Source organism: Apis laboriosa, unplaced genomic scaffold (genome assembly GCF_014066325.1).
Source record: "Apis laboriosa isolate Shangri-la unplaced genomic scaffold, ASM1406632v1 scaffold64_cov150, whole genome shotgun sequence".
Classification (NCBI taxonomy): domain Eukaryota; kingdom Metazoa; phylum Arthropoda; class Insecta; order Hymenoptera; family Apidae; genus Apis; species Apis laboriosa.
The window spans coordinates 627,619-699,707 of record NW_025224011.1 but is presented as its reverse complement, the minus strand read 5'-3'; the positions used below and the strand labels follow the sequence as shown (position 1 = coordinate 699,707).

General features: G+C 24.9%; 6 protein-coding genes and 1 long non-coding RNA gene across 23 annotated transcripts; 4 read left to right on the top strand and 3 right to left on the bottom strand.

Moving 5' to 3' along the window:
• Positions 1–13,014: 13,014 nt before the first annotated feature.
• Positions 13,015–15,843, top strand: LOC122718493 (splicing factor YJU2). Of its 2 annotated transcripts, none has more exons than XM_043943573.1 (3): positions 13,015–13,141; positions 13,268–13,978; positions 15,628–15,843. In XM_043943573.1, the coding sequence occupies exons 1-3, from the start codon at positions 13,118–13,120 to the stop codon at positions 15,769–15,771; spliced, it is 879 nt and encodes a 292-aa protein (XP_043799508.1). In that variant the 5' UTR covers positions 13,015–13,117; the 3' UTR covers positions 15,772–15,843. The 2 variants fall into 2 exon arrangements, with proteins under 2 accessions (XP_043799508.1, XP_043799507.1); XM_043943572.1 differs by lacking the exon at positions 15,628–15,843 and adding an exon at positions 14,082–15,271.
• LOC122718492 (myosin heavy chain, non-muscle-like) lies at positions 14,664–20,989 on the bottom strand. Its single transcript, XM_043943571.1, has 12 exons — positions 20,919–20,989; positions 19,790–19,911; positions 19,349–19,564; positions 18,669–19,169; positions 18,106–18,452; positions 17,882–18,001; positions 17,625–17,737; positions 17,351–17,490; positions 17,082–17,200; positions 16,524–16,872; positions 15,930–16,132; positions 14,664–14,783 (listed from the first exon to the last, which is right to left on the bottom strand). Exons 1-12 carry the CDS (start codon positions 20,950–20,952, stop codon positions 14,759–14,761), a joined length of 2,289 nt encoding a protein of 762 aa, XP_043799506.1. The 5' UTR covers positions 20,953–20,989; the 3' UTR covers positions 14,664–14,758.
• A 1,567-nt stretch (positions 20,990–22,556) lies between these two features.
• Positions 22,557–27,068, bottom strand: LOC122718603. 3 transcript variants are annotated; one of them, XR_006347425.1, is made up of 5 exons: positions 26,948–27,068; positions 25,795–25,989; positions 25,144–25,441; positions 24,688–24,921; positions 22,557–22,817 (listed from the first exon to the last, which is right to left on the bottom strand). It is a non-coding gene; the product is annotated as an uncharacterized LOC122718603 (long non-coding RNA). The 3 variants fall into 3 exon arrangements; XR_006347427.1 differs by having other exon boundaries at positions 25,795–25,903; positions 26,948–27,066; XR_006347426.1 differs by lacking the exon at positions 22,557–22,817 and having other exon boundaries at positions 24,685–24,921.
• Positions 22,808–54,194, top strand: LOC122718602 (spondin-1). Of its 8 annotated transcripts, none has more exons than XM_043943789.1 (17): positions 22,808–22,941; positions 31,097–31,298; positions 42,962–43,205; positions 43,843–44,029; positions 44,711–44,875; positions 45,153–45,276; positions 45,666–45,796; positions 46,653–46,842; positions 47,374–47,542; positions 48,551–48,782; positions 51,051–51,261; positions 51,537–51,707; positions 52,012–52,134; positions 52,729–52,880; positions 53,152–53,230; positions 53,299–53,367; positions 53,904–54,194. In XM_043943789.1, exons 1-17 carry the CDS (start codon positions 22,930–22,932, stop codon positions 54,077–54,079), a joined length of 2,637 nt encoding a protein of 878 aa, XP_043799724.1. In that variant the 5' UTR covers positions 22,808–22,929; the 3' UTR covers positions 54,080–54,194. The 8 variants fall into 8 exon arrangements, with proteins under 8 accessions (XP_043799724.1, XP_043799721.1, XP_043799719.1 ...); XM_043943786.1 differs by having other exon boundaries at positions 48,551–48,884; XM_043943784.1 differs by having other exon boundaries at positions 48,551–48,905.
• Positions 54,195–56,274: 2,080 nt separating this feature from the next.
• On the bottom strand, positions 56,275–57,324 carry LOC122718558. Its single transcript, XM_043943675.1, has 2 exons — positions 56,654–57,324; positions 56,275–56,438 (listed from the first exon to the last, which is right to left on the bottom strand). Exons 1-2 carry the CDS (start codon positions 57,212–57,214, stop codon positions 56,304–56,306), a joined length of 696 nt encoding a protein of 231 aa, XP_043799610.1. The 5' UTR covers positions 57,215–57,324; the 3' UTR covers positions 56,275–56,303.
• An 841-nt stretch (positions 57,325–58,165) lies between these two features.
• On the top strand, positions 58,166–65,576 carry LOC122718494 (FHIP family protein AAEL005291-like). Of its 6 annotated transcripts, XM_043943575.1 has the most exons (14): positions 58,166–58,759; positions 58,914–59,125; positions 59,256–59,501; positions 59,887–60,037; positions 60,226–60,471; positions 61,089–61,148; positions 61,269–61,316; positions 62,805–62,972; positions 63,074–64,357; positions 64,449–64,647; positions 64,769–64,780; positions 64,857–65,013; positions 65,105–65,247; positions 65,355–65,576. In XM_043943575.1, the coding sequence occupies exons 1-14, from the start codon at positions 58,610–58,612 to the stop codon at positions 65,360–65,362; spliced, it is 3,084 nt and encodes a 1,027-aa protein (XP_043799510.1). In that variant the 5' UTR covers positions 58,166–58,609; the 3' UTR covers positions 65,363–65,576. The 6 variants fall into 6 exon arrangements, with proteins under 6 accessions (XP_043799510.1, XP_043799509.1, XP_043799512.1 ...); XM_043943574.1 differs by lacking the exon at positions 65,355–65,576 and having other exon boundaries at positions 65,105–65,341; XM_043943577.1 differs by lacking the exons at positions 61,089–61,148; positions 65,355–65,576 and having other exon boundaries at positions 58,167–58,759; positions 65,105–65,341.
• A 3,065-nt stretch (positions 65,577–68,641) lies between these two features.
• On the top strand, positions 68,642–71,773 carry LOC122718525 (RILP-like protein homolog). Of its 2 annotated transcripts, none has more exons than XM_043943629.1 (7): positions 68,642–68,977; positions 69,549–69,900; positions 70,019–70,139; positions 70,283–70,410; positions 70,669–71,039; positions 71,166–71,264; positions 71,347–71,773. In XM_043943629.1, the coding sequence occupies exons 2-7, from the start codon at positions 69,589–69,591 to the stop codon at positions 71,468–71,470; spliced, it is 1,155 nt and encodes a 384-aa protein (XP_043799564.1). In that variant the 5' UTR covers positions 68,642–68,977; positions 69,549–69,588; the 3' UTR covers positions 71,471–71,773. The 2 variants fall into 2 exon arrangements, with proteins under 2 accessions (XP_043799564.1, XP_043799563.1); XM_043943628.1 differs by having other exon boundaries at positions 70,019–70,160.
• Positions 71,774–72,089: the final 316 nt, after the last annotated feature.

Here is a 72,089-nt window from a genome sequence, read left to right as displayed (position 1 = left end):
GGGACGCGTATGAAGACAGAGAGAGAGAGAGAGAGAGAAGGAGAGAAAGATTACTCAAAAAACTAGCCGCCAATGCATATTCCACGAAGCTATTTTTAATACCGTGCAACTATTCATCATGGCCGAGCATCAACATATATAGCCGTGGGTCACACGTAAAGCCGCGACTTCTAAAGCTTGTTCCCCTACGAATAAACAGAGAGGAGGGGAGGGGGAGAATAGGGAAAAGAAGAAGAGTGGAGAAGGAGAAGAGCGAGAGAGTGAGAGAGAGAGGGAGAGAGGTGGGGAGGGAGAATAGAAGAAAGACGTCCTCTCCTTCTCGTTCCTCTTCCTTCTTGTCTTTTCCAATGCGCAATTCCTTCACGAGCCTCGCCAAAACATCCTGCACAAGCCTGACGCCACTCGTCCACGTACAAAAGCTACCAACGGCTCGCGATGATGCGTGTGTATACACGCAGGGGTTTTATGTAGACGCTGACCGCCACTGGCAGGCCGCAAGCTCACATGTAAATCACGTGTGCCACACACGAGGCCGTTTTCTACCGCGGCGAGGACGGTCAGGTGAGAGAAGAAGACGTTGGAATTGAATGACCGCGCGCGCGCACAGATTTGGATGCGGAGGAACGGGCTCGTGGTATGAAGGATCGTGGGATCATTTTTCTTTCCTCTTCCTTTTCTTTTCTTTTTCTCTCTCTCTCTCTCTCTCTCTTTCTTCTTCTTTTTTTTTTTAGATGGAGGTGAAAGAGGTTGGAGGAGTTTCTTTTTCTTTGGGAAGAAATTTTTGTTTGGAAAAATTGGAGCTGGANCTTTTTTTTAGATGGAGGTGAAAGAGGTTGGAGGAGTTTCTTTTTCATTGGGAAGAAGTTTTTGTTTGGAAAAATTGGAGCTGGAAGGTTAAAAAATTTATGAATTTTTATATTGTTTTTATATGTTTCTTCTTTGAAAGAAGTGGAAGAAAAATTTAAAAATTGGTGGAAGAGGAAAGGATCGTGGGATCATTTTTCTTTCCTCTTCCTTTTCTTCTCTTTTTCTTTCTCCCTCTCTCTTCTCTTTTTTTTTAGATGGAGGCGAAAGAAGTCTTCGTTGGAGGAGTTTCTTTTTCTTTGGAAAAAAGTTTTTGTTTGGAAAAATTAGAGCTGGAAAGTTAAAAAATTTGTGAATTTTTATATTTGTTTCTTCTTTGAAAGAAGTGGAAGAAAAATTTAAAAATTGGTGGAAGAGGAAAGGATCGTGGGACCATTTTTCTTTCCTCTTCCTTTTCTTCTCTTTTTCCCTGTCTCTCTCTCTCTCTTTCTTCTCCTTTTTTTTTTAGATGGAGGCAAAAGAGGTTGGAAGAGTTTCTTTTTCATTGGGAAGAAGTTTTTATTTGGAAAAATTGGAGCTGGAAGGTTAAAAAATTTATGAATTTTTATATTTGTTTCTTCTTTGAAAGAAGTGGAAGAAAAATTTAAAAATTGGTGGAAGAGGAAAGGATCGTGGGATCATTTTTCTTTCCTCTTCCTTTTCTTCTCTTTTTCCCTCTCTCTCTTTTTCTTCTTTTTTTTTTTTAGATGGAGGTGAAAGAGGTTGGAGGAGTTTCTTTTTCTTTGGGAAGAAGTTTTTGTTTGGAAAAATTGGAGCTGGAAGATTAAAAAATTTGTGAATTTTTATATTTGTTTCTTCTTTGAAAGAAGTGGAAGAAAAATTTAAAAATTGGTGGAAGAGGAAAGGATCGTGGGATCATTTTTCTTTTCTCTTCCTTTTCTTCTCTTTTTCCCTGTCTCTCTCTCTCTTTCTTCTCCTTTTTTTTTTAGATGAAGGCAAAAGAGGTTGGAAGAGTTTCTTTTTCATTGGGAAGAAGTTTTTATTTGGAAAAATTGGAGCTGGAAGGTTAAAAAATTTATGAATGTTTATATTTGTTTATTATTTTTATATTGTTTCTTTGAAAAAAGTGGAAGAAAAATTTAAAAATTGGTGGAAGAAGAAAGGATCGTGGGATCATTTTTCTTTCCTCTTCCTTTTCTTCTCTTTTTCCCTCTCTCTCTCTTTCTTCTCCTTTTTTTTTAGATGGAGGTGAAAGAGGTTGGAGGAGTTTCTTTTTCTTTGGGAAGAAATTTTTGTTTGGAAAAATTGGAGTTGGAACGTTAAAAAATTTGTGAATTTTTATATTTGTTTCTTCTTTGAAAGAAGTGGAAGAAAAATTTAAAAATTGGTGGAAGAGGAAAGAAAAAAAGTATCGGCGTAATATGGAAATTATCGGTGACTTTCAAAAAGCGCTGGAAGCACTTGGTTGAAAGAGAAGGAAGAAAGGAAGCAACAGGAATATCCCTGCCAAAGTAGGTAGCAACAAGGCAGACGTGTTGAGCGAGGTTAGAATGCATACCGATTGCAAGAATGCATCCGCTGTAAGTCGATGAGGAAGAACGTAAAGTAAATAGAATGACGTCCTATGTCACGATACGTGAAGCTTCGTATAAATGGTACATTTGAGTAGTTACAACGCCTTTCTCAAACGTGTTAGAAAAATTAATTACCCGTGTTCCACTACCTGTTCAACCTTCCTCCATCTTCCACCAGTTTTGAAAAATCTCATATACAATTTCTCTTCCGAAGATTTATTTCGAGTTTCAGAAATTCGCATAACCAACTCTAAATAAATATTTCTTTTTTTTTTTAGAAATCAGTCGACGAATAAAACACAGAAAAAGATCGAGAAAAAGATCTTTTCCGAAATGAAACGATTACAATTAGTTTAATTGAATCGTTAAGAGAATGAAAATACGAAAATGAAAGATTTTCAGCAAACGAAAAGAGGAAGAGGAGAAGAACGGAAGAAAGGAAATTTTTCAATCGGTGAGGGCATCAAGGAAGATGACGATCGGGACAATTACTTAGCCGTCGTCGTGTCGAGCGCAAATCACCGGGAATGTGCCCAGAAATTCACGCGTGTGCACGCGTGTCACGCGGTATAATCTTGGATGCGGTGTGCATAATCAAAAGCAGAATCCTGGTTGGCCGGAGAGAATGGCGCTTGTTCGATTAGCGGCCACGGTCTTTTATCAAGAGGCATCGCATACCGGGACGTGTGCCATTCACGTCTCGAATCTCTCATCGACGATCTTCCAGAGATTCTGACTACGCCGTCGTCGTCGTCGTCGTCGTCGTCGTGTCATCCGGTGCCACATGCGAAACAATCGACGTATCATGTATTATTCATCGATCGCCCTTTGATCCTCGACCCGTATTACGTTTTCCGTGTTTTCAAATTTCGTCACAGTTTCACGAATACCTTTTAAATTGCGAAAAAAATTTCTATCCTTCTTCTCGTCGTTTATAAGTAGAATTAAAATTGAGATTAAAGCAAATGTGTCGAGTGTCGTACCATTAAAAGTATTATTTTTCTCGATTTTCAATATATGACTATTATTATATTATACGAGAAAATCTCTAATTCTGCAAATCGACATATATATATATATATATATATATTCCATCTATATCTCTTTTGAATGAAGTGTGTTGTCAAGAAAATAAAATGTATCATTTATCTCTCAAAACTGGAACTACTCCTTTTAAAAGCTTTTTGAAAAAGAAATCGTACCATCCTCCAGGAGGAAGGAAGTTGAAAAGCAAATAAATTGAAGCGAATCTAGCTAAAACTACCTCAACAATTTTCAACATCTGCGGTGCAGCCACCCTTCAGACCATTGACACGTTTAACTGTTGTTCGTGTCCAGGGAAGCGTTCTAGATAGGTTTACGACACCGTTAGAAAAGATTTCCTTTATTTTTCCAATCCGTATCTTCCATATTATCCCCACGTGTACGGCAGAGTGGAATTTCCAGGGCGAGCAACGACGTACACGAAGAAAACGTACATACACGCGATACCGCTTTTTCTTCCTTCCACGTCCTTTTTTTTTTTTTTTTTTTTTTTTTTTTGCGAGGGCGAACCATTGTTGGACGCCATCGTTGCGACATTCCCTCCACGATTCCCACGTATATTCGTCGGCTGGTATGGAAAATTAATGGGAATAATTATGATGATGATGATGATAAGAAATTGATAAGGTAACGATACCATTTCAAAGAAGCTACGTGATATCGGTAATTCCATTTTCGAGATTGGAAATAATCGTTGCCATTAAGAAATTATCGAGGAATTATTAAGGGAGAGCCATGGAGAGAGTTAAAGTTAATCGCACAGGTGGATTCGATCTAAGACAGTAGAATCTGTCAGAACGGCAGCAACCAAGGTGAAAAACATTTTGATGGACCTGTTCCTTCAAGCTGTATACGCTTCCAAGTGGTGGGACATTTCTATATAGTAATTGGATCTCGCTCGATCCTAGAATAGGAACTGGACTCGGCGAGTCTAAAAATCGAATGTCCACCGAATGAATCGTTTGAAAAATCGTGGAAACTGGTCTGGTTAAACCAGTTGGCTGGCCGTTCTTCGCCAATGCTGATTGTCGAGCAAAAATAATGAATAAAATCGTGAAATTAAGGGGTGTATTATCGCGTGTGGATAAGCCAGACATCGAGACTTTCTTTTCGAAGGGTGACAAAATCGCTTGTTTCAGCCTGTTTTCTGAACCAACCAATTTTAATTTTAAAAGACTAGAATATATATTACACGAATATATATTTATTATATATATATTTATTGTATGCCGATTATTAATTGCATTAAAATTTTGAGAAATTTAATTTTTCAAAATTCGATATTATAATACTTGTTTGTCAAAAATTTCAATTTTATTCGTTTCTCTGATTTTTCTAATTTCACGTGACAAAATTACGTTAAGCGCGTGATAGCAAATTTTTATTTGATATCGAGAAGACGCGAGTCAGATTGGTCCGCTTCCTTTTTCGCAGGAGACGGCTCGTGTCGGTTCGATTCAGGATTCCGAGGCGTGCAGGGGTGAGCCAGAATTGCGCCTCCCGCATTGCTAAATTCCAACGGGCGGGAACCACGGTCGAAAACACGGTCGTATTCGGAGCACACCTCGCCGGTGATCGCGCGATTAAATTAATAGTGGGGGTACTCGGCGACCTTGCGTCTGCTCGATAAACCTTTCCGCGTTTCCATCGATTCAGACTACATCACGAATTTCTCTTAAATGTAAGATGCGAGAGAGATTTCTCGAAATTTAACACATTAAAATATTAATTTTCAATTTAATGAAATAGTGAAATCGATATTCTTAATTATGACGTTATTACACACGATTATATAGTTCACTAACCTAACCTACATCATACATGTATTATAATATCTTTTAATTTCAGGTGGTTAAATAAATAAATTACTTTCGCAAATTGAATTGCGAATTTTGAGGTACGAAGAATATTCGAATTAAAAGAGATACTCGTGATACGATTTACAAAGTTGATTTTATATTGTCACCTTAAATGGGAAAAATTAACACGAAAAACGCGTAAAATTCGCAGGTTGCTGAAAATCGATATCCTCGAATCGGTTCCCCTTTTTACGGCAATTACGTCAGTTGGGGGCCCAGGCCCAGGTGGAAGTAACTCAGTTAACCCGAAAGGCACGCGCTCCGGTTGAAGAACGTTCCTAAGTATGTTTTTTTTTTTTCTGCCAAAAAATGTACGGGGAAATCGGCGGGCCGCGTTTTTGCCCGTGGTTGGTTTCGGTGGCGGGGTCTAAAAGAACGAACGAATGGAATTCGATAATCTCTTTACTAGGGTGTCACGTAAGTGCTGCAGTTGCGCGGCAAGTTTTTTCGTTTATCACGTACGAATCAGGGAGGCCTTCCTCGAGGCTGGACCGTGGGATCAAACAGGATTTCCGACAAGCTACGGTAACCGAATACACGGCCGATCCTGCTCCAAGCAGGAGCATTGGCCATCGCCGCCATTGTGGAAAGTACTTATATTCCTTTACCGATCCGTTTAACGAAGCTTTGCTTAAGCAAAACTTTGTACCGAACATCGTGGAGGAATCAATTCGTTGGATACCGTGAACCTGTTGTTGGTTACTCGTCCCTGGACTTATTTTCATAATTGTCTGAAATATTTTTTGATTGGGAGATACATATATAGGATATAGGATATAGGATGAAAATCATATCAATATCCTGTTTCCTATTAGTTATATTTATTTCTATACAAGTTATATTAAAATGCTGCTATGAATTAAATATTCTTGGAATTGACATGTCTTCGATGTCTTGCGACATGCTACACGAACGGAATAAATGAATAATAAGGAAATTTAAATTCAGAATTTAAAAAATTCTTGAATCCTAAGTTAAATATAAGCTGGATCTTTTTACGCTAAATTGTTTAAATATTAATTTTAAGTTGAAAAAGTTGTGTGGTAAAATAATTGTATTGTTAAATATTGTCGAATATTGTAATTACTAGAAAAACATTGAAAGTTACGGTCTGAAAATCGTACATTCTAACTTCTAGTATATTCTAAGATTTCTCACGCTCCATTTTCGCGTGTCTTTCTCTCTCATAACATAAATAACGTTATCAGTCTGCGTACTAGCATCGTAGTACGCTTGTAGTAGAACAGTAAATAGCAAGAAAAGAATTGTCATTGGCCAACATTGGTATCGTAACGTAGACTGGAAAAACCTGATAACGTATATCTTGTTATATGACGGTAGAAACTGGTACTTTTGTCACGGTATTTAATGACCAATAATAAGGTCTGTAATAATACAAACTCGTAAAAGTCAGTAACACAAATATAATAATATAATTTGATATTAACAATAGAGAATTTTTAGGATTCTCGATTAGAATAAATAAATGATACACACGTATTAATTTAACTGAATATAATTAATTCTTCAAAATCAATATTTCTCGCGTTCAAATAAAATTTATATATAAATTTCCTTCATTTTCAAAAAAATCTAAAAAAATTCTAAGATATTCTCATTCACAATTACACAAACATTAATTACTCTTTATCAATAAAATCTCACTATATTTCTCAATTAAACCAATTTCTGCGTAAAATAATTACTTACAACACCATCTATACATTCAATTCTTAACTAACAATAAGAGCATTAAACCTCACAAATTTACGATTCAATTTCTCCCTTCATCTTAACAGAAAGATCGCTTACGTGTAACTGAAGAAAAAAAAAGAAATCATGGGCAACCATTGAAGAAAATCAAAAAGTTCTGTGGAAAATAAGAGAAAAAAATGCTCGTATATCAGATTCAGTCCGAAGTTCGTGCATGCTACTTTGTTTCGACTTTAATCAAGACTCTGTACGGTCGGTAGGTCGTGTAACGAAAAAGACGGAACATACATCGGCAAGATTAAAATTTCACCGTTTGCCGGGCTACAATGTATCCAAGAGAACACCAATTAAGACGTTACCTGCGCGGCTGAAACTCGATAAGGGAGCAAGGAATGGTCCACGATGGCCATTTAGACGATGCCGCACCAGTTAGATGGTACACCAAACGACGAGTCGAAATATCGAACGTATATATCGAACCAATGGAACAAACCAGCCACGAAGAAGGGAAAGAACCGATGGAGGAAAGAGAGAATTGGCCAGTGAGGAATGGCGGTGATTCTCCGGTGTCACACATGCCGCCGCTCTTGGAGGCCGGGCCAGCTCGTGTTTCGGTTTTCGGCTTTCCGAGAAACGTACGCAAGACTTGCCATCCCTTTCTCTTTTTCTCCTTCTGTATTTTGCTCCTTTTCATAACCTGTCTAGTGAATATTGTCTTTATACGGTACAATGAACTAGCGAACTTTGCGAAAGGTTAGATGAGAATCGCAATGTAAAAATAAATTGAGAATTGTTAATGAGAACAACGTGAAAATTTAGTGAATCTAACACGCGGATTCATCTGGTTGAAGGAAACTTGCGAATGAAGACAGGAGATTTGTATTTAATAAAGTGAAATGTTAAAAATGTGGAATTTTTTGTACACAAAAAATTTTAGGTTATGGTTACAATCGATTTAATAATTCAAAAATTATAATGAATATAATTGAAATTAAATAAGGATTTGTCACTAACTCTTCTATTTTTGTACAATATTTACACATTTCTCGATTTTTATTAAAAAATTTTGATTGAAAAACGTATATTTACTTTAGAAATAAATATCACATTAAAGTAACTTAATCTAATCTCATGAAACACGTTAACATCACTAAAATGAATCGACACAAGTAATACAATTTAGAATCGTGATATGATTTAAGAAAATACGGATAATAACGATATATTACACAAAAAATTTAAAGTATAGTGAGACGATGAACGTTTCTTTCCTGTCTGAAGATAGCGTGGTATCACGTCTCGAATGGGAAAGAGAAAAAGAAGAAGGAAAGAAAGGGAAGCTCGTCTGGTGGCGCCCGCAGACGACTGTTTTTGTTCCTTTATAATTTGGCAGTAGTCGACGGTTCCTTTCGCAGAAAGGCAGGATGCGTGCATGCCTTGCAAGGATTGCAAAGAATTTGTTGTTGATGTTCTTTAAAAAATTGTATCGTCTGTCTTTTAAAACCTCGATGGACATAGAATTTCTATTTAAACGTGTCTTGTATCATTCTAGCCTAGAGAAATGTTTGCTGAAACGAATAGGATGATTGATAAACGATTCGAAAGATCGAGAAAATTTTTCTACATAACCTATTTTAAAATATAATTTCGAAGGAATGCGACATTAAATTTTATGTAAAATACATTTGATTTGAATCTATAAGGTATTCTACTTAATCAATCAAGAGATAAATTTATCGAATCTATAAGAAAAATTTTGTTTTTCCACAAACAGTTTCTATCATTCAATCTAACCTCAAAAATCCATATAACATTATCCTTTATCTAAAGTTAATTTTAAATTATATATTAAACATAATATTAAACATTATATTAAACATTTTTTATTTTTCTCAACAAATGCCTTAAAATATCCAAATCATATTTTTGAACAAATATTTTTGAAATAATATACGAAATATTGCAAGCATCTTTGCAATCTCTTATGCAAAAATTTATTAAAGAAAATCTAAACGATTGTTTATAAAAAAATTATATTAAATCAATACCAAGGATGATCAATTCCAAGGATAGTTTATCGATTCTTCGGATCAAAATTTAAAAAAAAAGCAAGAAAAACGAATAGAAATTTGACGATGAAAAGTTTCCAATGACGGTTGGAAAGAAAGCTGCGTTGTTCCGTGGCGCGCATAACAATGTGCGGCATACCACGATTTGCGGTTGCGAGGGGATAAAAGTGTGGTGCAAAATACTTCTGAGAAAAATTCTGGCAAAGCTTCTTCGAGAGCACAACGCCACTCCTTTTCTTATCGAGAACGTTTTTGTGAAACGCGGAACGTGAGGCGTTTGAACTTGAGAGAGAAAAAAAAAAGAGAAAGAGAAAGGAAAATAAGCGATTGGCTCATAGCGATTGAATTCAATTCAAAGAAATTCGAATTTAAATCAGATCATTTTAATCAGATTTTGATATTTTAATTATATTTTTTTTGAAAATTTAATTTTAAACTTAATATATTTTTTTTGTTATATATTTTTTATGATTATCTATAAATAATAAATAATATAAAAAATAATAAAAATTGTAAAATGTTCATTTAGTTATTTTAATAGTGTGATTAATGTGTAATCGATATCATTCAAAAAATATAATTTTGCTTATATGAAAATTACACTCAATTGTACTCAAAGTTACACATTGATATATAGTTCCTGTCTTGCGATAACCTTATGGCGACTTTTAATTTCTCACTTTTAATTTCATCAGGCGTGACATCATTGCGATAAAATCAGACATTAAAAATACGTTGGCTTCTTCTACTGACAATGAACAAGGAACGTAGAATTACGTCATTCAGAGTTGTAGTAAACGTGCGTAGCGGTAATCCGTAACAATAGTAGACGATGGCCTTGATGATAGTCATGTTATTTATGCGTCTTCAAGTTCAATTAGTTTTTAATTTTTAAACTTTCAAAATCTATAACGCTATTTTGAATATTCCAATTCTTTATAATTTTTTTGACATTTATAATTATTTTCATACAAAATCATTATATATTGATATCTTTATAATACTAAATTTTTGAAATTAATGAATATAAAATGAATATAATTATCTAATTAAGAATTTAGATAGACTATCAGTAAAAAATTATTTATTTTAACTATCCCATCGTATTTATCAGATAGTACAATCTGATTATTATTTATTTTTTCTTATGGAATTCTGTTTTTTAATAATAAAAAATTGGACAATTAAAAGTTAAATGATATTTAGTTAATTCATTAAATACCAATTTTGAAAAATATTTTTTAATACATTATATATTCTTAATAGATTAACATATTAATGTATTAAAATAGAACAATTAATAATACAATTAATAATATTTTTTTTTGGATTGAATAATATATAAATCTATAAATGTTTTTAATATTTCAATCAATTTCAACTCAATTTTTTTAAGTTGTTATCTTTCTCCATATTTTTTCTCTCATTTTCTTTTGTTTTTTTTTATTTTTGTTTTTTTAAGTTTTTTTATAGAAGAAAGTACGAAACCGTGCATAAAATGAGCACCGCTGACTGCTAACAGCATCTACACTCCATGAATGGAACGGCTTCCACGAATAGTACAGCCCACTCAAAAATGTGAGTAGCCGACATACAGAAATAAGCAGTAACATGACGTAGATATGAAAAACGTTAATTAAGATTTCTTTCACGTTAAGACTTTTCTTCCTACTCTTTTTACCGCTACTATCACTTATTTATTATTAAAATGTTGTGTCGTAATAATTATCTTCAAATTTCCTAATATGATTATGGATTAAAATTATCAATGAAACTTTTACTATTTCTATATTTTTTTAAAAAGAAAAATGATATTCATACTTTGATTATTCATTTCGAGCCGTTACTATGAAGGTTGGAATGCAATTTATAATGATTGCATTGTATTGTGACTATACAAAATAAAAGTTGCTTGACCTCACGTTCCTTTCTAATTTACACATACACACTTGTTAAAAATTTATGTCTGTATGTATGTTTAAATTATAATTAACTTAATACAAGTATAGATATAATATACTTATAAGTAACAATTATTAAATTTAAAGTATCAATCTGCTAACATTTTTTTTATATTTACAAAGAAATAAAATGAAAATGAAAAATATTACTAGTAGAATATTATAATGTAACCAAATTCAAATAAATAAGTGTAAAAATCCTTTGAATAAAATCTATCATAAAAATAATTGCAAATGAAAATAATTATAACCTCTCGAGGATTAAACAGGTTAGGAATCCAACCATTAATAGAACCAATAGAATTCAACGAGAAACATTATCTACGATCATCTTATGTACATTGAAGAGAATAGAATTGACAATGAAAATAAGAAAAAAGAACCAAATAAAATAAATTTCTGTGTATAATACCTTAAGGATTATACTAAAAAAATATTATATAGCCAAAACAATATTCAAGAATACAGACCGCAAAATGTCAGTAGCTTAAATCTTGGTAAGCCATGAAGAGTCAAGTCCAACAGAAACGGATTGAAATGGAAAAATGTATATACACACGTAACAGATTTTAAACACCGCGGTCCCAGTAATGTATTCATAAAGGCACCTCTGCCGTTCCACAAAAGGAACGTGGGATAGTGGTATGTCTTTAAGGTTATTCTTCCTCTTCTTCCATTTCTTCATTTTCTTTTTTCTTTTTTCTTTTTTCTTTTGCGTAAAGATTCTTGTTTGCCCGTTTTACGCGCTCGACTGACCCAAGTCATGTACCCATGACCTTGCGTTTAGCTGAATAACCTTTATACACGTACGAAGCCGAATTGAATCCAGTTCCACGAAGTAAGACGGGACCTTTTCGTCTCTTCTGTGCGCTCGCTTTCATCGTTTGGTCAAATGTCCGCATTATATTCACGGATATTAAATTCACGTTAGAGAGAAGAAACTCAGAGAAACATCCGGGGAGGTCTTGTTGCCAATTTTAATTCGTCCCATGTGAAACGAATTACATTAGCAAATTTTACAATGATTAGTTACTGCGATAATGACGAACACTGATAATTCCAAAAATTTAACTAATACATATAGTAGATAGTAATTATATTTTTTCAATTTTTTATTATTAATTGGATTCATTTTGTCTTATATAAATAAATATCATTAAATTTATTAATAAAACAGACAATTAATAAAAACTTTAATATTGTAAGGTTCATTTTTTTATATCTTTCAATATAAATTTAATAATTTACAATTATTAAATAGATTGAAGATTATAGAAAAAATGAACCATAATTAATTTTATAACAAAGATATGTATATTCAAAATGAACAATAAAAAAAGATCTTACATCATAATTTCGTAATTTGAACATTTCGAATATTGAAATATGAATTCCCGCCATTTTCTCATTTTCTCATTTCAAAAATGAAATATATTAATGTGTAAAAATTATATTACGATAATTATAATAAAAAACTTGAAACTTTTATTATTAATTTTCTTTCTCTTTTTTTCATTATAATAATTTCCTCTTTTTATTATCCAAAAATATATATATAAGTATCAACTATTTATAAAATAAGAAGAACTTTTTAATTTTACTTACTAAACAGGATCATTCAATGCTGTTGTAATTTGAATATCACATGTATATTTTCATCTTTAAATAAAAATTACGAATAAGGATTCTTCAAAAATTCACTAATTTTAACACAATTTAAGATCTTAGGATAAACGACTATATTTTAATATTTTATATATTTTTTTTCCTAAATATCTATATTTAACTTTTTTCTAATGTATCTTTAAACACTAAAACTTCTAAAATCACAATGGCGGAATTAACGAATAATTGTGAACTTTTATTTATTTTATATTTGTAAAGAATTGAATATCATGTATACCAATATTAAAATATTAAAAGTATATAGATAAAACTTTAATGTTAGTGGCAACACTGATCGAGTATTCGACGCTCTATGTCAATTGGTATCTTGTCAACATACTTAACCTAAAGTGTACTTAACCTGTACATTTCTTATATTTATTTATAAATATTTTTCGTGATTAATTTTATTATATTAAGTTAAAAACATGTCGGAACGTAAAGTTTTAAATGTAAGTAAAATTTTACATAATTGATTATAATTAAATTAAATAGAAAAATGCTTAAATTGATTATATATGTTAACGTATATTAATTTAATATATTAAATATTTTTTAATAATTTTTTTATATTTCAGAAATATTATCCACCGGATTTCGATCCATCAAAAATTCCTCGTATGAAATTAGCCCGCAATAGACAATATACGGTACGTTTAATGGCTCCTTTTAATATGAGATGCAAAACTTGTGGAGAATATATTTATAAAGGAAAAAAATTTAATGCCCGTAAAGAGGATGTTGAAGGTGATGATTATTTAGGAATACGAATTTACAGATTTTATATAAAATGTACTCGGTGCCTTCAAGAAATAAGTTTCAAAACAGATCCTAAGAATACAGATTATGAGATTGAAGCAGGTGCCACTAGAAATTTTATGGCCCTAAAATTAGCTGAAGAACAAGCACAAAGAGAAGAAGATGAAGAAAAAGAAGAAGAGGCTACTAATCCAATGAAACTTTTAGAAAAAAGAACATTACAATCAAAACAGGAATTAGAATTGTTAGAATCTTTAGAAGAATTAAAAGATTTGAATCGTAGACAGCAAACTATTGATTATGATCAAATGTTAGAACAATTTGATACAGAAACAGCTAAACAAAGAACCGAAAAAGAACAAGAAGAATATGATGAAGAGTGTGTTAAAGCAATATTTGGTAAAAAAATTGTTGTAGAAGAAGAAATTGTAGAATTAGATGAAAATGAAACTAATGAACCACCAAAAAAAATAATGAAAAAAAATAAAAATAAAAATGAGAAGAATATATCTACGATAGAACAAGAAAAAGTAAGTATTTTATTTCTTTATTTTCAATTCCATTTAAAATGAAGCATTAAATTATGAGCATTTCTTGAAAACTATAAAACATTTTCCTACTTTTTCAATGAAGACTAAAGAGAACCAAAGGATAAAACCTTCTGAAACATCATTATGGTCTGAGAGTATATCATCATCATCAAATAGAAAAAACTTGTTAGGTATAGTTAAAAGAAAAACAAATTTAGTTACTAAAGTAAATATGAATTCTTCAGTTACTAATGCGGATAAGAAAGAAATTCAAACTGTGACAAGCAAAGAAACAGGTATTTCTATAGAAGAACATAAAACATCTGAAAACACATATAATTCAACAAACAATAGCAACAATGGTCTTTCCTTACTGGGAACATATTCTGGCAGTAGTGACAATGATAGTAATTAATATTGTGTTCAATATTGTATATATAATAATTTAATTTTATAACATTTATTATAAAATAAAGTATGCATACAAAACATACAAGGATATAAATAAGCCTCATCGGATATAATGGTGTAAATCAATATATCAATAATTTTTTAACTTTTTTAACAAATTCAAAATATAAAATTACCACTCAATTTACACTTTTTTTTTAAAACATTGCTAACAATTTGCGATTCGATTATTGTATTGAATATTGAATTAACAATATCTTGCGAAGACGTAGAATACCGCTTACCAAAGGCTTAATAACACAAAATAATCTCTTTGTTTGTGATCGAAATTCATGGAGACATTTACCGCGTCGGTGATTAGAAAGTTCCTTACAGGATGCCGAAGCCCTTACCCCTAAAACAGAAAAACCAAATCAGAAAAACAAAAAGAAATGAATAAATTAAAAATCGGTCTGTTTCAAAGGCTAGGCACTCTGTAAGGAACTTAGTATCAACGATATTACATTGAAAACTCGGTAGCAGGGAGTACCTAGCCTATTAAATCAGACCATATTAATACAATATTTAAATTTATTTACAATGTACATCACTAATTGTTCTTACAAATGATATATGAATTTTTATTATTGAAGTTTTAATCTATGGTCAATTATTAATAATGATTGTAAATAATATGTATAATCAGTAACAGACTTATGTAATATTTCTAGAAAATTTAATTGAATCATATCTCATGTATTATTTGCGACACGTGTTTATTGTATTACTGAGAAAATTAAAATTTAATAATGATCATTTATTCCTATGTAGATAATATAAATCCTTTAAAAATAATAGCAAGATATAAGGTATGTTGTATATTAACAATAACTTCACAGAAGAAACTATATACAGTGTTTATAAAGCGACACTATAAGGCATGGTCTTATGTGCGAGTGGCGATCGAACACGGTAATGATGTTGATGATATTCTCTCTGATAAGGATTTAGCGACTCCCTGCTACTATCTTCCATATTGAATTCTCTGTATGGATTGTGCACCCCGTAAGTATACCTTCTATTTCTATCTGTCACAGGTAAGTCATAAAAATAATTATTGTTTTGCAAATCCTGATTATTTAATGCATCCTGGGTTATTTCCACACTAGACATGTTTGTTAACCAATTAGACAAAGATTCGTTAGTATTGTCAGTGGAATCATTTTTATTTGACCATTCATCTTTGTCTTTCTCTACAGATGTTTCTTGGCGGCAACGTTCACAAATATAAGGTTGCTCCTCATCAGAGGATGTCTGTCGCTGTATATAGTCTCTGTAATCATGTAAGTGTCGATGATCAGTTTGTGGAATGCTCTTATGAGATAAAAATTCTACCCTGTTAGCACCTGAATCGTGCTCATTTTCATGTGGGAAAGACTGTAATTTGAAGGAATCTTGTGAATAAATTTGATCAGAATCGCTAAGATAATTTTGTGATAATTTATCTGGTTCACTATCCTCCTGAAATTTTAAAGAAGATAATGATTGTTCCCTAACGTACCGCTGTTCCTTATTCCTTTGTAGGGCTAGCTCAAGTTGAGCAATACGATTTTCTAAACGCGTGCGTTGAGCCTGGGCTCGATCTTGATGATCCTCCATCAACTTCACCATCTTCTCTAAACGCATGATTTGCAATTGCTTATTCTCTAAAGTTGTGTATAATTCTTGGATTGCTTCAGTCTTGGCAGCTATCTGTTTGTGGATCTGGACGATTAGAAATATTTTCCAATACTTTGAAAAGTTCTATCAATTAAAATGGTAATTATATTTTTTCATATATATATATATTTATTATCTAGTGGTGAATTAGTGAAATTAATTGTTAAAAGGCAAGAAAAATCAAAAGGAGAGAAAAATCTAAATTTTTTTACTTTTTTTTAGAATTCAAATTAAAATTTTGATTATAAAAAATAATTTGGTATTAGTTTTTTTCTAAAAATTTCTTTTTGAACTATTAAACGAAAGAAAATATTTAAATAAATATTTAATTATATTTAATCTCTTTTTTAAAATCTGAGTTTCAATTTCACTCTTAATTCTTAATAAAAATTAAACAATTTAAATAAGAAAATATAAAAAAAACATCCCGAATTACCTGTTCGAGATATTCATTGTTTTCATCACTATTCGACAATTCTCCGTTTTCTTGCTGTACTTTTCCTTTCAAAATATCAAGCAACTCATCTCTGACTTTAAGGAACTTGCTCTGTTCACGCATCACACGATCGCGTTGTTCCAATTCTAATTGCTTTTGAGTGAGCGCAGTTTCTAACTCTTCCTTTTGTCGAATTATTTCTGCTAAATTATTGCGAAGATCAGAGACCTGTTGTTGAAGCTCAATCGCGTGAGCGCTCAACCCAGCTTTTCCACCCTCCATGGACTGAGAATGCAGCCGCTCTTGAATTTCCATCAATTGTCTTTCTAACATCCCATTTTTTTCTTGGCTAGATTATCGAATTAAAAAGAAAAAAAGTAAGTTATTTGAAATGCAATAATATTTCAATGTATGAAAATTTGTTTTTGTTTATATTGAAAAATGTTATAATAATTTTAAATTTAGACAAAAATTATTCTTTTTAGAGGTATTATTTTTAAAAAAATTGCGCAATTCACCAATCCAATATCATGTTACACTAACAATAGAGTAACTTACGCATTTTTTGCAACCTTTTTCAGTCCTGTGTACTGCATCATCAGCTTTTGTAATTCGTTGGATTTGAACACCAATTCGGCAGCCAACTTTTCCCTCGAGTCTTCATCCTCCTCGCGACACTAGGTCACAGAAACAAAAAAAAATAATAACTATAAATTATTATTATTCCATCAATTAGAAGATAAAAGAGTATCTAACAAACGAAGAAATAAATTGAGCAGTTTTTAGGACTTATACGAGGACATGTCCCGAAAGTAGTGCAAACTAACGGCCGCTTGATGCATCACTGCAATGATCTCCTCTTTCTCCTGTTGCAGCTGCAATTTTGTTTGTCTCTCAGCTTCTAGTTCATTCCTGGTTTGTTGCAATTCGTTGAACAAGCGTACTTCGTTCTCTGTATGATTACCTTCTATAAGTAAAATGAAACGTTAATTAAATTTTTATTTTAGCAAAAAGATATTTATTAATAAGACTTATTAAGTCTTGATATTATTAATTTTCTTTTCAATTATTTCTTAATATTATAATTTTTATTTTTTATACCTGTGATAGTAATATCTTTATTTTTCTCCGCAAGCTCACATAGTTGTTTGCTCTTCTCTTCGAGATTTCTATACCTTTCATCTAATTCGACGAATGCATCTTCTACTTGCTGCCTGTATTTTCATTTATTTCAAAAAAAATTTTAGTATTATAATATATAACATCGTAAATATTTAATATATAATATTTTAAATAATATCCATTATTTGTAGATTCTTCACTTAATGAAAACAAAGAACTTAAAAATTCTCCCATACCTTTTCTCTTTTTCAACGCCAAGATCAGCAGTGATCGCTTTCAATCTCTCAGACATCTCCTTGATAGTACTCATCGACTCGTTTTCTTTACTGTTCATTTTCTCTTTCAGTTCCACTAATCTAAATCAGGTCAAAAACAATATCAAAAATAAAAATCTTATTCTATAATATTTTAGAAGTATAAGAATACAATCATCAATTAAAGAAAATTAAAGAAAAGAAACCTTGCTTCAAAACTATCCCTCTGTTTTTCCACCTTGGAAACCAAATCCTCACTGTTTTTCATCGTCTTTTGCATATCCTTTAATCTAGCATCTATTGCCATATCCTTCTGCTTCATCTGGCCTTCTAGACTCTTCACATTGCATTGAAGTTGTTGTATCTTATCCTTATCCGCAGCCATACTCGTTTCCAAATCTCTGATTTTCGTACGCGCCTTCTGCAAATGTGTCTCAGTTTGTCGAAGACGATCCTTCCCTTGATTATTCTTGTCTTTTTCCGCTTGAAGCTCCTCCATTGCCGCATTCAAATGTACTTGCAACTCCTTCTGAGCTTCTATCGTGTTTAATTCCTTTTAAAAAAACACAAATTAAAATAGTTAAATTAAGTTTTGTTCTTGAAATTACTAAAATTGCACAATTATTTTTTAAACGAAATTTGCATTTTTTCTAATTATTTCCATATTATCATTTTAATTCTAGTTTATAATATATTTAAATATATATATTTAAATATATATAAATATATATAAATATATATAAATATGATATCGATAGTACGCCTATACCTTTAACTTCGATCTGGAATGCTCATATTCATCGATCATGTTCTGCACGTTGTTCCTGAGCTCTGCGATCGATTTCTCCTCCAACTCTTGAATCTCGTTTAAACGTGATCTAATACTATCGTAATCCCTCTGGTGTACCTCCAATTGTATCGTCACTTCTTCGGGATTCGCCTCTGTATTCTCGCTGGCTTCGATCAGATGAGAGGTGATGAAACTGGTGAAATTCGACTGTTTATCCAATAACTCTTTACAGATGGTCCTCAATCTCTGCGGGATCTCACGCAACCGATCTTCCAAACATTCTAACAACTCGTTTCCAGCAGAAAGCTTTTCTATGTGGGTGTCCACCGATTCATTACAAATCTGTTCTGTTGGAAAGGAGGCCTTAGGAGGTCCAATCTCGAGCTTTAGAATTTCCGGTTTTCCTGGATCTCTTGCGCCAGTGGTGAGCAGCTTCTCGCGTAGTTGAGACAACTCGGTGTAGAGTTCTTGCGCGGCTTTCTGATGGAATTTAAATTCGTTTGGTGATCTTTCGATTAATTATATTAAGATGAATTATTTAACTTAATTATTTAACTAACTATTAATTAACTTTCAAAAGTTCAAATTTAAGAATCGTTAGTAGTAAATAATACATATAATTTATTTTTTAGAAGTTATTCAAAATTGAGATTAGTCACCTGCTTATCTGTCAATTCTTTCTTCAACAGTAAATAACGTTTCTTCTTCATCGCGTATTGATTTTCGGGCCTAAGTGTAGACCCGGCAGGCAGATTAGTCGTAGGCCTCTTATGCATAGTTGGGCTGATTGATGATTTTCCTGGACGTCGAACGGTATTGGTCTGCGATTTATTATTTATAGAAGCATCTTCCGTGGTATTGCTCGTAGTCTCTCCCTGGAATAAAGAATTCTTTCTTATTTTTCTAAATATTCTTAATTTTAATCGTTTCGATACTGTGATTTTTTTTATGTATTAAAAATAGTGAAATTTTATGCAATTTTTTTTTTTGATTAATAAATTTTACATTAAATTTAAATTAATTGCAATAATAATCTTTGATTGTCAAATTAATCGGTCCGAAAAATCTTTTTCAACAAAGATATGTAATTTGATACAAACATGAACTGAGTTCCGTCCTGAATGGTTGTTCAGATTTTTAAGTTTTTGACTCGCGGAAGCACCCTTGATCCCTGCACTTGACATCGCACTTTTCTCTATAACGTTGATAGTATCTTCGTTTTCTAGATTTTCAAACATATATTTCACATTTTTATTTGTTCTATTATAATTGGTTACAAATTAATATAGATTTTTCTTATAAAAAATATCTTTACGATTTTAAATTTACCAACAATATAAATATTTGCGTTTCTATTTCATATTTTGCCCACGATATTGGAAAGCAATAAGATTTAATTAATATTTCATACTTAATAAAAAAGTATTGAATGTGTGTATATTTATATTCAATAAATAGTTTAAAAAGTCTAAAAAATTAAAAATTGTATTTCAAGTTTATAAATGCAACGATTCATTAATTTTAATATAATCAAATATAGCCAACTACACAAATAAAATAGTTAAAAGGTCTCACGAAACTGTTAATCAGAATGAATGAACAAGTTTATGTTTCTCTATTGTTATTTAATTATGTATATTATTATTTCCATTTATCAAAATATAAGTATTGATAATCAAATGAAATCATTAATAATTAATCAAGAATTGGTTTAATGATTACAACCAGTCAATCTTAATTGCATATCCTAATAATTGTAACTTAGCAATTCAATCGTTTTGAAACTCTATAAACACACAATTAAATTGAAATTAATCTTATCATATAATCATATCAATCAATTATAATATTAATTATAATTTGATTCAATAATCAATTAAATATATAATTATCGCTCATTACTTTAAAATCGACATTCCATATTCCCATAAAACTCGAATTTCCATTTTTTTTTTAAAGTCATGCACAAATTTCCCAATATCAATTTCCATATCTCAAAACTCTCTCTTTCTCTCTTTCTCTCTCTCTCTCTCTCTCTCTCTCTCTCTCTCTCTCTCTCTCTCTCTTTCTCAAATGTCTTGCAATTCTTGTCAACCTTTCTCTTTTTCAACCAAAGGAATAAAAATTATAAGAATACAAGAAATATGACGAGGCGGAGAATAACCATAATCCGTGAATAAAATTAAAATAAAAATAAAAGGATTGTTTAAAAGGAATCATGTTCACAACCTGATGGTTGGTGCGATGTCGTTAATTGATTCATTATCGTGATCGATGGCTCGTCGTCGCGGTTATACAGTGAACTGGATCCAGATTTCGACGTCTGCGACACGTGGAGAAATTTGCGGCGTTCCCGGAGAAGTGGTCGGGTTTCGATTTCATGTTCCTACCGGTCGAAAGGCAGCGAGTTCGCACGACCGTCCACTCGTTCAAGACAGTCGACGACTTCGCGACATTGAACGATGCCACCGTTTTAGTCGCCTTTGGCAAAAAAGAAAAAGAAATAATTGATTTAAACGAGACTTGCGGAAAAAGAATTTTGAATTTCTTTTCTTCTAGACCATCGTTCGACGTGATTACATAGGGTACGTTAGTAGATGGTTCGGGTTATAATGTACAAAGCTTGAGAATTTCGTTGGAGATACGCAACACGATGATTTTAACCGATATTTTAAAACGTCAAAAAGTGGAGAGAGGAATGACGAGCGAGTTAATGGCAGGCAATTGTCGGCAAATCGTTCGATACTTTGTTAGTTTCGCGGAGAATGAATATATTGAATATATGTATAACGCTCTTATTAATGAAATTTTGCAAATTATTGATATATATGTTAATAATATTTGACTATATAATAGTGATCAGTTAAGTGAAGTTTTGCAAGTTTCGTAAATTATCGATAATCCGTCAATTTAATAATATTAGTTGTTCTGGATTGTAGTTTTATTTACGTAAAATATAGCAACAGATTAAAATATTTATATTTACCTATAGCCATACGTAATAAATCAATATGTAGGATTATCTGAAATATTCATCATATCATATTTTTAATTAATTTAACAAATATTTTAACATAAGTTAAATTAAAACTGTTAAGAAATTTTTTTTTTAGAGAGTATGATTTACTAAATTCATTGTAATTGATTAAATAATGTTGAAAAGAATGGAAAGAGAAAGTTGGAGATGATTTAGAATATTTTTGAAAGAATTATTTTAAAGAATTGTACCCATTATATTGGCCTTCATCCAGTTAATCTATTTCGTTCGTTTCGTTGTGAGAAGTTCATATAAGTTTTATTTGGTAATTATCGTGGCGCCTATTTTTTGTTATAGTGAGAACCATAAGAGAAAAACATAAGTTCATTTTTGTTGATTTTCTGACCTCGATGTTACTTAATAGCTGAAAGAAAGTTTTATGAAAATATTGTAAATTGAATGTATTAAAACAATATAACCTATAACAACAATTTAAGATATGCAATTTACCTTAAAAATAAAAATGTAAAAACAAATATTCATGTCACATATTTTAAAAAAATATTAAAACATATGAAAAATATTTTTGAATTATATTTTGAAACAGAAAACTTAATTTTTTTTATTATTATATGGAAAATATTATTAATTAATTTTAATTGTTATAAATATGCAAGTTTTAGAATAATGTATATTTATAAATGTATATTTATACCTTTATTAATGGTTGAATTCATTTATTATTTATACACATATCAGCTAAAAATTTTATTTTTATTTTAGATTGATATTTTAGATTTATGATTTTCAATAACTACAATCATTCAAATTTTATTTTTTTGATTCTTTGATATTCTATGAATGATTCATTCATTTTGAATGTCTCGTTTATATTAAATTAACAAATACTTTTACATAAAAAATCTTATTGATTTTACTTCTCTATCAATGTAAATGGAAATAGAAAAAACGTATAATGAGCCACTGTGTTGAAATAACAGGAACCCATATGTACTGGGTTGCGTCTGACTCGTGACGAAAAAATCTCCTTTGAAGTGTACTGCGCATTTGATTCGCGCAAGTAGTGGGTTGTTATTAGCGCGTCTCGAAACTCGCAGTCAGTTGGCCGGGGACTCGCAAAGGTGACGGATCTGTTGAATGTATAATTTGATTATATTTAACACACGTGACATGATGTATGAAAAATAATTATTATAAATTTAGTGCACGTGTTGTTTACGCGTTTATGTTCAAAACATTCCGATGATCATAATGGTGAGTACCAAATTTTTTTTAATTCTTTAAAATATAAGCTTATTTGTGAAAAGTGAATAATCCTATATAAAAATGATTTTTTATACGCATTTTCTTTAATAAAAAAATAAAAGTATGATATTTTTATAATATTTCAATTATTATTTGAATATAATATAATTTTGCATAATTTTTCATTTATTATAAACATCAATAAAAATATCATTATATATAAAATATTATATTATAAAATATAAAATATTTAGTAATAATACTGAATTATATTATACTGAGTTATGTAATAAAATGCAACATATATGTATAAATCCTTTTGTGTATGAACATAAAAGGGATTGTTAAAATGCTGATAGGATGCAAGGAAAAGTTTCATTCTTCATTTCATTCTATTGTCAACTTAAATTGAAATAAATTGAAAAATGTGCAATGTTATATTTTCATTTATTTGATTTACATATGAAAAAGTAGATTTTTTGCAAATTCTTTAAGAAAATTTGCTTAACTTAAAATTTTCATCCTTTAATATATCTAAATTATTAATTTATTCTATTCACTCTTTAAAAATTAAAAATATCAATAAAATATGATATTAATAGAAATGAATTATTTAATAGCTAAATTTAAAATAAAATATTTGAAATAAACTGATAAATTAAATCAATTGTTAAATCACATTTTCATTTAAAAGCCAGATTTGAAGTTTTCCAACATACTCGTTTATTCGATTCATTATTTTGTCTTATAAAGTATTTTTTAAAGTTTATATTAATAAATATATTATAATATTTATTAAGAAATTTTTCTCAAAGAAATAAATAATACGCTATTTAGATTAAATTTTATTTACGATTATGTCAATAATTAATTTTAAGATAATAATAATAATGCGAAATCAGATTTAATTGAAATCATTGAATCATTAAAGCGCAAATATTATGCAAATATCGATTTGCACATGCACATGATTTACCAAGTGCCTAGTGGAAAAGGTCACGAGTGCAACAAGGGTGTAGACTGGCAATGACCTCTGAAATGACTTAATATGACGTACATGTTTCGTAATAAATAAAATAATATTTTTTCTATAATTATTTCTAATATGCATTTAAAGTATGTTTTTTTAATATGATAAATTTTTACAGAAATAATTTATAATTGTTTTTTTAATTTCGTAAATTAATTTTGTAAAAATTAGAAAGAGAAAGAAATATCAAAATAAATCTGATTGTGGTAAAACAAATTATTCAAAAAACTTTTATTCTATTTTTATGAGAACTATATGATACCAAATATATTTCAATTTTTCGAAATAAAATATTATTTATTATTATTTGTTATTAAAAAAATTACGAGATAGAATAAAAAATAGAAATGCTTTTGATAAAAATTACAGTTTCAGTTGAGAGATTAAATTTGATGTTGAAATTATCATTGCGGAAAAATTTTCACTCAAATTTGTGTGAAATTGGAAATAGTATGTTAAACATAATAATCATAATGTTTAACAGGAATTAATATAAGAAGCTTTAGATTAAATTAATTATTATTAACAATTTTAATAATTTTACTTATGATAATAATATATTTGAAATTTAATATTATCATTCTTTAGTAGAAACTAACTTAAAAAAACTAATTTATATAATAACATTAAATTTAAGAATGGACAAAAAAAAATTAGTAGTATTCGATAAAAATTTTATAATAAAGAAATGTATTAAAACGAAAATAAAAGGAAAATAATAATACCATAATGATAAATTTTTTAATGTCTGAAATTTCTTTCGAACTTCACAAAACTGTTTTGTAAATGATATAAAATCGAGCTGCTTCTTTTCTTCTCCCATTTGATCATCAATCATTTTAGTAGAGAACTATGTTTCTGTTCATTTTGATCCTCTTCGAAAGTTGCGAAAGATAAGACATCTTTTTCAGTTTACTCAAGATTTTGTCGTATTTTAGATTTTAGCACAATGCTTCTAACTATATAATAAAGATAAAAGTTAATAAAATTAATTGTTGTTATATATATTAATTAAAAAAACAAAATAATAATATAATTAAAATTGAAACAAAATATGTACAAAATTAAAAAATAGAAAATAAAATATTTTACTAATTTTTTATTTTAAAACTACATTAAAAAAAATAATTTAAATTTAGAAAAAAAATTAAAATTTTATTTTAAGAATTAAATCCACAAACTATAAGCGTTTTTTTTCGATATTCGATTGAATATTTATTGTTATTTTCTAAATTGTTCAATCATAACATATTTCAAAAAAAGCAAAAGCAATCAGAGTTCAATCTGAATGTCTGTTTCCATTTGAAAAATCTTTGCATTTACAATGATAGACATGTGATGATAGACATGTGATATACATGTGATAAATATATGGATATCCAATTGTATAATTTTATATTTTATTGCATTGAATATAAAGATGTAATATGGTGATTTCAGTCCTTTTTTTGCAAGTTGAGTAATATTAATTTTATGATCCTGAAAAATTAAATATATAAATTTATTTTTAATAAAATAAAATAAATAATATCTATAGTCATATTTTATATCAAAGAAAATTTACAATGAAACGATTTTTTTAAAAGACATTTTTTTTTTTATTATCTAATACTTACCAACAAATTTGCAAAAATATATGTTAAATAATAGATGTTTTTATGAAAACATGATCTTAAAAAATCAAAAAAAAATTATACAGATGTTAAATTAATGAATCAATTTTAAAAAATTTTTATTCAAAATTTAATAATTTCTAAAAATTATAATTTAAACGGTTAAAACCGTCTTCCCTTGACTTATTGACATTCGAATGACGTATTGGCAGTTCTCACAATCTGTCTCTCGCAGTTTCATTCTGTTCGATGCAATCCTCGAAGCCCCTTTCTCTTTTATTCTCACTTTTTATTCCACTCCAACCATCTTCCAACCACGTTTCCTCACCTACTGACGTATAATAGGGGTAATTTAGGTTCTATCCTCAATTCTGGTGAAAAAAATTGAATAGACAATGCCTTCGAGATAAAGATCTGTCGACATTTCAAAGAATTTTCATCTTTTGCAATAGCCTTTTATTATTAAAAAACTTAAAATTGTATTACAATTGCTTTATATTATGTATATTTAAAAATATAAATCATTTATTCGAAAATTGTTTTAATATCGATAATAAATCGATATGAAAGTGAAAATTAAAATAATCGAACAACAATCGATTATTTTAGAGATATTTTGATGTAACGTATTTAGTAGAAAAGAACGAGAAAGAAAGAAAAGAAAAAAAGATTTCGTCCTGAATTCATTTTTTCATTAAGTAAGATTATTTAACAGATTTGTATCTTATATATTGCAATAACGGAGATGAAATTATATATATGAAATTATATATATGTGTGAAAAGGATAGTTAGATAGTATTTATGAGAATTTAGTATGAATCCTTCTAGTGGCAAATTCATTTTCGAAATGTAATATGTACATATATTGTAATTCCATAGAAGAAAAAAAGATATGATATATATTAAGTATAATATAATAAAATTAGACAACAATTAAAGTATTGAAATATCGAGAAAAATATTCAGGTAAAATTTAATATTTTTTTTTAAATTTAAAATTTAAAATTTTTTTAATCTTTAAAACCTTATTATATAAGTATTATTAAAGATTATTAAAGATATTATTTATGATAGACTAGAGATAGATTAGAGATATATCGATTTATTAATCAATATATCGATATTTTAGATAAAAAAAAGATTTATAAAATTCAATATACATCATAATTATATCGAATATGTCATATTAATGAGAAATATGTATATTCATATTATTTAATGCAATGATACGAAATATTTAAAGTATTTCATTTATACCTAACCTTATTCAATTCATCATCGATATGTATTCGTTACAAAAATTAACTTCATTTTTTTGTTATATTATTTATAAAAAAAATAATTTTTTTCTTTCTTTTTTTTATACTTACCATTTATTAGAAAAATAGTAACTCATAATAATAAAACTTTATATATCACAAAATATTCAGTATATCATACATCACAAAAAGAAAGCGCGAAAGAAACGCAATGCATGACGCTACATCTTTGCCAAGATGAGTCAGTCAGTAACTGTCGTACGTGTATAGACGTCCAAAGTAGTAGTACGGACACATGTTTTCGCGCACGTGTTGGCAACAGCAGTCTAACTGGCATTCACGTGCTTCGTCGTAGAATATTCATATTCTAATTTAATAGAAGCCGATAAAGTGACATTTCATATTGTAGATCATATAATAACCACTAAATTTTGCTTTGTTGCACGACGTGACGTTATTACGTAATTAACGAGACATAACACGAGTGAAATGGAGATTCCCATCGTTACAACAGCTTTTATCGCATGATTAAATAGGTAATCGAATTTAATTAATTATTATTATATTTGCTCTGTGAAGGTAATGAATCTTTATTAAGATAATTGATAATTAATCTTGTAAGTTTCTACATCATATTTCATCTTTGTTGTAAGAACATATTTTCAAATATAGGTTATCTAAAAATTAATTGCAGTGTATTGTTTAAACTTTAAACTGATATAATGTTATATAAAATTATTTAATCGTGATTTATATAAATTTTCTAAGATACGATGTTTTTTTTTATTGATTTTTTTTCTTTTTATAACATCGTATAGCAATGTATATTGTAAAAATTTTCCTTGCAAAGTATTAATTAAAAAATTTGCATCACAAAATATATGATTCGAATAATATTTCAAACGATCTTATTCTCATAAAATATTTATTTTATTTTCATCGCTAAATGAATATATTAGATCAATTGTTGTAATAACTAAACATAAAATATAAAAGACAACATAACCTAAATTGTAATAAAATATTTATGTTTTAAAATAATATATCAAATTGAATATATAATTGAATTTTTTAATATTGAATTGTAATTTACTTTTGGAGACAAGATATTTATTATAAATTATTTAATCAAATAATAAAACATTTGGTAGTAGATAGATAGTAGATACATTTGATAGTAGATAATTAATTTGTGATTTAAATTATATTTAGTAATAGATATACAATTAAATTAGCATCAATTATTTATATATTTATTACTATATAAATGTGTTCAACATGTAGAATTTTTTATATAGCTTATATATTTTTATTATAATATGACATAGCAGTATCATGCATTAAACGCATTTCATTATTTTATATTATGCAAGTTAATGTAAAAATTACTGATTGAATCGAATTCACTTTGTATTTAACAATGTTAAAAGTAATTTCTCTCATTATCTTAAATCTAATTGAGAATTCAGTCCCAAATATTTCTAATAATAATAAGATTATAATTTTATGTAATACATTTTTTATATTTTACAATATTAATAATTTTTATGCACAAATTTAAAAAAGTTTTTAAAATTCTAGATTGAATCATGAGATGATTTTTAATTCATAAGATAGAATATTCCATAAAAATCTTTGCAATCATTTGAAAGTTATCACGCAAAACATTTCTCATCTCTTCTAATTCGTGACTCATCGCCTGTTATAAGTTGTTGTTACGACATTGAGTCTTTCTCGGTCATGTAAACGGATTTGCTGCAATCGCCACGGCCAAGATCTTCATCAAGGCAAACGTCAATGAATAAGCCTTGGAAATTATGTAAGAGAAAATCGTGTTATCGACCGATTGAATGGAACACGTAAGCATAGTAAGTCGTGAAAGCGTTCGAATGCTTGCAAAAAATCTAAAACGTCTTGCATATCTTTTATATAACGACTACGGTATTGAATATAGATATTTTATTGAACATATAAATACTATTTTCTATTTTTTTTTTATATTTTTCTACGAAACATATAATATTTAAGATACTTTGGAAAATATTCGATATTTTATTTCTATTATTTCATGTATTTCTTTATTTACTATTATTATTATTGTTATTATAATTTCTTAATTATAATAGGTTAAGGCTCGTTCAATAACGAGGATTAAATAAGATTGAATCTATTGATATGGATCATTTCTGATTCAACTATCAAATTTCGCTACTTATATTTCAAAGTTTAATCATATAAATATATTTATTCAATTTGAGTAAATGATTGATTTTTCTCTTCATTTCAATATTCTAGATGTCAATATTAATTTATACATTGTGTATATTATGTACTATTATTTAATTTATTTTATAATGTTTTATTTTTCAATGATAATTTGATATTAGTTCGTTTATGATATTTCCTTTGTGACTTTCTCGTCAGTGGAATAGTATTTGTCAATTCAAGCTTGTGGTTCTCAGTAGTTCATCCTTGACTTCCCTGGTGACACTGCGGTTCCTAGACACCCATTTCGTCCACGAAAGTCCACTAGTTCGTCGACGTTAGTCTATTCCTCGGTTTCTCATGTTAGTTACACATTGGTTCATCCTATTCCGTTACTGTTCCATTGTTCATGTAACATGATCACATTTCCATGCCTCAAATAGCCGTGATAATAGTAAATTTATTTTAGTTAGACAATAGTTAAAAAGAATATTTCGTTCTATTTTTTTTTTTTTTTTATTTAATAGACAAATGAATTTTTGTACGAATATATAAAATTTTCATACAAATGTTTTGAAATGATCAAATTTGTTTCTTGAATAAACTTTGATTTTTTAGTGCAAAAATATGATTGAAATAAACTTCTCAAATTTAATAATATTATTCTAAATAGATTTAATCAACTTAGGTTTTCATTTGTTTATAAATACATAGATAAATTATAAATAATCATATAAATCACATAAAAATTTTCTTTATTCCACTATTATTATTTTTAACATATGAAGTAACTTATTAATATCCTGTACATTTGCAATATATGTGTCATAAATTTCTGACACAATGTACGAGCATTGTACAGAATCACAATGAAGGATCCTTGGGTCTCTTACTTCGTTGACTTGTATCACTTTATCAATCTCTTACTTATAATCCCTTTGCATAATCCACGAACGCAATATCATGACACAATTTCATTTATACGACACCTTAGATGATATATCTCTTGATTTTCAATATAAAAAAATTCATTTAACAATATTCTATATAATCTATATCAAATGAACATCTATATACATATATGTATATTTATCATAATTATTACATTTTACACCTTAACATTTATTCACAATTATTTATTTATAATGAAAATTTTCAACGTTTATTCATTTTCTTATAATTAAATGAAACTACAATAAATATAATTCATAAAATATTAATTCATTTTATATATTCACTATTAAAAAATATTTATTACTAAATTTTTATATGATTGTAAGAAAAGAGATTGCAAGTTATTTGGCTACTATAAAAAGAAATCATGTCTGAAAAGAGATTGGTAAAATTTTATAAATTGATTGTAGACCATTTTCGTTATTGCACGAATTGTTTCCTCGTAGTTTTTTATCCATGTACATATGACAAAAGCACGAACAAACGTACGAACAATAGGTATAGAATATTTCGTTTTTCCCCTGTGTGACCTGAGGGTAGAAGAGAGAAACGAAGTACCTTCCATTCACGTGAAATGAAAACTCGCAGAATGCGACCATCTGGATGCTCGAGGATAAATTAGGTCAATCGGTTTCCGATCCTAATCCCGCTTGAGACCTATCATTTTTATTTACTGCACCGATTTTAGATAATTTACAAACGAATAACGTACGAATTCGATCATTAATCAAAACAATGGCCAGGGAAGAACCGAGATGTCATTTTCACTCCTCTCCTCTATTTATCACGATTTTTTTTTTATTTTTCAGGATGAAGAGTTTAGAAAATTGAAATAAAATGACTTAATATCAATGGCAATTTATCTACTGTTTTGTGTTTTTTAGAAAATACAATAAATAAAAATATAATTTTAAGTAATTTATATAAAATATGATTGTGAAATGTATATAAAAAATTTGAATGTACATAAGAATCATCGATCTTTTTCTTAATGATAAGCAATAAAGTTTTTTATCTCGTATAAATAAGTAAGAAAATTATTTTGAATAATAATAGTTATTCATCAAAGTGAATTCATCGATAAACTTTTTTTTTTTACAGGGAATAAGAAGCTTAAGGGACATTCGCAGATTTTTGTTGCTGTTGGCGGCAGTAACGAGCACAAATGCATTAAAATGTTCCAGACTCATAGAAGGCACGACTATGCCTCGTTCCAATGCCGATGGAAAATACCATTTATTCATCACTCTCTTCAATCGAACAGAAATGGTTTTCTCCTATATGCCAAATACCAGATACAGTGGTAAGTCTTTTATAGTATTAAAAATGTATAATTTAGGTAGAACTTATGAAAAAAGATGGTCTCTTTCCTAAAATAAAAGAATAATATTGATAAATACTGAAAAATTTTCCTTGCACATGATCGACTAATATTACACATATTTAATATATCTTCAAAATTTAATTATTAAATGTGATATTAATTTTATTATACGTAATTTGACTAAAACTCGGATAGACAACGAGGTAAGAAACTTTGTCTGTTCTCTTAAAGTTAAAGGGAACTTGATTCAAATCTAGTGAAAGTTTTAATTCTCTTCGCGATTACTTTGAATAATTAGATAGATTCATAGTGGAAGCGATCAATTTATAAATTATTTATTTATTATATTATTATTTATTTATTATTTATTTATAAGGAATAAAAGAGAAATTATTCCACTGTTTTCAATTATTTATTTGAATAGAAAAAAAACTGTAATTATATTTACAACGTATCAAATTTTTACTTTGTAAAAATTTTTTAATTGTTTCATTATCTAGACTTTTCGTTTTTTTATTTTAAATTTGACAACTCGTGATCTTTTTATGAAAAATTATAAATAATTTTATTATGTGCACATTAAATATGAAAAATAATAAATATTTCATAAACTTTTAGTAATATATAATATATAACTAGAATAGTTATTATATTATATAACTAGAATAATTATTAGTAATTTCTAGTAATTCGAGTTAAATTTTTAATAAATTACTAGAAATAATTATGATTAATTATGAAATGAATTAGGCCATTAATGATAATAATTTAGCTTATATGAAAATATAAATCAATGAATAACTAGACAATAAGATTTTCTAAATACAATTGTTTATTTTGCACAAGCTAGGAAAAGAGCTTTTAGATAATTATCACTGTAAAGAATTTTAGTTTTATCGGCTTTCTAGCGCCATTTAATCTTTACAAATTACAGTATCGTTTATCAGTTTCACAGACAATTAATTTCCTTATAAATTACAATGCTGTTTATCAACTTCACGAGCTAGTGAACACTTATTTACTTCTACGTTATTAATTGTCTAAAACTTTTTTCCCTTTCGTTTCAACAAAAACTATATTTCAAGTACAAAGAAATTATTCCATTCGAATTTAAAAAATTATAGCCTCTTACTACGATTATCTTTCTCACCGTACTTCTCTCAATTAAATTTATCACACCAATTCAGAAATCCCAGATTCTCCATCACCAACGGGTGGGGGAAAAAATTTCGACACAATGAAAAATGATATACACCTGGCCCATCGCGCCCATCCTTCGCTCTCAGCGATCCGCGCGACGTCCACGGGAGATTTGACGTCAATTACACCCGATCGATCGCGCGAAACCGTGTTCGCGTGCCTCCTCCACGATTAATCGAGTCGAAGGTCCGCGTTTAATCCACTTTGCACTACGCTATCGAGCGAAACACTCGATGCAATTATCGAAAACTAAGCCGGTCTACGGACTCGGAGACGACCCATTCCTACTAAACGCGCGTGCAATTCTGTCTGGGTCGTCGAATTAACGCGTTGCGTAACCGGTTGGCCAGGTGCCAATTCCTCTTCTCCCGTGGATGCAGTTCGCCGAATGCGACGGGTACAACCGGTGCAATACGCGAAGGAAGAATCGCGAATACGATCGAAACAAATCGGATGCATGTTGGCGCCAGGGGATGAGGGGTTGAGGAGAGGAGAAATGGTACTCTTGTGCATCATCTTTCACAGATTCGTTCGAACGATTTCTGTGTGTAGTAGACGAATGTGATAAAAAGTTTCTTAGATTTCTCGTGATCGTGAATTAATTGTATATGTTATTCTATAATTGGAAATATAGGTGGTGGTTTTGGGTTAATTTTTCATAAATTTTTTTGAACAATTGGAGTATAGGTGTATTTGGTGTATATATATGAATAAGTTAAGATAATAAAGTTATGAGCTGGAAGAGATACGATGAACTGTTTCAACAATGTATGTTTGATAGTTGTGTGATTTGGTTATGATAGTGATCAAGAATTAATTGTATTGATTGATGTTGAGAGTAGATGGATTTTTTGGATCTTTTATGAAGAATTATAGTGTGTATATTTATTTATAAATAATGTTTTGCTTTTCTGCGTATTGTGATTAGATCAATTTTGTGAATTGAAAGAAAGATTAAGTTATTTCTTTTATAGGGAATAGCTTATCAAGTGTTTTCGTTAATGTGCAGACAAATATATTTATATTTTATACTTTGTGATTGCATGTTTCTCCGAATTATAGAGAATTTATTGAAAAATAAGGTATAGATCGCCGATTTATAAAGCTAATAATTTAATTAATAATTTTTTATCGTGAAAACTTGCAAATTAATTTCTTAAAATATTTATTTACACTATTTGTATTATACTTCTTGCAAATCAACAGTAATTATTAAATGAATATTTTTTTATGATTAATATTTATGTAAACAGTTTATTTATTTTTCTCATTTCTTCCAAATTTTCTTCTCAATGTTTGTAGTAATAATATTGATTTTTGGATTATTATATTTTGTTTGATAAATGTATCACAGAATATTTCAAATATAAAATAACAACAATATTTTACAGTAATATTTATAACAATGTAGTAGAATATTGTTGCAAAGTATTTAATTGTATAAATTATTAATAAATAAGATATTTATAAAAAGAGATACTTACCAAGTATTCTTCTAGAAATTTTCTCTACACATATAATGCCCTCTTTACTGGTTCCCGGTTTACTAGAATCCTTCTATAAATAGGAATTAGAATCAGAATCGTATAATTAATACAAAATATATATCAGCCGTGAATTGGAATACTCTTCGAGTTTACATTGTTCACGATTTATGGCTTGCAACTCTGTAACTCTGACAAAGCTCGATTTAGCCCACTGAAATTATCGCACTAACACAATCGTGAATTGTACTTACGGCTATCATCTAAACTTTAGATTCTAAGGCTTCTTTAATATTCCCAGAAATTACACATCTAGCATTGAATCAATTATTATAAACAATTTCATCAAGACGAAAATCTATTCAACATAAAATTAATGTTTGTGCTTGAAAATGTATTAAATATTCATCTGTAATATGCTTTTTTATTTTATTTTATTTTATTTTATTTTATTTCATTTCATTTTGTTTTATTTTATTTATTTTTCTCAATGTGTATAAATTAATTATACTATTGATAGATTTAAATATTTTACATATTTATAATTTATTTCTCTTTTATTGAAAATTCTCCTGGAATCGAAAAATATTTTGCTAAAAATTCATTTTTTTATATAAATGTTTTAAATTGTCATTTGTTTTTTTTTATTTTTATTTTTTTTTTTTTAAGAAATATGTTTTCCTTTTTAATTGAAAACGCCGAAAAAATGTTTCGATGAATAAAATTCACTTATCGATTTTAACAATTATAAAGAATCGTTTTCGAATATCAATCTCTCGTTTTTAAATCCATGAAATGAATGTATAATTCAATGTTTGTTTGTTTGTTTGTTTTTTTATATAATTTCATTTCAATTTTAATTATTCTTTGTCATTCAAAATCTGTATTATAAAAAATTAATACGAAAATAGTAATTTAAAAATAATAAAGTAATAAATTTTAAAAGGTAATTTAAAAACTTAAACTACATAGAAACAATTAATAAGAGAAAATTCTTTAAATACTCGAAAATTTCATTTATTTAACCGGTGGAAAAATGGCCATTCGAGAAAAGAATTTACATTTCTTTTTTATTGTTTCGAAACGATTTCTATCACAATAAGAAAAGACATTATCTTAAAGATAAAAAGAGAATATGATTTATAATAATTTCTCGAATTCAGTTCCTGTATTCCTTTTATGACTGATTATACGTAAAATCTTCTATTCTTTCTATTTTATTTTAAAAATAAATAATATTTATTTGTCTAACAATCTTATTCATTATTATCTTGTAAAAATGTACTTATAGATTTATGAATTGATCGCAGCATGTTGAAAACATGATTTTAGAAATTAAAATATATGATTGACAATGAAGATTGTTTTATATTTCGATAAATATTTATTGTAATACAACTATTAAATGAAACTTTTTTTATAAAGGTTGTAGATAAAAATATTTAGAATTATAAAAGTATATAATAAATACCAATAAATTTCAATAGAATTAATAAAAATAGTTATACGTACTAAAAAAAAGAAATTTTTAACGAAACAATTTTTTTATTCATCGATAATACATATTAAAAGTTAATATATTTTTCAACAGATGATATTCTAATATTTTTAAGTAGCTTAAAGTTTTATTAATTAATAAAAAAAAAAAGACAGTTTTATATCATCAAACAAAGTTAGTCTCCGATGAAATCTTAAAAAATTCAATTTCAACCCTTTCAACCTCTTTCATGTCCACCCTTTAATCAGTTCTAACAAAATTATTTATTCAACAAATTTAGAACAAATTTTCTATGGAAACAGTAAAACAGTTTTAACAAAATTATTTTTAATAAATTTAAAATTGAAATCGAAGCTTCAAAAAAACAAAATTCATGTCATATTAAATTTATACAAGAAATAAAATTTATATTACCGACTTGTCCTACACATTCAACTAATAAATGTCCCTATATCACATAGAAGAAATATCGTCGAACTATAAATCGCAAAAGAAATTATTTTTTCTTTCTTTCTTTATTTCCTTTTTTATGTCCTATTTTTTTCTTCGTTTTTACTTTATTTCCTTTTTTCTTTCTTTTTTATTTCCCTTTTTATTTCTTCTTATTCTTCTTCTTTAACGCTTATTTCGTAATGATACTCTGAGAAAATCGCGCAACATTTCAGGTGGATCATTTTGCTTATCCGTAAACAATCCTCATCTCGTTTCTTTCTTCTTGTAAGTGTATCTTGTAAGTGGCTAGAAGACATAAATAATAACAAAAGCTTGTAATTTAACTGCCATGTTTAAATCTAATTACACGGTGTTGAGCAGGAGGGAAAGCTTCGCGTCATTTAATTAAACTTTAAATACGACAAAATGGTAAGGAGTGATGGTTTCGTTAGATTTTACGATTATACCAAAAAACGATTACGTCTTTCCACCATTTTTCTTCTTAAATCGTTGAATCGCTTCCCCGACATTGATTTAGCTAGGGGAATTGGCGCGATTAATGAGACTTATTGACAGTCTTAAAGGAAAATTAAAGGAAAGTTGGAAAGTTGCAGAAATATCGATAATTTTTTTTAAGGAAGAATAATATCATTTCTTTGAATATTTTGATCGTCGCACAAGATTCAGGAAAAATTTTAAATTTCAAAGGAATGATTTAGTGAAAATTTTGAAATAAAAGAATCTAGGGAATTTTGCCAAACTATTGCTTATCTTTCCTATTCGAATATGTAACGTGCAAAGGTTTAAAAAAATAATTTCAAAAACGTATATTATTTAAGATCAATTTTTTGTTTTTGTAAAATTATGATAAATTAATAGATAAATTAAAAATCGATCGAACGAAAAATTTATTTTTTCACTAGAAATGGAGTATAAAAATGTGAGATTCGTTTAAATTTATTCGATCAATATAAGGAAAAAGAAAAATAAATTGTATAGGGCAATGGATATATAGAAAGATTCGAAGCGGAGGAAATCGAAGGAGAGGGTGAGTTGGGAGGAGGAAAAAACGAATGAAATGAACTCACATTATCGAGAATTCGATTAAACCTTGTCGCGCAAACAACAAATCTTCGCGATTTACGTTCGAAAGGTTTCTAAAGACGTAAACGGAGAAGCGATAAAATAGCGTGTGACAACTAAATTCTCGAGACACTAGAGATAGAGTGTACTCTGATTTTAAAACCACTTGAAGACGCTATGATGCTTAATAAATATTGTGTTAATAGAATAAAAATTAATAAATTGTGAAAAAATATTAGATTATTTGGACAGAATGAAATTAGATGGATTCATTTTTTTGTGGATGTTTAATTTTTTATTTATCATTAAATTGGTAGAGCTCATATTACAATTTTTTATTTTTTATATTATTAACAGACAAATTAAATATGGAATTTCTATCAAAAGCTTTAGATTTGTCTTCTCTCAATATTTGCAATATATTCTCAATAATTTAAAATTTCTAATAAATATAATTCTACTCTTTCCTTTCAATTCGTTTTCAATCTTCCATTGAGATTATGTAAAGTAATATATCTCTCCATTATACAGTACAATTTCAAAGGTGAATATAAAATTCTATTTATACACATATCATATACATACAAAGAAGATACAAGGGAGAAGAAAAGAAATATTAATTTTATCCTTACCAATTTATTATAAATAGAACGATGAATTAATTATTTTCTTATAAAAAATTAACTAAAGAATAAAATGATTCTTTTACGAAGAAAAGAAAAAATGAGAGAAACAATGAAACAACGAAGCAAAAGACAGACAATCAAAACGAAGAAAAAGCAGCAGCACTTAGAAGTGTTGCCTCTAATCACGTTAACCTATTATATAACCATCATCTTAAACGAAATTTTTCCAACGTACAATTGCAAATTCGAGCAAATTTCTTTCCTTCTTTCGTTTGTGCGTGCCAGCGTGAGAAACACAATATCATCGACGAAGGTTTCATTTAACTCTGCCCTCCCTCTCCCCCTTTTTTCCCCAATTAATTCCTCTAATTCAGGGTTATGGGAATGATCGTGAGAGGTCATGAGTCACTGTTTGCTGACGCAACTATGAATTTCGAGACTGGATTTATTTAATCCCATTGCACAACGACTTTCGAGGAATTTATTTAACCCTTTCGAGATGTATTTATCTTTTTGGACTTATAAAACGTTATAAGCTGGGAACTTTCAAACTTGCACTTTCAAATTATGCACAAAATTCTGCATAAATTCATTGATTTATTATAATATCAAATTTCTTGAATTTAAAATTTTATGATAGATGCAAGTTGAGCACAGATGTATAAGTTTAAAAGAAAGTTCAGAAAGTTTCATATTTGAAATAACAATGTTTAAATGTAAAGAATATCTTTAAAAATATTTCTTGATAATACGATATCGTATTAACATATATAAAACGTAGTATATCTTTTTTCATAGATACTTTTCGTGAAAAATTTTTAAAATAAAATTAAAAAGAGAAATTAATTTTTTAAAATTCGTGGATGTATTTATCTAAACATCACGTTGATTCGTACAAACCATGTGGAAATTTTTTTTAAGCATAATTTATCAAAATTAATTTTAATTAATTTAAATTTATCGTATACAAAAATTTTCAAAAAAAGTACACACGTTGTTAATCGTAATTTTCATTTCTATAAAACAATCTCAATTTCTTAATTTTCCTATTTTAAAATATCGTAAAATAATTCTTCAATTATTCACCCCAAAATAATATAGATTTAAAAATTTATACCTATAAATCCGCGTAATTAATTAAAATTTAACGAGCTTTTCGATTAAAGAGAACGTTCACGATCAAATTAACTTAATCATAGAGATATTTGCACGCGCTTTTTCATAAAAAAAAAAAAAAATATTTATGATCATCGTTTAAGCGATGACTGAATAATTCGAACTAGACGTAGTTTGCGAAGACCCATAATACCGGAAGCCATAAATGCTCGAAACATACGCGTGTGTTACGTTCCTGATGTATACGCACGAGGTGAGGTAAAATCGAGTGGAAGCAAAAGGAAGGACAGTTCCTCCATGTGTCTACAATCTATCAAGGTAAAAATGCAAAATTTATGCAGAACTCGACAAGTTGGCTCGTTGTAAACTCGCTGAGCTTGACAATTTGCATGATAAAAAATTTATGTTGACAAAAATCTTGATAATCAGTTAACAGGGATTTCATGCATATTTGCATGAACGACATACATGTATTTTAAGTGACATTATTTAGTTATTTTGATAATTATTTGAATTTGATGAAATTGAAAATTTGAATTGAATTAAATGAAAAATAAATAGATAGAAATGTAGATAGTGTAATAGTAAGTATTTATATAATTTTCTATAAAAATAATTTACATTTTACGATCAAATAATTTTATCTTAACTTTATAATTAAATATTTCATAATAAAAATATTATTATTATTCGAAATTTCGATTTCGTATCACTGAAATTGTTATTTCTTTTCTAAAAACATTTTCAATAAATATTGGAACCAATATAGATTTATTTTTGTTGTGCATTTCTATCTATAAAATTTCTTTTCCAAACGATTTTTTCGTTTGAATAACTTACAAACAATTTAAACATCCAATTCGAATCATTCTACCTACACACACGACAATATTTTAAAATTGTTTTATAATCGTGACGAAATACACATCGTAGATACGAGAATAATTTATAGTGAATTTATAATTTTTAACGAATCAAAGAAAATCACAATATTGAGATCAATGTTCGATGGAGTAGAGATATTAATATTTAATGTTGGAACGCTTGTAAATATTATTACATTTATTGTAATGTATTTACTGAAACATTAATTCAAAATTTATCAAATTATAATTCGAATTATTAAACTTATTCATTATATTTATCTTTTGTTCGTCAATTAAAATAAGAATATCAGAAATAAATTTTGATCGATAAATAAGATTTTTGTAATTAAAAAATCGTATTCTTCTTTCGTATAAAGAATTGAATTTATTTTAAATTTTGATTATTTCCTTTAAAAAAAGAAAAATACAAAAAATAATTACAAAAAGCAATTATCATTGTCCAATTAATCAAATTACAAATCGAAATATCGCTAATAATACATTTGAAAATTAAATCTCCTCCTTCGTAATTATTGGAATATTTCGAATCGTTATTATCAAAATTGAAATTTATACAAAATTACAAGGATTTCAATTTTCTCTTTTATCATTATTCATATTCCTTTGATCAAGTGAAAATAGTTTTTTTTAATTATCACGTGTAAGAAATTTGCATATTTTCGATATTTCACCGGATTCACAGTATCGTATACATGTTGTGTTTAATCCAAGTTATAAATAGTGTACCACAAAATTGCGGTCTTCGATATTTCTGTTTTGAAATGCAAGAATATCCTTTCGATACATGGAAATTGTATAAATTTCCATGTAATTTTAGCATAACATTTTTTTTCAACATGAAAATTATGAAATTTGCAAATATATTTTGATTACAAAAGTTATTTCCCTATATTTTTACTTTCTAATCAATACTATTTTTTTGTCAAATTCCTTATTTCATTTTCATATCAAATGTTAACACTTAGAAGTATTGTTAAATGATACAAAAATATAATATACTATGAATCTAATAATTAATATAAATTTTATGATAAATATAATAATGCAAATCAAGGATTAAATAAATGTTACTGATTGTTCATTTTTAAAGTGTGATTAAATTTTTTTGTATGATATAATAATTTTGTTGAGATTAATAAAATTATATTTTATCAGAATAAAATTCAACAAGTAGAAGAAAATAGAACGTTCAAATAATTCAATAAAGATACAATATTTAAAATTTTATTTGTTATTTCAGAATGTAATATTGAAACAAGCGAAATTCATTGAGGTAAAATATAACAACATAAAATAATAAGACAATAATGATGATTGTTATCAAATAAATATGTAATTAATTTAAATTCATTATACATACCTTATTAATAAACATCAATTATTGACCAACAACGTATTAAAATATGAAATATTTAAATTAAAGATGATGTATTCATCAATATATCTCGTTATTTTTTTTTTTTTAAATTGATAAATACTTTTCATACAAAATTTTTAAACAAATTTTAATATTCTTAATATGCTATATAAATAAATTCTAATATAAATTACTATTATGCTACTTTTTGTATTCACGTACGTGATTTTCAATTGGCATTTTATTCAGGCAAAATTAAATTCAAAACAAGTAATCGTTTAAATCGATTTCACATTAAAAATTTTACATCAAAATATCCTAAAACCTCCTCCTCTACGATTTTTCCTATTCAATAAAATTACGAATTTTATTTATTCTCGCAAATATCGCTTTATCGTAACGTTTACTTTATCACAACGAACTTTTCACCCCCATACGAACTCTCACACCATTGCAAAATATCGAATCGCGCGACCATTGTTCACTTTTTTCTCGAACAATCGTAAATTTCAGCTGAAAGGTACGTGCATAAGTTACCTCTCGTCGGAAAAATTATTTCATTGCGCGTATCGCAACAATTGTGAAACGTATCTGCGAACTAACTAACTAAGGTAGAATACATACTTTTTATTGGAACATTAAACTATCCATTTCGTATAAATTTCTACAAAACACAATTTTGTCGACACAAAATTACGAACACGCGATTTCTCGGATTTTTCAAATTTTAATGGTTTATTAAAAGATATTTTTTCAAAATTAATTTGAATTTTATTTTATTATCAATTGTCAAAGAGAAAAAGAGAAAAAGAAATTTATCGCGAAGCATAATGTGTATATATATGTTAGGTATATTAAAATTAATATATGTACATAATTCATAATTTCGAAACAAAATTACTGTTATTATTCACTATATTTATTGAATATGAAATATAATCCGAAAAAGTATCTCGATATTGTTTTGTCAAAGATAATTAAGTTTCACGATTATAATCTACTGGAAGACCGATATTCCGTCAAGAATTTAATGCACGAAGCCAAAATGACACAGCGTTCGTTAGATACGAATTTATCTGCATTCATCGTTGCAGAAGATTGGTCATTAAGAAGTTCCGATCTTAATTCCCTCGATTATCGCTCTTGGAATATTTTAGAAGAAGCGGATTGCCGTAAATCTCGAAATAATGGAAGATAATCTTGGCGAAAACGGTATTAACACTCACAATGTTAAATTTTTCCTTGTTTAAAGTACCGCAAAACGTGTAATATCACGTGTAAAAATATAACATAAATATATGTATTTGTTTTAAAATAATTATTAGATATTACAAAAAAAAATCTAATAAAAAAAATTATAAATCAATTGGAGAATTATATTTTTTGATTAAAAATATAATGTTGTTTGGAAAAATTAGCAACCAATATTCAAAACTTAATTTCTTATGAAAAATTTGTTTTTGAAAGGTTCATCAAAATAAAGATATAAATAGAAATAATTTCTCGCATTAAAATATTATTAAGAATTTTTCTTGTTGAAATTATAAATTGATCGTTAAACAATCTAATTGGGAATCTATTTTAGGTATTACAATTAATAATTCCATGATTGCACATCTCTGTTAACTGAGGGGGAATCAAATGCAATTCACAATAAACTATTTAATCCTCAATTGCTCAAAACATAATACATTTCACGTTAAACAGAAGTAGAAGCTTAGAGCTTAAGCTCGTATTAAATATAAATTAGACAAATTAGAAATTTATAGAAATTTGTTGAAGTTCAATAAATGAATCAAATCAAAATAAATACAAATAAATAAATAATAAAACGCAAATATAATTTACATATTGAATTTTAATATAATAAAATAGTGTTTGAAAATTATTATTAATAATTTCATAATTGAAACATAATTATTAATTAAAGTTATGTCAAACGAAAATCTTTTGTTTCAGTGACTGTGCAAGCAGATAGAATGGGCATTATACCGCGGAAATTTACGAGATTCTTGATTTCCTCTGAGCCTGAAAGCGAAGAAGACACGGCAGAAAGTGGCATCTTTGATCTCCAAGATGATTTGTTAACGAAATATTCGGAAAATTGTCCGAATACCGTGGTAGAAATGTCGATGGTGTCTAAAGAAGAAATTTCCGTGGCCTGGACCAGTCCTTCCGAAGGTAGCGGTTGCATATTTATCAGGTGAAGGGATATTTTAATAACAAGCATGAAAATGGAACATATTCTTGCATGAGAAATGTAACAATGTAGTTAGAAAATATTGCAATAATCTATCCATTATGCAGCTTTCAAAATCAATGCAAAAATAAATCAATACCTTTATTCCTTATTCAGTAATATCCATTTAAATGGAAAACTTATTCCCTCTTACCTATTATAAAGAAAGATGAAGATTACAGATTTTTTAATTATTAAAAATAATTAGAAAATAATTCATCTTTCCAATTTCCAGAATAAAACAATATCTTCGTTTTCAATAACTTCAATTAACAAATTATTCTTTTTTGCCTACTATAAGGAAGGATGAAGATCAAGTTTTGATTATCATAAAAGCTAGTCTCAAGAGTGATTAAAAAAATGTTGCAGTTTAATAACATGACACTTGACACAAAGCTATCTTTTGTCTGTTATCAAAGAAGAAGTTAAGATTATAAATTTTCTGATTATTATAATAACTAATCAAAAAATAGTTGAAAAATATCAATTCAAAAGCTTATCTCATTTCAACCATTCGAATTTCAACTCCATTTCGAATTAATACAATCTTGGGGACGTAGGTATGATAACACATATTCTTCCACTTGTTCTTCTTCTATAGGGCGACAATATTGGAAACGCCTGATACATGGTATATGGACGATCCGAATTTAGTCCTAAAGATATGTCAAGACTCGAAAGCTGAGGCGGACAACCAAGGACCAGTTCTGAATGAATGCTGTGCCTGCGACGAAGCGAAGTACGAAGTTACTTTCGAGGGACTTTGGTCTAGAAATACTCATCCCAAGGCACGTGAGAGAGAAAGAAAGAGAAAGAGCACGACAAATAAAATCGACAAACAGAAATGCATAGAACCGATATCGATCCATCGCGTTTAAACGTCGAAGTGATACGTTAAAGCTTTCGAATGGTTGTTGAAGCCAAAGAGATCCTTTTTCTTTTTTTCAATTTATTTTCTCTTTCCTCGTTTCTTTTTATTCTTTTCCATTATAAATCTAGGGAAATAACTTGTGTTCCTTAGTTAGAATGAAGTTCTGGACAATAAAATTTATTTTATTTTTTTTCTTATATTAATGGTAAAATATAAAATAATAGAAATAATTCTTATCCAATTTTAATCTTTACAAGTTTAAAACTTTTAAAACTTCTCATTTATAAAAATTAAAAAATATGATTTATTCAATTTTTCTCAAGAGGTTTTCAATTTATTCATTTTAAATGAAACTCTGGTAAAATGAAAAGGATATTATTGTGTATTAGCTCGAATATTGAGACATATGAGAATTTTGAGACATTGAGAGGAATTATTTCAATTCCAATTCTTAACAAAGAAAGAGGATGCTATTTTATTGATGTAAGAATTGAGTTACCTTATAATGTGGAAATAGGTCAGAAAAATGTTCCATAAAACTTTCAAGTTGGAACAATGTAAAACTTGTATTATATATTAGATTTTTTTGTTTTTACAGGATTTTCCTAGCAAAGGATGGATCATTCGATTTTCAGATGTCATTGGAGCATCACATACAGTAGATTATAGATTTTGGGAATACAATGGCATGGCTACTACTGGTTTGCAACAAGTGGCCGAATTTGGACTAACCAGAAAATTAGAATCTGAATTAAAGAATCAAGTACAATTTTTTATTAAAACATTTAATAGTGTTTTTCTTATTTTTTTTAACAAATTAAAAATCATAAATTTTTATTTTTTTTATTATATATATAAAATTAATTTTTTTATTTAAGAATAATATAGAAAAATATATAATAATAATTAATTATAATTATTTTATAATAAGAATAAATTCTTTATTTTAAATTATAAGAAATTTAATTAAAAAATTAATTTTATTATATTAAATTCATTATGTTAATAAATATTAATAAAAATATTTTATTTTCCTATAGAGTGATCATATTAGGACTATAATCAAAGCCAGAGGAATAAGTTATCCCAATGTTACTGGTAAAACTTTTGCAGTCTTCCGCGTTGACCGAAAACATCATCTTATGTCTTTGGTGTCTATGATTGGTAAGATTATTTCATAAAGTAATATATTTTTTAATTTATACTTATTTATATTTATATTTATAATTTAATTTATATTTATTTATAATTTCTTTATAGTATAATTATTAAAACTTAAGTCATTAAATTTTACAACAAAATAAATAATCATAAATAATAATCATAATAATCATAATAATCATAAATAAAAAAAATATCAATAATGACAAATTATTTAACTATTTAATAAAAAATTTGAAGAAAAAAATGTAATTTGTAAATTAGTAATAACATTTTGAAAATATTTCAAAATAGAATTTTAAAAAATTTCATACATTCCAAAGTTCTAATATATTATAATGAAATAATGAAGTTTCTCTTTAAAATATAAAAATAAAAATCTGATTTTATAGATCCTTCACCGGATTGGATAGTCGGAGTTTCAGGTTTGGAGTTGTGTCTAAGTAATTGTTCGTGGATTGAACATAAAGAACTTAATTTATATCCATATGACGCGGGCACTGATAATGGGATCACGTACTTGGTAAATAACATTTTCTTCATAAATAATTTACTTTACAAAATATTTAATACATCTCTAAATATTTTCACAATATAATCTCTATTCTAAATATAAACTTCAGGAATTTTCTCATTTTATTTCATCCACTTCATTCATTATCAATAAATAAAAATAAGGATCAAATTTCTATAAGAAACAAATGATCCGAAATAATGAAACAATACAAAAAATGAGATAAATTGAATAGGTTCGCAAATGATAGAAGAAATTTTTTTTAAAAAAAAATATTTATATCGTTCTAATGTATGAAATTCGAAAGAAGATTCTTTTAGGAGATTAAAATGATGAACGTCAACTCTGAGAGAATTTCATAATAAATTCGATTGGAGGCTTCAAGCTTAACAATAGGGCTGCTGCGAATCATTGACGACGTTGAAGTAAACGTGTCTGTGACAATCTTCCGCCCGATCAGAAATTTTCCTCGTCGTTGCGCATTCTCTCGTCTTTCGATTTCCTGAAATCCAACGTTCTTCCCTATTTGTGTTTTCATGATAAAGATTCATGAATAAAAAATGTAATTGTCTATAATAGTCTATAATAGTCTATAATATATATAATAAAATGATTATGAAAACAGAAGCGATTTATTAAATAATTTATTAAATTATTGAAAAGAATATAATTTTTTAATTGACATTAAATAGAAAGAAAATTAATAATTGAGTAGGAATTTTATTTATATTTATTGATATTATAATATCAATAAAAAGTTTAGAATCAGATTTCTTTTTGTATCTTTTTATATAAAATATAAATAAAATAAATAATAAAATAAAATAGAATAGAATAGAATAAATAAATTTTTTTTCGTTTCTAGTCACCAGATTCACCAACAGAGCCACAAGAACCCATTCATCGAATAACTTCGAGTTATCCCAACGATTCGAGATCTCCGTTTTATGATCCTTCTGGCTTAGATATGAAGCCTCTTGCCAGGCTTTATTTGAATCGACAAAGACTTTATGAGAAAACCTGTAAGAATATTTCAGAAGATGCAATGAACACAGGTACAACTGGCAAAAACGCAGAGAGTATTGTTTTTTTTATTTATTTATTTATTTTATTTTCTAATCATTAACCATAGAGATACATGGATCATAATAATTTAATAAATTTCTTATGACAAGATTCCTTATGTTTTCATATCATTTATATGTTTTTAAATAATTTTTAATGTATTTTAAATACATTAAACTGTTTATTTTTATTTACTATTATATTTATATTTTTTTTTAAATTTTTATTTAAAAAAAAATACTATAGATGACATATTAATCACTACTTATAAAAAAAAATTTTTTTAACACTCGCAATAACCAATCATGATCATTTTCATTATATCATAATAATAATAATAATAATAATTAAAATTTTGTTAAATTAACATTTAATTATTATTTCTAAATATCGCGAAATTTATAAGAAGATTTTATTACACTATTATTACCGTAAGATTTGTATCAAAAGCTTTTATGCAACACAAATACACGAATACATTTCCAGAGGCGACAAACAATATAATTTTTGATTATATGCAGAAGCCTGTAAAGTGACACCATGGAACCCTTGGGAGGCTTGTTCTGTGACATGCGGTCGAGGCAACCGTCTTAGACAAAGATTCTACGAGGACAAAGCTGCTGCGACGCAGAACAAGTGCAACGTCACTCTAACTGACAGGGCGAAGTGCCAGGGAGAGAGCCCTCACTGGTAATTGCTGATTTTATTAAAATAATTAATGAGAGAAAATTATTTTTCTTTGATCAATTTTTTATTTTTTATTTTTTTAGTTTTAAAGATTTATCGAATAACGTTTCTCTATATTAAAAAAAAAATTAATTTCAAACAATTAATTTCAAAAAATTAATTGAAAAATATAATAAGATTTTTTATTTTGCAAATTTCTCTTTGAAATTCATGTATTTTAAGATTTTCTAAAGATACAAGATATATTACTTGAAATTTTTAAATATAAAAAGAGAGAGTTTCTGAACTGAATTATACAAGATTTTTCTTGTCGAAAAAAAATTCGTCGAAAAAATTAATAATTTATCCAATAATTATATTTTTATAAAATATACGATATTTTTATTTAAATTATTTAAACTGATATACAAAAATTTTATGAATTTATATTTTAGTTCAATATTCAATAGTATCTTATAGTTCAATACTACAAGGAAATTTAATAAATAATAGACACACAATCAAAATTTTTTAATACAAGAAATTCCAAATATTAGATTATTAAAAATCAAACAATTTAATACAAAACTTTCGAAATTTCTCTCCATTCATATTAAATTGATTTTATGGTTAAGCTAATATTCATTTTAATTTAATTTGATAAATTTGAATCTTCAAAATAGTTAAGTCCGTGATGCCGATTTATTTGCAATTTAAGAACCAAAATCATAAGGAACACAGGATTGAACATACTCATAAGTTTTATATATTCTAGACATAATACAAACTTGTTGGAATTTTAACGAATCTGCATTGTGTCATACCAACTCGTTTATACTAACTCGTTAAAATTCCAGGAACTTATATTCATCAAAAGTCTTTGGAAAAAGCACTACCGATTCTATGAATTTCATACGAGGGTTATCATTCCTATGATTTCACAAAAAAACTTTTCAAATTTTTCACTTTCCATGTTCACGTGGAAAAAAAGAGTTAAAAATAATAAATTATTAAATTAATTATTTGTTACAGCAACAATAGAGGACGAGATGCAAGTATTCTGAAAACAGAGAAATGCGCATTACATGAATGGAGTAATTGGAGTTTCTGCAGTGCGACCTGCGGAGATAGCCACAAGACAAGATCACGGAATTTCAAGTACAAGAAGCATCTTAAAGAGTGCAAATCAATCCCTGACGGACCGGTACTTCAACAAACAATTGCTTGCGAAAACGTTCCGTGTCCTGATATGGATAAGGACGAGGTAAGCGACTCGGCTAATCAGGAAGAGGAAAATGAGAATAATGATGATGAACAAGACAATGATAATGAAGAAGATTACGAGGGAGAGGCACCGGTGATGGAGGTAACTGAGAAATGGCAGCAGGTACAGAACCTAGTTTACAACTTACTAATCAATAGCTAACTAAAAAAAATATTGCAAAACACACATAGCTTTTGGCTATAATTTTATTGAACAGAAAACAGAACGAGGAAATTATCTAAAACATGGAAAAAATATCATTTAATAATTGAAGTTGCTTGTATGCAAATTAATGATTACTTGATAATAGTAAAATATAATTTTGAAGTATATTAAGTGATTTTAAATAAATATACATATAGCTCTGTTTAAAATGAAAGTAGAAGAAAAAATATATAAGAAAATTTTATGCTTTAATAATTTTTATTATTTTATCATGCAATTTTTTACACAAATACATCACATTTGCAAAATGCAAGGAAGTATGCATGAAGATTAGTACGATATAAACGAATCTATAAGATAATTTTCAATTAAAATTTAAATAAAGTCTTAAAAAAAAGATTAATATCTATTAGATTTATATAAATATCTATATAAAAAATATCTATATAAAATCTATATAAAAAATATCTATATAAAAAATATCTACATAAAAAATATCTATATAAAAAATATAAAAAATAAATAAATAAAATTTGCTATTATTTGCGTACAAGTATCCCTAAATTTTCACTCAAATTTCAAAATATTATTAATTTATAATGTTGTTATAATGTTGTTATAATTAGATTTGTTTATTATAAATAATTATTAAGTAACAAAATTTTTCTATTGTACTTTCAGTTATTTACTTAATTTTATTTTTAAGAAAATATTTTTAAGAAAATAATTTTCAAAATAATTGAATTGTAAAAATTTATAAAGTGAATTGCAATTATTCTATATATTTCCCATGATAAAGAACAAATTAACTCGTTCTGAATTATTAAATTATTAAAAAATACTTAACATATAGAGAGTAAAACAATATATTTTATATTATATTTAAAATAATATATTTTTTATGAATTGATTTTATTTTTTATATAAAATAAAGAATTAATAATGAAATTAAAAATTTATCAAATATGATTAAATGAAAAAGAAGACAATTGTTTTATTCTCTTTTTTTTGTCAAATAAAAAATAGTCAATTCATTGTTATTCATAGAGATTATTAACAAATTATTGAATTTGATAATCATAGCAATAACAATATCATACGATATTCGAATCATTAATAATCTCGAATTGTTCAGAATAATCGTTTCACGTAAATCATACCTGCACCATTTCTCGCAAATCAATCCATAATACTGGCATCCTCACGTAAGTCGAAAATTAATTTCAAATGTTAAAAGTTACCAATTGATTCTATTGTGTATAAGATATATTTTATATGTAATTTTAATTAAAATTAATAATAATTTAATTACTAATTTATTTTTCATAGTAATTTGAGATATTTCATTAGTTTAAAACTAAATAATTAATAGTTAAATGAATTAAAATAAATTCAATCAAAAATATTATTTTGCAAATATTTTTTTATGAAAAATATTATTTATTATTATTTTTATTCCAACCTTTGTCAATTTTTATTATTTATTTAAGAAATTCATATATGTACCTATATTTATTAATATTTTTTATTTTTCCTTATTTTAAAATATAAAAAATCCTTTTTATTGATTATCATTTTCATTTTTCTTCCTTATTTATAATATTGATAATATTTATAATATTGATTAATTTTATTTCTCATTTCATATTTCATTTAATAACACATTTTTTATCATCAAATATTTTAATGTTATCAAATTTTTAATAAATGCAATCGTTCCTATTCTATGTATACATTATATTTTTGCGGCGTGTTATAACATTTTTTCTTTGTCATAACATATAATTTTAGAAAAAAAAAAATAATTTATTTAAAAAATTAATACTAGTTAATTAAAATTTTAATCATTACTTAATATTTAACTCTTTATACTTTATATAATTATATTATATTAATTAAAAATAATTATTATTCAAAATAATAATAATATCAAAATTGATTTCTAATTAAATATTGAAAATTAATATTATTAATTTAAAATTATTTATTAAATAAATTGGATTACATAAAATTAGACAAAAGAAAAATAGTGTAAAGAATTAAATAAAATTAATATTTTTCAAACAGAAATTTAATTTATTAATTTTATTTATTTTTAATCAGAATTGCCCAGAAGAACGTTATACCCAATGGTCCTTATGGTCTCCCTGCAGTTCTACCTGCGGCCCTGGCATACAATTAAGATTCAGACTCGTGAAAGAGGGAAATATAGGGAGCTATGACGAGAATTTAAATCGTGAAGAGTGTAAACGACAACAGGCTACATGTGTAGCTAGCATTCCAACATGTAATATTACAAAAGAAGAAGCAGAAAGTAAGAAAGTTAAAAAATATTTATTGAACAATTTTTAATTCAAATTAAAAATAAAATTAATTTTTAAATATCAAAAAAATGTAAATCATAAGAATTAAAAAATGAATTATATATATGTATTATTTATATGTATTAAAAAATATTAAAATATTATCTTTATAAAAATAAGAAAAGAAAATTATAAAGATAATATTATTACTGAAACAATGAAATTTTTTTCAATATTATGAAAAACGAAAAAAAGAAAAATCTACAAATTGTTGAATTGATTTCAGAGATCTGCAATGAACCAATGAAGAAAGGACGATGCAATAGTAACATCATACGTGTATATTTTGATAAACAAACTGGTCAATGTCGTAGATTTAGTTATTCCGGCTGCGATGGAAATCGAAATAATTTCGAAACTGAAAAATATTGCAATGAAATTTGCGGTGATTTTCAGAGTAAGTTTCATAATTTAGATATTTTATAATTATAATAATTTATTAGAATAATTTTTTTTATTTATCATTTTATTTAAGAATTTATTAATAATTGAAATAAGAATTATTTAAAAGATTAATTAAAACTTTGACATTTTAACAAATTTTAACATAAATTTTTCTCTAATTTCAAACTAACTCAAGAATTTAAATTTCTCATAATTAAAAATAATAAATGATTAATTATTTAAAGATTGTGATTTGCATTTTTTTAATAAAATTTTTACTATTATTCTATGCATGCTTGCTTATAAAACAAATGTAGGAGAGTCAAGGGGAAATATATCGACTATGACAAAAAATTATAAGGTATCTCTCAGCAGTGTTCTCAGTTATCATATACCTGTGCAGGGACAACGCAGCATGAAGACAAAGCGAGCTCATCATGGTGATGCTAATTATAAGCTTACTAACAAATTGCATTAATTTGCACTATAAATTAAATTATCAATCTTTTTCGTCTTAATTTTGATTTCTATAAACAAGAATTTATTATTTTTTGTATATTTTGTATATTTTGTTTTATTAACTTATACATATTTCTTATTTATTCATTTATTATTATTTTATTTACAAATAAAAATTATTAAATTGATTCAAAATAAAAAAAATCATTTTGAAAAATCATCACTTTTTTTAATTATTTTTAATTATGAAAAAAATTATAAATTTTTCATTATAAATTTCAAAATTATTGATTAAGTATCATTATTGAATATCATTGAAAATTAATTATTGAAAATTTATATTAAAACATAAATAATTAATAATTTCAATATTATTTTAATGATAGTTTCATTATCAAAAATTTTTTTTAAATTTGTATGTTTTATATTTTGTTTTTGGTTTTTATATCTGTATAAATTAATATTGAATTTAATGAATTTCTGTTTATTTGGAAATTTTTTTGTTTTTTTATATTATATATATTTTTTATAATAATATATATAAATAATATATTTTATAAAATATCTTCTTGCAGAGAAATTAAAATTCAAAGGAATACAACCAGATAGTCAAGTGATAGAATCATCTAATATTGTGAAAGATATCGATTGTCAAATATCCAATTGGAGTAATTGGTCTGCATGTGCAGGATGTCGTGGGTACACTGAAAGTACAAGACAAATTCAGGTAAATAATTTTTTTATATTTATAATTTATGAATCTTTTTAAAAAGATTGCTAAGTCTATCTAATCATAAATATAATCTAAATTATATAATAAGAATATTGTTATTTTTCGAATTTGCAATTCAAACTAATTGTAATCTATTTTTAAGAATGATTTTTAAAAAATCAATTTCTATAAGAAATTTTGGAAAAATGTACATTGAATATTTTAATGAAATTTATAGTTTATTATATAAGAATGAGTATAATTTTATTTGATTTATATAATTTAGGTATATTCTAAAGGCAATGGTAAGAAATGTCCGCAAAAATTGCATCGCAAAAGAAAATGTCATAAAATTCCACCTTGTTGTAAGTATTATTAAAATAATTTGGTCAAATTTATTTATGAAGATTGACTAAATAAAATAAAATCGCAGCTTTACAAAGTGATGAATTAAGACGACGTATATATCGTGATCGATATTCGGGAAAAGAAGAAAATCAAAGTAAGTATTGATTAATTGATTAATTATTATTGTATAATTATATAATTAAAATTCTATTATTCTTTATGTTAAATAATTATAATTGAATATTTTTTAATTTTTTATTATTAAGGCAATATTTATAATATTTTAAGCATATTCTCAAAACTATTTTGAGAAAATTTTTCATTAAATTCTTATTCTATAAATGATTTTTAAAGCCAGTATTAAAATCTAATTAAAACTTAAATCTGATATCTATATTTTCAATGATAATAATAAGTATACAGAGCATGAATAATTTATGAATATAAAAGCATTTTTCCTTAAATCTAATTCATCTAATTATATATATACTAAGAAAAATATTCGAATCATTAGGAAAATATTAGAATAGACAATTTTAAAATTAAGATTTATCAAAAACAATAATTCAACATAAAGATGAACTATTTATGAAAAAATTCTAAATATAAAGAAAAAACAATATTTAAAAATAATGGCTTATGAAATAAACTCACCAAATAAATATAATATTATATAATTATCAAAATTAGTTTCAGTTGATTGCAAAATGACACAATGGTCTAATTGGTCACATTGTACAGCAAGTTGTGGAAAAGCATCACAATACAGAACAAGAACAGTCAAAATTCAATCTATTGGTCCAAAAAGCAAACCATGTTCTCATATGATAGAAAATAGGAAATGTCATACAACAGAATGTCCATAATAATATTTATCCATTTTTATTTTATTATTTATTTTAAAACATATTTCAATTTAAAATTTTACTTATGTATCATTAAATCAAGCACAATAATGAAATAAATATAATATGAAATAAAATTTTGCTATAATTCATATTCATAGAAATTATTCTAAAATATTACAATATTTACATTACAAAATTCTTTATAATATATTTTTGAAAAATATTCAATATAAAAAAAATGACAATCAATATTGATATTTGATCATATTATGATCAATGACTCATTGAGAGAATCATTGAGAGTGCTTGATATATTGATACATATTTTAGGATTAAAGTTTTAATTTAATTTTTTTATTATTTTAATTGCAAAACTTAAAATAAAAAAATAATTTTAATAATATAAGTATATTCTGATAAATTTATGTGGAATATAATATTTTAGATTAGATCTAATTTTTTAAATCTAATAACAATATATTTCGAATATTAAAAAAATTACTTTATTTATAAGATAAATATTAGGAATATTTCTAATGAATTTCAATCAATTTATACGCACAAAATATTCTATTACATTTTTTATATTTTTTGTTTTAATTTTTTTCTTAATATTAATTTAATATTGAAAAATAATATTAATAAATAATTATAATTATAAAATTATTACTATTTTACTTATATATAATATAATTCTTTCAGTCAGATAGAATTATATTTCAATTAGTTATAAAAAAATAAAAAATTGTTCAGGATTTATAGTAAAAAATGTATAAACTACATATAATTAACTATATATCATATAGTTACATATATTATGTTACACATATTATATTACACATAATTAATTATATTATATTAAATTTTCTAAAAAAAACAAATATAAATTGTTTTATGCAAAAATAAAATGTAATAATCAATATTTCAATTATTATCAAAAGATGTGTCATCTCTTAAATATTTTAAAAAATAAAACAATCAATATTGCAATGATATATATTTCTCTGTATAAGTATTATAAAATATATATTTGTGGCATTTATAAGATTTAAGAAAATATAGATCTCAGTTTAAGATCAAATATTTCATTTAGTGTTTATTAAAATTGTATATTTAAGATTTAAGTAAAATTAATTGAACAAATTTTATCAACTTGGTAGAAATATCTATAAATGATTCTTATATATTATTATCAAAAAACTTAATCTATTATATAAAAATAAATATGATATATTATACTTTTTTTTCAAATAATTGCAGTATGTATTAAAAATACTTTTGATATAGTAATATAAAAAAATAATAAAAAATAACAGCTTACATAAAAAGTATAATATCACATTATGTTATAAATATAATAATTTCAAATAATTTTAAAATTAAAATTTTGAATCAATTTTTGCATTATTTTATTTTAGATGAGATAATTTTGTTAAATAAAATATATATTAATATTATTTTATTTTTATACAATATTTATTAATTGTACTTTTTTTTCTTTATATTTTTACATATATTAATTATATGATTAAATTTTTAGATAATAATATACTTATGTATGTATATTACATATCGTTAGATAATAAGATCATTGTTTATTAAACAAATTAATGTATTCACTTATATTTGACAATAATAATATTATATTTAATATGATACTAAATGAAATTCAAAACTTTGTTTTTATTTAAATTTAATATATAATTAAAATAAGAATCATTATTAATAATTAATATTATAACTTAATATTACAAGCATAAAATTTATTTAATATTTATTGAATTATAATTAATGCTAAAATATATTTTTAAATATTATTATGAATTATTTATAAGAAATCATTTTGATTTAAAAATAATTAGTTTTGAATCTCATTTTAGTGTTCAAAGATGTAAGATATTATAAAGCAATAAATTTAAAATTATTGTATTTTGTTATTTAATATTTTAAACTATATGATTGAAAATATACATCATTTAAGTTTTAAATATAATTTTATGAAATATAATATATATATAATTTAATATAAATATAATAATTTAATAATTATATAATATAATAATTTTTTATGTGTATGATATTAATTTATGTTATATAAAATTTTACAAGATAAATCCTTGTATTATACATATACATATGTATATATTCTTGTACACATATTAATTCATTATTCATTTTATAAAATTATAATATGATTTTACTATATTTGTTAATATTTTATATATTTCTATTTTAAGATATATCAAATACTATTATTCTTTGAAGAATTATTCTCATCTTCTAATGGAGAATATATAAGTATAGTATTACCTTTTTTTATTTTTTGTTCTGAAATAATTCCCTGCATTTTGCTTTTTACACTTTCTATTATCCCATCCTATAAAATGAATTATATTATATATTTAATTTATTAATAAGAATTAAATAATATCAATTAATATTTTTAATAAATATTGTAAATAAATATATTCATTTTAATATATTCATTATTAATAATGCAAATAAACATATAAATATAGATAATCTATATTAAATATAGATTATAAATAAATAGATTATAAAGTTGTTAATAATTAATGTTCATCTTTTTACCCGTACTCCATTAGGATGAATAAAAAGTATTTTAACTTTATGATTTTTCTTCAATACTTTATTAACATTATTGATTTTTATATTTAAATCATAATCCATTATATCACTTTTTATAGTGAATAATTTAGTGGATTTTAATTTTTTTTTATCATTATGTATTTTTTTTTTTAAATATTTTTCTTCTTTTTCTTCTTTTTCTTCTTCTTTTTCTTCAATTTTTGAATATTCTACAAGTTTATAAATATGTCTGTTGTTTTTAGATTTATCACTCACATGTACTAATTGGAGATTTCGGCGATTAGCTAATTTTTCTGCATCTTCTAATAGAGTAACAGTTATAGATTTGTTTGGATGTATAAGTATAATTTTAGGAATTCTTGGAATCTTTTGTTTCTTTTTATCGGTTTTTTCTTCTAAGTCATTCATATTATTTAAATTAAAATTGATCTTTTGATGCCATAAAAAATTATTTTGAATATATTGAATTTCTTTATTTTCGTTTTTGATTAAAAATAATTTATTTATCTTAAATATAAATCGTATTCCTAATAATCGTAACATTATCAATGTTTGTAAGTGATAAATAAATTGACTTGATAAATATAAGTTAAATATAAGTTAAATATAAGTAAATATATTGAAAATGATGTACTATGTTCTTAAAAATTAAGGTTAAGTTTATCATTTGTTTTAATCGTTTTTTAATTTTAAGAATAGTTAATATTTATTAATAATTGAATAATTAATTAATTAATTTTATCACTTTATTTATTTTTCAATTTTAATCTTTACAATTGAATTTATATAAATGTTGTATAAATAAAAAATTATATAAATTTTAAAACTGAAGTTTTTAAAATTATAAAATAGTATGTATAATAAAATGAAGTATAATTTTTAAAAAATCTCATATTATTAATATTAAATATTTCTTTTCAGTTAAAAATATTTATAAAATATTTGTTTAAATGGAACTATTCAATGGAACTATCAGATTATATAACAATTTTAATAAAAATCCCTAGTATGTTCTTTTATTTTTATATCTTAATTTTTATGAATTGTATTATATAAAATATATTTTTAATATATAATTTGTTTAATATATAATTTTTTATATTTTCCACATTTAATATATTTATATAATGTGTATTATGGATAATATATTTATATTTACATTATATTTATCACTTAAAATTTATATAAATTTGAAAGATTAAATTGATATGTCATTTTATATTATAATTTATGATAAATATATTGAAATTAATATATTTATTGATTTAAATTTTCAATTAAAATATCATACATTTTATTTTAAACTTATAAATATATTATAACTATTATAATATATTATATGATACACATATATATGTATATCAAATAAATCCACTATTATTTTATGATATTTTAACAAAAAAATCATAATTTTAGAAAAATAAATAAAGAATATTATATATTTTTTTATCAGAATTAACTAAAATCATTGAAATTAATACAATAGCCAAATTGAATATTGCAAAGTATAAATACATCTCAAATGGAATCGAAAAAATATAAAAGGAAAGATTAGAATTAATTTCTAAACTTTAACTAAATAAATATGGCGTTTTCATGATGGATTGACATGACAATACAAGTGATTAGTTGTTGGTTCAAATATATAAAGTATTTGATATATATTTATATATATTAATTAAACTATTCGTAATGCGCAAGTCGCTTAATAAATATACAATTTGTGTTATTACTGTGTCCTTACTGTATAGATGGACGATTATTTCAATAAGTAGGACACTTTTGACAGAAATACAATACTTGGTTAGTTAAAACCTAAAAAAAAAGAATATTTTATTTTTGCGATTATTAATAATATGAAAGATTCCAAAAAGAAAGGATGCATAAATTTAAGAGTTTGTGATAAATATAAAAATAAATAAAATATAACCTGTAAAAATGAGCTGGTTACGAAGTAGTCCTTTAAGAACTAGTTTTAGTAAGCAACGTTCAAGAGACTCTCCACCAAAAGATGCTGATCCATCAGCATGTTATGACAGCTTTTGTAAACATTGGCAACAAGCATATGAAATCATATTACGAACATCTGTAAGTTTAATTTTTAAAAAAAATTAAAAAATTTTTAAAACTTTCTTAAAATTTAACATGTTTAAATATTATTAAAAATAATTTTAAAAATAATGTAAATATAAAAAATTTCAATTAATATTGTATTTAATTATATTTAATTATTTTTTCATAGCCACCTAAAGGAATATGTAATCAAGATGATGTTCTTGGAGTTGTTAATCATGTAGATCAAATGGCAACACTTTTAGTTTTAGAATTACGTGATTTTAATTTTTACAATAACTATCGACAATCTACAACAGCAACACACTCTCCTTGTTTAGAATATTTATTAAGTGAAAATCTCCTTGTTAAGCTTTATGATTGGAATAAATATAATGGAAGGTAGACTTTTTTTTAAAACTAATAACAATAAATTTAAGATTTAATGTTATATAGTAATAATTAATTATTAAATTTTATTAGATAGAATATTTATTTCATATTATATGTTATTATAAAAAAAATGTTGCAGATTTAATAATGCCGTTTGTTTGGAACAATTAAAATTATATGAACTTTTAGTATCACATAGTGGTACTCTTCTTGCCCATGAACCAGTTGCCAGACCATTGTTACGATTACTTGAAGATTGTGCAAATGATATTATACTATTAGAAGAAAAATTAGTAGTGTTATTAAATCAATTATGTGTTGCTTTAATGCAAAACATGGCATTACTTGATTTATTTTTTCATGCAACAGCAGTAGGAAAAAGCAAGTTAGTAGAATATATGTATATTCATATGTTATATCTTATATAAAATGAACTATATAAAATGTTATAAATTAAATAATTCATAGGTATTATCATTTTTATTATCAAGAATATTTCTTTTATTTTCTTTTATTTATCAAAATTTTTGATCCCAGAGAATATATCTCATTTCTTTTCTTCAAAAGTTTATTATTATCTAGATAGATAATCTAAATAATTTTTTATGAACTATTTAATTTTAAGTGAAATGAATTTTAATCAATTTTGAATGAATGAAAATCATTAATATTTCTAGTTATTTTGAAACAAAAGTTTGTAACACTTTATGTGAATTATCTTGTATATTTTTATATTGTATAATAACTGAATTTTTTTTAAATTTTTTCAGGTTTATTATTTTTACATTACTGATACCATATGTACATCGAGAAGGTGCAGTAGGACAACAAGCACGTGATTCCATGTTACTTTGTATGTCTCTTTCTAAAAAAAATGATGACGTTGGTGTGTTTATTGCTGATCATTCTAATATATGTCCTGTATGTAATTTTTTTAAAAAATTAAATTTATGTAAAGAAAGAAAGCAATAATAATAATAATAATAATAATAATAATAATAATAATAAAATAAATATTTACATAAATATAACATACAATTATTATATATTTATTCAATTATATTTTTATGTATTTAAGTTATTAATAAAATTTTATTCTCAATAATTAGGTATTAGCTACAGGTTTAAGTGGGCTGTATTCATTGCTGCCAAGAAAATTAGATATTGAAACAGATGATTGGTATCAATTAACACCAGATGATGTTAATGATTTACCAGCATTAATGCACTTAATGAATTCATTGGACTTTTGCAATGCTGTCGCACAAGTTGCACATCCTTTAGTACAAAAACAGTTATTAGAATTTTTATATCATGGTTTTTTGTTACCTGTGATGGGGCCAGCTTTATTACAGGTGAGTACAATATACATAATATATATACATACAATACATATATTACTTATAATTTTTTTGTGACAAAAATATTTGCTTATATTTTAATTTATATAAAATACATCATTTTACATATGATATATAAATTATATGTAATATTAAATTTAAATATATATATTTATTTTTTAATTATAACTAATAATTATCAAATAATTTTACTTAATAAATTATAATGTTTTTGTCATTTTACATGTATATGTGGTGAAAGAAGGTATTTACATCATGTTTATTTAAAAATAAATTCATAGTATGGTTAGTAAATTGTTATTATTAAATATATATAAATACAATATTTTCTATTTCATAAATTAATTTTTTTTTGTTATATGTTGTATATGTAATTTTTTTAATGTTATATGTATTACTTAATAATATGTTATACATATGTTATATATAATGTTATATAATAAGCTATTGACATAACTTATCTTTGAATTTTATACAATTTCATGATAATTTTAGTTATTTCATTTTATTCTCTTTTTTTACTTAATTATTTAAGAATATCAAATACATAATAATTGGTAAATGTTATATTGAATTATATGCAGAATTTATTAATTATTTTTATTTAATAGATTCTTATAGGTTCGTATGATGTGTTATTAAATGCATATAGCATTTTCAATATGGTGATGGTAAATGTAAACATTAATACCTACTAATTAAGTATTAATAATAAAGCTAATAAAGTTCGAATCATTTATGTTGTGATATGCTTGTTGGTGGCTATCCGGTGACATTTTTATGGTGCTCAGGATTCTATTGGTTTGACCATAAAACAACTAGATGCACAAGAATATCGGGTTAGTACAAAACACTATAATTAGTGCAGCAAATTTTCAATAAAGTATAAATCTCTTAGCTAATGTTAATTTTTTATTATAATATAAATTCTCATTGCAATATATTTTCTATAATAAAAAATATATATATATATTATATTTTAATAATCTTAATAATATTTTAACATAATTTTCTTAATATTATTTATTAATGCAAATAAATATTAGTTAAATATTGCATAATATTAATATTTTTTTGATAATATTAATTTGTTATATAATAATAATAATAATAGTATAAACATAATAATAATAATATAAGCTTAAGATTTACTAAAATACTATTCTTTAATGCTAATTAAAGCTTTTATGAATAACTTATAAACCACATAAATTTTATTAAGAAATATATTTAAAATCTTATATTTATTGATTTTGCATGACACATTAGTATATGTTTGTTATAAAAAATTATATTTTCTATATATGAATTTTTGAATATATTATTTTATTATTTTATATTATTTATTATGTATTATTTTTTTAGAATAATATTATTTCATTACTATATCATTATTATAATTGCATTAAATTATTATTAATGCAATTTTTAAAATTATATTAATTACATTTTTTTTTAAATTTTAATGTATTTAATTTTATGCCTTTTTTTAAATCTCTATTTATAAAAATATGTGGTTTACAAGTTAAAAATTCAATTTTTCATATAATTTTAATATATTTATTTAAATTTCTATAACCATAATATTTTTTTTCTTTTATTATGTCTTTGTGTAAAAAATTATTAATCATTATCAAGAGTTATTTTGTACAATGGAGTTGCTTTTATCATGTGTGTATAAGTCGTAATTTTTAACATTTGTAATACAATTGAAATATGCATATAATATTTATTAATACCATATTAATTAAGAATAATTTTTTATTAAATAATTCTTTTTATTAAATAAATCTGATTAAATAATTAAAAAATTTGTATGTAAAATAATAAATTAATAAAATTATTTCTTATTTATTTTATATTATAAAATTGTAAGAATTAATATTATATTTGTTAATAAGTATTTATTATTTATTTATTATATTTATTTAAGCATTCATAAAATTAATTATACTTCTACATTTAATCAAAATTTTATATCAAATATTATTTTGAAATTATTTTATATTAATAATTAAGTTTAATGTGTTTATTTTTAACTAAATTAATTTACTATTGACATGTTTGTGTTTGTGAATACTAATATCCTTCTTTTACCACAAAATAAAATTTTAATATTAAATTGCAAACATATTAAATATAATTCTAGACATTTTGTTAATAATTGTTTATCTTTATATATTTTTAATTGTAATTGTGCAGTAAATGTAATTTACATATTTTTGAAAAATTATTATGTATTTTTTTATTTTATTCAAATTATCACATAACATATATGTAAAATTATAGGTAAGTAATTTTAACTAACTAAATAACTAATATTACAGACAACAGTGGATGAATTAGTTGCAGCAACAGCGTATTTTGATCTATTTCTTCGTTCTGTAACTGAACCTGGTCTTTTACGTTCATTTGTTAGATTTTTGCTTGAAGATAATTATGATGAATGTAGAATATTGGATAGTCTCATTCAAAGGATATCTTCTAGATCACGGGTATATTTTTTATATTTATTATTTATATCATAAGAAATAACAATATTATTTCTTACTAAATATGATTTGTAATAAAAAATCATTTTCATTTTCTCTTTTAGTTATGTATAGTAACATTGGGATTGTTTGAAACTTTAATCAATTTAAATTGTGAAGACATCATGCTAGAATTATGTCTAGGTGCATTGAACCCTTGTTCTCATGTAATGCTTTCTCAACGTAGAAGATTAAGAGATATAGATCCTTTTGGACGTGCAGCTGAAAAGTTTCTCTCTTTAACTCCAAGTTGCTGTTCTCCACATATAAATATAAATTCTATAAATTCTCAATTTAGTTCTTTACCTAATAATACAACATATGAAAAACAATCAAATGCTACATCTGAATCATTGAAATCATTACCAACATCCATAAATTATGGTGTCAGATTATCAGATAGTCTTTATGGAAATTATCATGCATATTTATGTGATGCTCGTCAAAAAATAAGAGTTTGTCGAATCGCTTGTTCTAATTGGTCGTATCAATATAATGGAGAATTACCAAAAGATAGTATTAACAGTAGTGCCACTACTTTAATAGATGACAATACATTATTAGATCAATTTCAAAAAAAAACAGAAAGTAGTAAAGTATCATTAGAAACATTAAAATTATCAACACCTTCTAATGAAATTAATGAAAACTCATCAATAGATAATATGTTAATTAATATTCAATCTTTGCTAAATGGAAAGGATCTAAATACAGTAGAAAAAGATATAAAAATAGAGCCTCTTATAACAACAGGTATAGAGTTATCATTAGAAGAACAAGCAAAATTGGATGCAGATATTGCTGAATTATTAAATGAAGATACTGGAATATCAGAATGTGTTAAGGATATGTTATTGATAGATAAAAAGGAACTTGATAGTGGCATTGATGATTCAAATACAACCATGAATTCGCTTTTATCGTTAGGAGAAAGTAGTGGATATGAAAGCTTTGCATTCAAAGGCTCATCGCAATCAACTCCAGATAATGAATCTAACGAAGATCGAATAAGCGAACACGAAGAAATAGAAATTGATTCAAACAAAGAACAAAATATATTTCTTCATAGCATCATAGAATCAAGTTCAATCATACCAGAAGAATTAACAGCAAATAAACAAAATAAAGAAAATTATCGACAAGATGTATTTAATGGGCAACCGAATGTTGGTATATTTTTGGATGTTCTTTTAAGAAAACTTGAATGCATGACAAGTAATAATTTATATGTTAATTTACATTTAACTGGTCTTATCAGCAGATTAGCAATATATCCACAACCTTTATTGCAATCTTTTCTTTTAAATCATTCTCTGGTATTTCAACCTAGTATTAGATCACTTTTTCAGGTTTGTAATTACAAGCATATCTTTATTATTTATGTGCTTTATAACATATACATAATATACAAGTTTATAAAAAAAATTTAAATTCCATTAGGTACTTGCATCTTTAAAACATAAAATAGATCAATTTCTTTCGCAACATAATAATGTGGATATATTAGTTGAACAAGCGCGACTGTTTTTAATTAATCGCGAAGATAAATTAGTGAATGCAAGAAGAAACGCGTTAGAAGCCGCTGCTCATTCTGTACCTATTAAAAGAAATTCTTTAAATGGAGAACCATTTTCAAGAGGTATGATTTATTTTTTAATTATTCAAAATATGGACTAGTGATTATTATTCTTATATCTCATTAATGTGTATATACAAGTTAATATTAAATTATTACTTATAATTTTCGTGCAATCTGGAAGTATTCAAAAGATGTATGTATAGTAATTATTTATAATATATATTAAAAATAATATTTATAAATTATATTTGAAGAAATTATACTTTTAGGTGAAACTAAAAGATGGAGTTTAACATCATCTTTTACACAAATGCTTAGACGATCAAGTGGTAGTTCTGGTCCAAGTAGTTTAGTTAATACTATCAATCAATCAACTGGTATATCAGAAAATCAACTAGAAGTTATTGGGCATGGTTCTGGATATCGGTAAATATTTTTTTTATGCTTTAATATTCAGATTAAATAAAGTTAAAAATGTGAAAAATATAATAATACTATACAATTTTTTATTCATTAGATATTATACGAAAACGTCCTGGCAATCCCCAAATGAAATAAGTCCAGTACAAAATGTGGTCTTATGTGCAGTTGTATTAGATGAATGGCTAAAAGAATTAGCCGCTATTACACAAGAACATGCAATTATATCTCTTACAAATAGTATGTATGGAGTTTAAAGTTTAATATGTAAGATAATTGAAGTACATACAAATTAAAATTCAATTAATAATAGAATAATTATACAAAATATTCTTTCCTTCTTACAGGGTTTTAATAAGTAATATGTGATATATTGTTAGATTTATATGTAATAAATCCTATTATAGCGTTATATACAAAATATTTATGTGAAGTTATTGAAAAGAATACAACGATCTTATATGGAATATAGCTACAATCATAAAAATAATATTTTTATTTTGCAATTAATAGACATATTAAAGAATTAGTTTCGAAAATTATAGATTTATATTTTTGTTGATATTATTTAGACATTAACTACTTTTAAAATTATTGAAAAAAAAAATACAAAAAAAGTTTTATTTAGTTATTTAAATGCTTTTAAAATACTAATTAATATTTAAATAATATTGACGGAATTTCATTGTAAAGAATGATTTAGAGCAATTTCCTATATATATATATATATATATATATATATATATATAAATTAATTTACACATATTACATTATTAAACTATATAATAATTTTTTAGTACATATATAATAAACTAATCAATTTATTTAAAATTATATGTAAATATATAATTCAACATCAATAGTTCAAAGATTCATCATAAATAGTTCAAAAGAATATAATTAAACACAAGAAAGTGCCAACTCATTATTTTAATATATTATATAATATAATCAGTACTTTAGAAATTGTTCCAAATGTTTTTCTAAAATTTAATAATCAAATTATTACGATAATTTTGTTTTAAAAATGAAAATTATAAATGAATATTTATTCATTTTATGTTACCTAACAATGCATAATGTATGATAATTACATAGCTTGTTTTTATTGTACTTAATTTAATATATGATTATAATGTTATGTAATTATTATAGATTAATTTCTATATGATTTAAAAATTCAATAGCATAAAATATAAATGACATCTCAAATTATGAATTTTTAAAATGACTTGTTAAAGTTGTAAATCTGAAGTTGACTGAAAATAACAATGCAGATGTTATAATATTTTTGTCCCATATTTTCACTTTTACTATTGTAATATTATAAAAAATATTTTATTATGCAGTTTTTCATTGAAAGTATACAATTGCCAAATTTTTACAATATTTGAAATAAAACTGCTTATTTTAATAACCAAAGACAAATCAACAATTGCCAATAATGCAATATATTGCACAATCATAAAATATTTGTTTATATATAACATATCAAAATTTAATTATTTATATGAATGTTATCTTAGTTCAATTTTTATTAACAAATATTTTTTACTTTAAATTAATGTTAACACATTATAGTTATTAAGAAACAATTAATAACATAAAGGAAGTGTGCATCATAAAATATAAACATTGAAAAAAATATAAATGTATATTTGGAACGTTTTAAAACTTTTTATTCTATAAAACTTATACGTTATAAAACTTTTTATTATAATAAGGATATACTTGCTGCATTGTGATATATGAAATTAGATTTATTAAAAATTATTTTTATTAAAATATTTTAATTTTTTTGTCAAATATTGAAATATATATTAATATAACTAAGAATTATTAACAATTTTATATCAATATAATAATGTGTGCTTTTGAAATGTTTGAATGTAATGCATGTTGTAATATACAAAATAATATTATTTTGTATAATTTTGTTTAAATAATATTAAATTTGTAAAATTTTAATATTATAGCATAACAAATAATTTACGAAATTTATATAATAATAATAAATTTATATAATAAAAATTTAATATTTTTTATAAAAAAATATTTTAATATAATTATATTTTTTATTTTTCTATCAGTGTACTTAATGTATTTTTATTGAAAACATGCAATATTTTCAAACAAAATTATATATACTTGCCAATTTATATTATATTAATAATATAATTTAATATTCAATATTATTTCATTATTTTCTTTATTGTTATGTTTAAGTTTTTAAATAAACTTATATAATGAAGTAATAGAATCAAAATTCAAAAATTTTAATAATTTAGAATTACTTATATGTTTCAGCATAATTTTTATTTTAATATAATAATTTTCCTTTTGTGATAATTTTTGCATTTTTAATTACATTATCTATTTTGCTAAAAAAAGTATTTTATAAAAATAATTAAATTTAAAAAAAAATAATTTTAAAATTATTGAATTTTATAATTATTTTATAAATTAAGAAATAATAAATTTGAATTTATATTTTTGCATTTCTGTTTAATTCTGAAAATATATTGTATTTTGTTAAAATAATGTTATATTTGTTGTAATAAATTATATAATTTACAAATTATAATAAAGTTGTCCTTACATATGAAATTTATTTCATCGAAAACTCGCATGATATAAATTAATTTCTAAATTGAAAATAATATCTACTTATAATCAATTAATAACATTCATTTAAAAATAATAAAATAATGTTATATATGAAAAAAATTGCAATTGTTTTCGTATAATATAAAAAAATAAAGATGAATAATAAAAAAATTTTCTTATTCATACAATAAAGTAAATATATAGAATAATATATAAAAACTTTCATTTATTATATTTATATTATATATATAATCTCTTATTAATCAAAATTATTATTATTTATCATTCTTTCTTAATAAATTAATTATTACTATTAAATTAAATATTCATATAAAATTTTAATAACTTTAATAATTAGTTACACAAAATGTATTTTGCAAATATTGTATTTTGTAATAAAAAATAAAACATATTATCGTGTTACATAAAAAATCACGAAATATTTTAATAAAAATAAATATTAAAATAATAATGTTTATTTTATAAAAAAAAATTATATATAAAAACAGTTAAAATTCTATTTAAAAAATATTATAAAAAATATAGTTTAAAAAAAAATGAAAGATATATAAAATAATCTTTAAAGAAGCTAAGAAAAAGAATTTTCATTTTTGATTAAATTTATTAAGATTATTTTAATATTAATTACAAAAATTTGTATTTAATAATAATAAAAATTGTTATTAGATATAAATAAATATTGCAATTATTTCTATTATATACTTTAAATATATAATGATATTGAAAATTATTATAAATTTATTATAAATAAAAATGATTTTTTTAATATTCTTAATTCATTTTTCTATTTATTTTCTTAATACTAAATATTGCACTGTAATAGAATTGAAAAAATTAATCTTTTCTTTTTTATAAATAGTTTTTTTAATTACTTAAATTCCAAACTTTCTCTTATATAAGTATCTTATATCTATCTTATATCTATTTATCGATCTATATAAATATCTTACTATTTTCTTTTAACAGTATAAAATTAACTGTATAGTTTACATCTAAGAAATATTATTCAATGCTTCGAAAAAATCAAATATAAAATAAAAAAAAATATTTTAATTATAATTTCTTGAAAAAAATACTATTGCACATAAAAGTGTTCAATAATTGAACACTTAAAGTAAATTTAGATATGTTTGATCAGAAAGGTCCAATCATTGCAACGCTTTGATCAACATTCGAGAATAGATGCAGTTTGCGAAAATTGTAGTACCAAAAAAAAGGCTAGTCTTAATTTAGATATCATATTGTCGATTTTAGACTTTTTTAATTTTTTCTTCTATTTAAATTTATTATTTCGAAAAATAAATTCGTATAATACTTGTGATAAAATCGTCTACATGTACACGTACGTATATTAAAATTTTCTATTTGCATTGTATAAAATTGAATAAAATTTGATAAATAAATATTGCAATTTGCAATTGTATTTAATTAATATAATCTCATATTTCTAATCATATTAATTATTATAAATATATGTATATTTTAATCATTAATATTCTTTTATGATAAATATTATTTATGCATATTCATAAACGACACACCTAGTTTAATGTAAAAATATTTTATATTGCAAGTCATAATGATAATAATATATATATATATATATATATATATAAATTAACATTAAATTTTGTTATTTTATTAATTCTATCATATTTTAAATATCATTGAATTTAATTTCATTATTTGATTATAATATATTTTGATATTAATATTTTTTAAAATAATTGCAATATTTAAGTTAATTTTAAGAATTTTAACATTATATTTTATATTTATTTACATGTATTACTAATTAAAAAATTAAAAATAATATATGTTATTATATTAATATTATTATATAATTATAAATTTAAAATAAATTAATAGCAGTTAATCATAATTTTTCATAAAATATATTATTATATTTTTAGGAAGTTTATATATAATATACTTTGACATAAATAAATATTCATGCCTTTTTGTTTGGGAAATTATACAACTCGTAATATGGAAGAATATGCTGTAGTATCTGATATATCAGTTGTAGATGTTTATGATATTGCATCTGAAATAGGAAAAGAATGTGAGAAACTTATAGATTCATATGGAGTAGAATCTGTAACTAATCTTATGCCAAAAGTAATACATGCATTAGAATTATTAGAAAATCTTGCAACCAAAAATGAACGTGAAAATACTACAGTTCAAGAATTACGTGCAAAGATTTCACAATTAGAAAATGATAAAATTGGAAAAGCTGAAGATAGGCAGAGATTTGAAAAGGTATTTTATTTATAAATATTTATAAATTTTATATTAATACATTAAATATTATTATATATTTATATATATGAAATTTGTTTAATTTTTTATCATTCAAAGATATTTACTTCTTATATAGGAATTGGAACAAATTGAAGAACATTGGCGTCAAGAATCTCGTGATTTAGTAGAAATGGTTACAAGATTACAAGAAGAAAATAGACGACTATCAGAAGCTTTGCAGGAATCACGTAGTGATAGTCAGTACAGCAGTAAACAAAGTACTAACAATCTTTTCTCTACTAACACAATTCTAGAAATGTCCTTTATAAATTTATATTTATAATTCATCAATTAAATAATTATTTATTAATAATAAATATATCAATAAATATATTTTTAGCTTTCACAGCTAGTCAAGAAGTTGATATTGCAGTATTGCAGCATTTAAGATCTATGATAGACAAACAAAGAGATCAAATTCGAGGCAGAGATAAAGAGCTGTTACAAAAAAATTCGGAAATAGAAAATGTAAATTGGTACTTATGTTCATATGTGTAATTTGTAATTATTATAATTAAGTATTACTTTTTTTTGAATATGATATGTATTATGATTTTTTTTTCTTGAATACGTTCGTGACATGTCTTATTTGTAGCACATTATATATTTGTTATATAGTCGTTGATTATACTTAATTGAAAAAATGTTTCAAAATAAATATACTGTATTTCGCGAACGTGTCAAACATTAGTAGATTATTTTAATTTATTTTTATAATTTTTAAAGCTGACAGGACAAGTTGAGAAACTCGGAGTTGTTGGTCGAGAATTAAAACGAAAACAACGTCAAGCACAAATGCAAGCACGAGGTTTAGTAGAAGAAAGGGCAGATTTCTTAGCTCAATTGCAAGATCAAAATCGTGAATTGATAAATCTTCGAGCTCGACTTGGTTTAGCAAAAAAAGAAAATGAAGATTTAAGTAAATTGCAGGGTTGTCCAGATTTAACTAATAAGGCTGTGTATGATCTTGATGATCCAGATAGACCAAGATTTACTACTGCTGAATTAAAAGAAATTTTACATGAACGAAATGAATTGAAAGCTAGAGTATCAGATTTGGAAGATGAATTAGAACTATATCGACCAAAACCTGAAATGTATATATATATATATATATGCTATAATAATTTGTCTTTTTCTATATTAAAAATATAGTAAAAAATTTTTTAATATTATAGAATTTAATATTATAATTCAAATTATATTTTTTTTTTTCACTATAGAGTTGAAGATGATAAAGATGCTCCTGTACAAGGTCCTCTTCCTTATGAACCAGATGATGCACCTTGGAAGAAGACATCTGAATCTGGAATTCGTAAATTGTAAGTATAAAAAAAAAAAACTTAAAAAAAAATAAAATACTTATAAAAATTCCAATTTTTAATAATTATATTTGCTTTCCAGTTTCCGGAAAATTTTCTCAGAATCTAGCAGTAGTTTTTTAGTTGGTAGTAGTCCACGTCGAAGTCTTTCTAGTTTATCAAAAATGGCTCTTTCTGGAAACAGTACATATGATGAATCTGTATAATGATTTTCAAACAAATGATTTTTAACATCTTATGAAAATTGATTGAACATAATATTTTTGCATTTATTGATTTTATATTTTGATAATGATGCATAATCATAATTATTTTAATGAATTAAAAGTCTTTTTTTTTTTGAATTATTGATTATAACAATTATTTGATTAACTAAAAGTAAGTTTTAAATATAATATGATTTAAACAATTAGATAGAAGTATAAATATTCATGTATGTGCAACACATTATCTACTATCTAAAATAATTTAGAATGAATTACATATATAAATATATAAATATATACATTTTTTTTTTAAATTGATGTGCCTCCAAAGTTAAAAATGTTAATATAGTAATGACTTATTATTTTTTTTTAGTAATATATAAAATATAAGTGACAGTATAAAATTTTAGATAAAATTAATCTAATTTATTAAAAATACACTAAGTCCTTTTTTTTTTAATACAAGAAAATTTGATTTTATCATGTTGGAATTTAATAATTTGTTTTTATATTTATTTTATGCATTTTATTACTATTTTTATTATTAATATTATTATTAGAAGTATACAAAATTTAAAAAAATACTAAATAAATAATATATTAAATGTATCTTTATCAA

What these genes read in the sequence shown, in the direction of transcription:
- LOC122718493 (XM_043943572.1), top strand. Translation starts at nt 13,118, where the DNA reads ATGTCGGAACGTAAAGTTTTAAAT. An exon ending in CGGAACGTAAAGTTTTAAAT is followed by an intron (nt 13,142 to 13,267) that starts GTAAGTAAAATT and finishes TTTATATTTCAG; the next exon opens with AAATATTATCCACCGGATTT. An exon ending in CTACGATAGAACAAGAAAAA is followed by an intron (nt 13,979 to 14,081) that starts GTAAGTATTTTA and finishes TTTTCAATGAAG; the next exon opens with ACTAAAGAGAACCAAAGGAT.
- LOC122718492 (XM_043943571.1), bottom strand. Translation starts at nt 20,952, where the DNA reads ATGAATCAATTAACGACATCGCACCAACCATCAG. An exon ending in ACAATGAATATCTCGAACAG is followed by an intron (nt 16,133 to 16,523) that starts GTAATTCGGGAT and finishes CTAATCGTCCAG; the next exon opens with ATCCACAAACAGATAGCTGC. An exon ending in CAAAGGAATAAGGAACAGCG is followed by an intron (nt 14,784 to 15,929) that starts GTACGTTAGGGA and finishes TTTCTGTTTTAG; the next exon opens with GGGTAAGGGCTTCGGCATCC.
- LOC122718602 (XM_043943784.1), top strand. An exon ending in AGCGGTTGCATATTTATCAG is followed by an intron (nt 43,206 to 43,842) that starts GTGAAGGGATAT and finishes CTTCTTCTATAG; the next exon opens with GGCGACAATATTGGAAACGC. An exon ending in AAAGTACAAGACAAATTCAG is followed by an intron (nt 52,881 to 53,151) that starts GTAAATAATTTT and finishes TATATAATTTAG; the next exon opens with GTATATTCTAAAGGCAATGG.
- LOC122718558 (XM_043943675.1), bottom strand. Translation starts at nt 57,214, where the DNA reads ATGTTACGATTATTAGGAATACGATTTATATTTAAGATAAATAAATTA. An exon ending in TTCATCCTAATGGAGTACGG is followed by an intron (nt 56,439 to 56,653) that starts GTAAAAAGATGA and finishes TTCATTTTATAG; the next exon opens with GATGGGATAATAGAAAGTGT.
- LOC122718494 (XM_043943574.1), top strand. Translation starts at nt 58,610, where the DNA reads ATGAGCTGGTTACGAAGTAGTCCTTTAAGAACTAGTTTTAGTAAGCAA. An exon ending in ATCATTCTAATATATGTCCT is followed by an intron (nt 60,038 to 60,225) that starts GTATGTAATTTT and finishes CTCAATAATTAG; the next exon opens with GTATTAGCTACAGGTTTAAG. An exon ending in GGATATCTTCTAGATCACGG is followed by an intron (nt 62,973 to 63,073) that starts GTATATTTTTTA and finishes TTTCTCTTTTAG; the next exon opens with TTATGTATAGTAACATTGGG.
- LOC122718525 (XM_043943628.1), top strand. Translation starts at nt 69,589, where the DNA reads ATGCCTTTTTGTTTGGGAAATTATACAACTCGTAATATGGAAGAATAT. An exon ending in ATAGGCAGAGATTTGAAAAG is followed by an intron (nt 69,901 to 70,018) that starts GTATTTTATTTA and finishes CTTCTTATATAG; the next exon opens with GAATTGGAACAAATTGAAGA. An exon ending in AAAATTCGGAAATAGAAAAT is followed by an intron (nt 70,411 to 70,668) that starts GTAAATTGGTAC and finishes TAATTTTTAAAG; the next exon opens with CTGACAGGACAAGTTGAGAA.